At 45.2% G+C, this 71,637-nt stretch overlaps 2 protein-coding genes and 1 pseudogene across 2 annotated transcripts; 2 read left to right on the top strand and 1 right to left on the bottom strand.

The window, feature by feature from the left end:
- The first annotated feature begins 4,901 nt into the window (after positions 1-4,901).
- On the top strand, positions 4,902-7,183 carry LOC143680308 (transmembrane emp24 domain-containing protein 5 pseudogene; annotated as a pseudogene).
- A 9,002-nt stretch (positions 7,184-16,185) lies between these two features.
- Positions 16,186-22,292, top strand: HLX (H2.0 like homeobox). Its single transcript, XM_077155795.1, has 4 exons — positions 16,186-17,283; positions 18,087-18,266; positions 19,116-19,300; positions 21,170-22,292. Exons 1-4 carry the CDS (start codon positions 16,695-16,697, stop codon positions 21,683-21,685), a joined length of 1,470 nt encoding a protein of 489 aa, XP_077011910.1. The 5' UTR covers positions 16,186-16,694; the 3' UTR covers positions 21,686-22,292.
- A 25,935-nt stretch (positions 22,293-48,227) lies between these two features.
- LOC143679089 (double-strand-break repair protein rad21 homolog) lies at positions 48,228-50,379 on the bottom strand. Its single transcript, XM_077155796.1, is given in 2 exon segments — positions 48,228-50,094; positions 50,165-50,379. Coding segments are annotated over 2 exon segments (1,854 nt in total). The 5' UTR covers positions 50,315-50,379; the 3' UTR covers positions 48,228-48,390.
- Positions 50,380-71,637: the final 21,258 nt, after the last annotated feature.

The raw sequence follows: 71,637 nt of genomic DNA on the forward strand, positions 1-71,637 counted from the left end.
TTTGCATGCAATATTTTCTCCATCCTTTCACTTTCAACCTGTTTGTGTCTTCGAATCTAAGATGAACATGTTTATAATAGCTGACCTAAAATCTTTGTCTAGCAAGTCCAACATCTGGCCTTCCTCTGAGCAGTTTCTATGACTACATCTTTTTGCTTGAATATGAGATATACTTTGCTGTTTCTTTGCATGTCTTGTCATTGCTTTTTTTTAACAGGACATTTAAAATCATATAATGTGGTGGCTCTGGATATCAGATTCCACCCTCACCTGGGCTTGTTATCTTTGCTGCTTGTTATTGTCATTACTATTTGTTTAGTGGCTTTCCTTAATTAATTCTGTAGAGAATCTGTTTTTTATCATTTGTAGCCACAAAGGCTGCTCAATGAGCTTAACGGTCAACTAATGTTTGGGCAGAGATTTCCTTATATGCCTTGCATCTTAAGTCTCCCAGCTTTTGCCAAAGAACTCTGTATGTGTTGAAGCACATCTTTAATGCTTACTTACAATTGTACCAAAGCCTTCACTTCCTGCATTTGTAGAGCCTCAAATTTAGCCAGGGATGAGAGATTAGGGTCTCCACAGGTTTTCCTGGAGATGTGCAGAGCCCTGCATATGCATGTGGCCTTCTAGACTCATTAAATATGTGTTGAATGAAATAAATGAAATAGTCTGTCAACTTAGAAAAACTTTTAGAGAAAAGAAATGCTATTAGTTTGACATGACTTTTTCTTAAGAGCCACTGGAGACCGAGAAGTGCAGAGACAAACAGCTGGAAAAGTTTCTTGAACAGGGTGCTACTCAAAGGCAGTGTGTCTGAGAGAGAAAATTCTGGCCTATTATGTATGGGGGCGGAGGGAAGCAAAGAGAGGCTAGAGGAGAGATGGGCAAGGAACCTAGTGAGCAGGAAAGCAGGTGCACAGTCTGTGCCCATCATTTATAGATGATGGCTGTAAGCAAGTGACTTGGTTATTTGAAGCCTCTGTCTCTCCAAGTAACATGGAAATATTAACAACAACTACTTCCAAGGCCATGTTTTTAGGGTCAAATGAGATGATGTTTGTAGTGTTTAGCAGAGTGCTTCAGCCTAGTACTGACTGTTTGCATCCGTCTAAGCATGAAGCAATGAGATTCTCAATTACGGAGAGAAGCAATAAGTTTGAAAAATCCTAAGAAAAATATCAGGAAATTCTACACGCACTCCATGACTACCTGTATGTGTATGGGGGAAGGAAAAGAAGAGCAAAGGAAGTGAGAAGTGTCTGAGTGTGTGAGACCCTCTAGCAAAACCTAGCAGATTGACATCACAGGCCCAGTCATGTTGCATCGAGGCCCTTTGCTATCACGGATCTTTGCTTCTGAGTGCACAGAAACCTCTTAAAAGCCACTCACCAGCATCCTGGGCTCCTGTCCCCTGGACATCTCACATCCCGTCTCTCGGGTGGAATTCTCCATTGCACACGGCTGCTGCGGGAACAAGGGTGTGGAGAGGAGAGGTGAATACTAGAGAGATGCGACAAAATGTTTGAGGCTGAGAGACGTTCTCAGAGTCAGAAGTTCATGGAATGCAAAAAGGGCTTTACGGGCATCCGGGATAGACTCCACCCTCAAGTGGCAATGAGAAAAAGTTTAACCTGGTTGTTATGACTGAGGGCAGGGTGGAAGGTGCGGCAGTTTGGATAAATGCCTTCCTGGGCCTGTTTTTCAAACTGTGTCTAGTTGGTATGATAGCGTTTTAAAAATCCAGGATGATTCATTCTAGTATTACAAAGACAACTGAATATAAACGGAGGGGATTTCTCTTCATTTGCAGATGAGAATTGGACACAGTACAATGATGCCACTCATTGAATTCTGACTATGGGCAGCCTGATAGCAAAGATGTGAGGCAGGGATATGTGCATGCTTTACCCTGTAGAGAGAGAGACGTGTTAGGCTGCTGTGGAGGGAAAGGGGAGCGTCAGGGTCTTTTTGACCAGGTGGTGTTGCAAGCAAGGGGCACTTGAAGAGTTTTGTGTTTTTACCAGTGAGAATAGCAAAAGTTAAAGATCACAAAAATCTGCTACATGAGAAAGTAGGAGAATTGGGCACTCTGACCAGCAGTCGGGAAAATGCAAAATAAAGTACTAATGAGATAATTATATCCACCAGACTGGCAAAAGTATAATTACCAGTAACATCTACTCCTGGCAGGGATATGGTGGAAAATAGTGATGTCGTAATTGCCAGTGAAAAATGTGATTTGTTACAGCCTTTTTGGAAAGTAATCTGGCAATGTCTATTTAATAAACACATACGCTCTTTAACTCAGAAACCCTACTTTGGGAAAAATGTGTCATAGACATAGGGTCACCAATTTATAAAGACTTACATACAAGAGGGTTTATTATAGAATTGATCATAGCGGATAAAACCTAGAAACCTAGTAAATGCCCATCGGTAGGGAAATGGTTGATTGCATTTTCAGATATCCACATTATGGAGTGTTATGCAAATAAAGAGAAATAAGCAATGAAGGAAAGAGCAACTTAAAGGTTAACATTTTCAACAGAAGCAATGAAGTCCTGGGAATAAATAATAAAACAGAGAAGCTTGCAAAAGGAGGCTGTGAGCCTCAGCAGCACAGGGACACATCACAGATGGACATGGAGAGAGACAATAGCCAGGGATAACTTGGCCCAGGCATTCAAATATTGACATCAGGACTCCCTCTCTCTTTCTCAATTCTACTTAACTTTCTCTTCTTTGTGGCTAGGTGGGTGAGCAAGCACGCTTACATTTCCCTAAGAGCTGGTTATTCCAGGGAGAGAGCTCGTCTCTCTCTCAGCTTTAACATCAATGCCAGAAAAGGAGTCTGGCTGGTCCATTTCAGTCACATGCCAAACCCTGAACCAGTCCCTGTGTTAGCAGCTTTAGGAATTTGTACTGGCCAGCCTGTTTCATGCCTGTGGCATGCTTGTCCTTTGCAGAGTCACATAAAACTTACTAGCATCAGCTTTGGGGATGAGGATATAAAAACCCCAAAAGGAAAAGAAACTAAGCAGACTGAAGAGGTAATGGATACCTGCTACAATTCTATCCAACATTTTCCCTATGCATATGTATGTATAACTACAGTTCAGGTTATTTTGTTAATAAAACTATTTTAACATTTAAAGCATTTTCCTATATTATTAGAAATTCTTCATAACTTTCGTTTCTTTAATGGTACTGATTTCAAAGAAGGAAAGGGACTTTTATCTTTTGTCTCCTATTTATCTGCTTTATATTGACACTGTAACTCGAAGCCAGATGTTTTGGACAAGGGGAAGGCCTGTGGGTGAGATAGCATGCGCTCCCACTACCAAAAAAAGAAAAAAAAGAAAAAGGAAATAGTACCATTCAGTGGTCAGAAGAGTATTAAGTTCAAGTAGAAGGAGTGGAGAAAACCTTGCTCTCTCCCTCTCTGTCTCTGTACTTCTCTGTCGATTGTTCTAGTTCCTTCTCATGGCAAGGGAAGATAAACAAGAGAATATGTGGGTGTTGTTTCAGTTTCATCATTGCTAAAGCAAATACCGTGCAATGGGCTGGCTTAAACAATGGCAATGTATTGGCTTATGGCTTTAAGGCTAGGAGAATTCTGAATCAAGGCATCATAAATGCAATACTTTCTTCCCAAAGGCTCATGTTCTCGGGCTGGCTGCCATGTGATCTTGTTGTGGACTCCTCTGTCAGAGACCAGTGCGTGTGTTGGCTTCTCCTTGCCTCTCTTTTCTCTTCCATAGTCTGTTGACTTTCAGTTTCTGGCTGCTCCATCAGTGGCTTTCTCTCTCTGTGACCTTTCTTATAAAGCCTTCAGTAATAAGATTAAGACCCATCATAAGCCATACCTTATTTGAAGAATCATCAAAATGTCCTATTTCCAAGGGTTCACACTCCCAGGAATGGATTAAATTTAAAGTCTTTTTTTTTTTTTTCTACATGGGCAGGCACCAGGAATTGAACCCAGGTCTCCGGCATGGCAGAACTCTGCCTGCTGAGCCACCGTGGCCCGCCCAGATTAAATTTAAGAGTATGGTTTTCTGGGGTACATAAGTTATTTAAACTGAATAACCTAGATATGTAAACAATGAGCAAACTGTTATTGCAGCTAACATTTAGTCCACAAATGTTTCTTGAGCACCTAATATGTACCAGGCACTTGGCTAGATTCAGGGATATAGATAGCAGGAAATGGGCCATCATTTCCATACACAGCTCCGGTCCTCATAGAGTTTAGGATTTGTTGAAGCTAGAAGACAGTAACAAGTGATAGCAAATGTGATCAAAAAGTGTTTAGTACTGCAGGAGAAAACAAAGAAGAAGAGGAACCTTGCTTAACTGGAGAATCAAAGGTGGCTTACCCTGACAATTGAAAGAGAAATGGGAGTTGGGCAGGCAAAGGGGGACAGGAAGGAAGGCTCTTCTAGGGTCAGGAAACAGTACCTGCAGAGGTCCTAGAGCAGATGTGTTCATGGATTCTAGATAAGGCCAACTCAGCTCTAGAATAGAGTGTGGGAGATTGGAGAATGGTATTTTAGGGGTTTTGTAGGATCGTTCCTGACTATGTGCACAAATATTCTAAATGGTATACAGCAAAGATGGATTCACCACATCTAAAGGAGGCAAACTCAGCCTTAGTGTTGAGAGTATAAACCAAATAGTCTGGGCAGGTGCACAGGAGTCTAACCTTGCAAGACATTGTAGAAGGACTGGGGAATTTATACCAAGGGCACTGGGAAGTCACTGTGCAATTTCAGACAGAGAAGTGACAATGAGTTTTAAAAGATCACTTGGGTTGTAGAGTGCAGGGATTGGAGGAGGCAAGAGTGGATGCAGAGCTGATGGTTTTGAGGCTGCTGTAACAGCTCATGGGAGACACGATGGCACCTTGGAGTGAGCTGGTGGCAGTGAGGACAGAGAGAAGCAACAGGATTTTTCAGGGAATTGGGAGTTGGAAGACTGATCTGATGTGGGAAATGAGAAAACAGTGTCTAAGGTGACTATCAGTGTGGCTGAAAAAACTGTGAGGCTTTCCTTTTCGTAGAACCCCAGAGGAGAAAAGGTTGGGGAGGTAAATAATGAATTCAGTCTGAGACATTCTGAGTTTGAGGTACAAATGAGACAAACAAGTTGAAATTCTGAGTAGGTGGCTAGAGATGCATGGAGAAGTCAGGCACAGTCATTCCCATGAATCCATAATGCCAGCCCAACCTTTTTCTGAGCGTTTAAACCCAAATACGTGAGTCATTGTCAATCACCCACCCTAGTCCATGGTGAAGAGTCACCTGTGTATGACAGCCTAAGTTTTGAGATGAGTGTCTCCTGTTCACAGGATCTCCCAACAAAGATGAGAAATCATCAGCTATTGAGCTCTCATTTGAAGTGCTAGTATTTTCGCAACAAAATCTCTTTCCTTTGTGGAAACAATCAAATGAGGCCCGTCAAAAGATCGAAGCAGAAGGGAGTGTTTGCCTCCATTACCTGACGCTCCTTCAGGCTCCAGGTTTCTCAGAAAACAACCTAGAGGAGTCCAGGGAGAAACGGCAGAGCCCAGGCAGCAGAGGCCCACTCCTCCCAGGCCTCTAGCAGCCCCAGGTCGCCCCGGGGACCTCCTGGACATTGTATCTTCAGCACGGCTACCCGGCCACTTCAGTGCGACTTCGCGGTCCCCCTTCCAGCTGGCCACGACTGTTTTCTCCAGCTCATGCCCCTGAAGGCACCACTGACGTTAAGAGTCCCAAGTTTTAGATAGAGGAGGGTTAGATATCAATTTCTATCTTGCCTCTTCCAAAAGGCAAAACCTTAGTCTTTGAGCAAAAAAATCAGGTGGCGTTCACATAACAGAGACTGAAGTTGGTGTCTCCATGCTCTGCTTTGAGCACATTCACCACCATTTCTGAGAAGGCAATTCTCTCTCTTTTTTCTTCTTTTTAAACTTTGTTTTAGTTGTATAGTGTAACATATATACAAAGCAAAGAAATAAAAAGGCAATCATTTTCAAAGCACTCTTTAACAAGTGATTACAGGACAGATCCCAGAGTTTGTCATGGGCTACCATATGATCCTCTCATATTTTTACTTCTAGCTGCTCCAGAATATATGTGGCTAGAGGACTTAAAGACGTTTTTATCATCACAACTGACTTTTTTTGTTATTTTTTTGTGAACAATAACATATATATATATACAAAAAAGCTATAAATTTCCAAGCAGAGCACCACAATTAGTTGTAGAAGATATTTCAGACTTTGACATGGGTTACAATTTCACAATTTTAGGTTTTTACTTCTAGCTGCTCTGAAATACTGGAGATGAAAAGAGATATAAATTTAATGCGTCAGCATTCATATTCATTTGTTAAGTCCTATCTTCTATGTATAATTCCACCATCACCTTTGATCTTTCCATATCTCTCACTGCGGGTTGTTTGGGCTATGGCAATTCTAAATTTTTGATATTGGAAGGATCTGTCGGTAATATGGGGTAGGGAGATAGAACTATCAGATGTTCTGGAGAGCCTGGGTTAGGTTTCAGGACTTATCTGGACCAGGGACCCATCTGGAGGTTGTAGGTTTCTGGAAAGTTACTCTAGTGCCTGGAACCTTTGTAGAATCTTCTGTGTTGCCCTAGGTGTTCTTTAGGACTGGCTGGAATGGTCCTGGTTGGGGGCTGGCAGGTTATGATAGGCAGCAAGGTCTACCTTAAGCTTGCAAAAGAGCAACCTCCAGAGTAGCCTCTCCACTCTATTTGAACTCTCTCTACCACTGGTACTTGATTGATTATTTCTTTTCCCCCATTTGGTCAGAATGTAATTGTTGATCCCACGGAGGCAATTCTCTTTTAATAATCCTAGATAATACAGGAGGGCAGGAACAGGAAGGAGACAATTGGAGAAAAATACATCCCAGGCACAGAAAGGTAGGATATGACACTAGAAGACATCCTGGAATCCACCAACAGCATCAAGTCCAGACTAAGCAAAATGATCGTATCCAAACTCTGCTTAGAGCATTTGAAGGTTGTGATCAAATATATAAGAAAGCAACTTTGATAGAGTCAACTTCTGGTCTACGGTTTATTTAGCGGTCATGGCAATGGTGTTGGCCACTCATGTTTATACGCTGAAGAGCCTGCTTGGAGAGAAGAGGACAAGTAGAACATAAAACTCCAAAGTAGAATGCTTAATATTGAAAAAATAGGTGCAAAATTACAATAAACTATTACAGTCAAGGCTGTTGATTGTTTTTTTTCCAATATATTTTCAAGCATGATCAGGTGAAACAAGTATAATCTTAATGTGAAAGTCTTCATGTTCATGTGTGTAGTAATCTTATTGATCCAGTTCTTAAATGCACAACAGAGATATTTTATTTAAGAGTACAGGTATAATTGAGTGAAGAAGTCATTCATTTTACTAACTGCATTTTCCCATGTCTCAAAAAATTTTACAGATGCTGAAAGTGTTATAAATAAGTGAACGTTGGGCATAAGAAAAGAAAAGAAAAGAAAAGCAGGAACAGATGTCCTAAGATGGAATTCCATTTGGTTTTCTTCTCTATCAAGAGGTCTCACACACTCAGAGAAATATGACATCTCATCTTCCTGGTAAAGTGCTGTTAAAGCTAAGTGAAAAATGTTAAAATAAATTAAGTAGATTGAAATACTAGTGAACAATGAAAGGGGGTGGTAAGAAATATAGAAAAAAATAGAAGGAACAAAAGTTAAAAATCTAGTGAGTAGATGGAAATACTAGTGGTCAATGGGAGAGAGGGGTAAGGGGTATGGTATGTGTGGGTTTTTTCTTCTTATTTCTATTTCTGGAGTGATATTCTAAAAAATGATCATGGTGATGGATATACTACTATGTGATGATATTGTGAGCCATTGATTATACACCACACGTGGAATGTTTGTATGTTAAGAATATTCATATTTGTATGCTGTTTTGGTTTGATAATACAAAATAAATTAAAAATAAAAAATATATAGGAGATATTCCAACAAGTTTTAAGTTATAACAAAATATAGTTTGCCTCCCCAAAGTAATTTTTAGGATTTGTTTCTCATAATATTCATAACTTACATTCTTTGAAAATGATAAATTCTTTCTCAAAGCATTCTGGCTATAATTCTGTCCTCTAGACACTTAGTTCAATACAAGCCTTCCCGTTTAATTTTTAAAGGAACTAGGGCGTTCTCTTTCCTACAATTAAATTTGAATTTGATACTACAATTTCTATGAAACTTGTAACTTATAGGATTAAAATCGCTGCAAATCACAAAGCAGCACAAAATTAATAGAGAAGCGTTTTTGGAGACTATAACTAGTCTAGGAGACTAGACTATTAGTCAAGAGGCATATAAATTCTATTCTTTTATTTGAACATTAAGCAACGTGAATTAGCCCAGCTTTACTCATGAATAATATGACTCTAAGAGCTCATTTTAATTTTATAACATTATTAACCATTTTTAATTTAAAATACCATTGCATTTGTTGAGTTTAAAAAATAGAAAAGAGAATCTGACTTCTCCATAAGGCAATTGGAATATAGATACATTTTGAATGGTGGAAAAATCAGAAACGAGAACAGCCTCTTTATTCCATTCACTGACTAGCTTTAATCTGAAATTCTGTTTAGTTTCTGTGTGTAGTAAATATCAGAAAATAGTTAGGGAGAAATTACTCATTCTTTTTTTTTTTTACATGGGCAGGCACTAGGAATCAAACCTGGGTCCTCTGGCATGGCAGGCAAGCATTCTTGCCTGCTGAGCCACTGTGGCCCGCCCTTACTCATTCTTTAAAATATTATTTTCAATTTTTTTCATGGTTCAAATGTAGAAAATTCAAACTAGAACTATTTTTTTTCAGTATCATTAATTGCAACATTTTGTGTCCATCCTGTGACTAAAAGTTTTTGAGTCCCAAAACAGCAATGGATGAAAAATATGTATTTTCATGAACATAGAGTTTGTTATTTTAAACAGAAACTCATAAATAAGATATTTGTTTAAAGATGGGTAGGTCATACCATCATCTGCAAGGTTATGGTTCTGAATATAAATGTAATGTCTTACATACAAAAATAGCTATTTCATGAAGAGTTGTACTTTGGTGGAAAATATGATTTGGAAGTTGAAAGTCTTTCAAAAATCATTTACAGCTATGGAAGATACTTAAAATTTTCTTTAATAGTCATATAAATTCAATACCATTTAGCATAAATGCAATGCAAAATTTCCATGTATTATATGTTATATGTATTATATGTTATAATTTCCATGTATTATATGTTATAAATTATTGGCTTATCATACTCCGGTCATTAATAACCTTAATGTTTTTTGTCATTAAAGTAAAACAAGCTCAAATAAAAGCTAGTAAGAAAGTGAAGAAAATGAGACCCTTAAAGATTAAATATATCCTTATTGTCTTTTATTTCCTACTAATCAAGAGTATTGTAGTATCATGTTCCCAACATTGCTAAAATATGCCATCAGACCAATGACCACCCCAAATCACCAAATTGTGCTTTTGCAAATACTTCTGATTTAAACCTGATGGGTCAAACCCAACTGGCCACTCTGAAGAATCGTTCACATTTTGTTAGCATCCTTCAGTGAAGTATGCAGCCATACGAGAAGAAAAGCAAACCATAAACTGGTGGTGCTCCACAGTTTGCTGATTGAATATTTTATATCTATGTTCTAATATCATCTGGTCTTCATCAGGGACTAACTTGTTTAAAGGTGAAATTGCTGAATACCTTGTAAAGTCTCATTCCTAAGCCCCTCAAATTCCTTCCTTCATCTCCTTCTCCCTTTTGGTTTAGTCCATTCCCATCTCTCTCTTGGGAATAAAGTTGCTGGAACCAGGCTGAGCTGCTAGGAAGGCCCAGTCCCACTAAAGCTTTTGGACCCTGGGTATACCTTTCCACTTATTTTTGACTTTGATTCTCTTTTGAGACCCTTGAAAATGAGAATTCTGGGCATATTTGGTAACTAAGATTCAGAAAAAATAGTCATCAGCCATAAATACCTGGTATATAACTGTAAGCTTCAAAAGAGAAAGACTGTTCCTATTGAGTCAATAAGACTCTGAAAACTTTTCCACTAAGATTCTGAAATCCTACTGGGGGAAAATGGATGGCAGAGTTCCAGGGTCTGGAGAACCATCGATTGGTAAAGATACGAGTATAAGGACATAAATCAACAACACTGACACCACCTTTGTTTCTTAGAAGTTGCACCCGCATGTTTTATCACTGGGAAATCTTGGGAGTGTTGCTGGGTGTAGAACAGCTTTGCTTCATACCATTTAGAAAACTTGTGGACACAGATAGGAAAGATCCAACCAAACCCCTAAAACCCATCCTCCAGTCTCCCTCTTTAGTTCCCCACAAGGAGCGCATGCTCCAGGATTCCCACACTACGTCCTGAGTGCCCCACAAAGGCCCATCTCCTGAGTTGTACTGCAGGCTCAGAACCTTCTTCTCCTTTCTGCCTGTCAAAACAGCTCCTTGCTCTTAGATGTTTGCACAATGGCTAGGGTCAGCACTCTAATTCATCTCCAAAGAAGGACTCCTCCAAGGAGTAGAATTTCAGATAGCCTGAGAAGAAGGGACGAGAGACCTGACTCTTCCCAGGCCCCCAATCTGTTTAACATGTGACAATTTCTTGGTTAGACACAGCTCTCTTCTCTGGCCACTTATCTGAAGTCAGTGCCCATTCTGATTGAGAGCAGAGAGTTTTTCTTCTAAAGAACTCGTATGAAGAAATTGACCAAGTGGTATAGCAATGGTTGATAGGAAATCTAGCCTCTGTTCCATACCACTAATTATATAACAAAGGGCTAGTACTTAACCTTTCTGAGGATCAATTTCCTAAACTTAAATCAGGATAATAACACCTCCCCTGCATCCTTACAATTGATTATTCTAAAGAACATGTGAGATAAGTATGTACTAGCCTTGAGAGCTGCAAAATGTAAGGTATTGTCACTGAAGGATGGCCTCTCCTCTCTCCCTTTCTGGCGATTTAAAACACATAATGCAATATCTTTCCATGTTGTTATTAGAGGAAACAGCTGCTGGTCAAAGCCAATTTTGGAAACCCACATTTTCCCAAAAAAAAGCGTCAACTTTCATCATATCAACGCTGCTGGCCCAGGATGGGTGCCGCCAGAAAACAATGTAGAAATGCTCCAGCAGGTGTCACTAGAGAACCAATTTTCTGAAGGAGGTGGTCTGATCAAGGGACAGAAGGGGTGGGGGTGGTGGGCTGGGACCAGGCTGGAGGGCTTCTCCATTAAACCCAGAGCTGTAGGGTGCAGGCAGGCAGGCCAGGACTACCAAGATAGAGACAACCCTCCAACTTTTAAAAGTCCCTCTTGTTGGCTCTGGGCCGCTCTTCCTTCAGAGGTTGCCGCTCTATCCATTCCAGTCTCTTAATCTGCTTTAACTTTAGGAAACGTGTCTCCAAGGAAGGAAGATTTCTTTCTTTCTTTCTATTTTGTAGAATAAATTTCACTTTGAAAGTGACCTTCCTCTCACCCATTAGAGGCAAAAAGTCAGTCATTTGGATAAGGCAATTCACACAACACATCCAGCTCATACAAGGTAAATAAACACTAATATATTGGGAACGGAAGTGCTGTTTATAGCTTCCAAATGGAAGCCTGTTGAACAAAGTATTTAATCTCCTAAATGCTGCAGATGGCCTCTCACATTTTACACTTGAGGGGGCATATATTCTAAGAATATATGAATCTATGTTTTTATGTGTTATGTTGAAATGGATTCTACTAAAGGTTTTATGAAATCAGAGGTCTTTCATGGCTGGGTGTGTAGAAGATGATTTGGAGAGACAGAGAAACAGCCCTTTGCAACAGATGCAAACCCTTAATTGCTTGCCCTGCTCTAGTCCAGGTCTCTAAGATTGCCAGTGTGTATATGTGGCGTGTGTTTGTGTGTGTGTCTGTAAGTGCATGTGCATGCTTATGTTTGTGGGGCTTCCTGGAGTCCCAAATGCAAGTATCTAGCACTCCCAGGGAACCGAATAAATCCTGCACCCACCACTAAATGTGAGCACTGGACCCAGTGATACATTAATCTCATCTGGCAGCATGACAGGTAGAGAACATGCAGATTCCTACATTGCCACAAATCCCTCAAATCCTTAGATAGCTAAAGAAGCTGTGTTTCCTTCTCTTTCTACCGAAAATTTAATTATTTCAGTCTCTTTCTCTGAAAATAGTAGGTGCCATGTTCAAAATATATATATAAATAACGGGGCAGGGTGTTCCAAGTCCACAGAGCAGCTGCTTTGCACATTATTTTGCCCTGACTTTACAAGAAAAAACAAAAGCAGATTACAACAGATCTGACCACTTTTAAGCCCTTGCAAAGTTATGTTCCTATGATAAGCAAAGGCCAGCGTTCACTTTCATTCAGCTTTTGTACATTGTGTCTGGGCTCCAGCATGTAGGATAAGCTTTTGTATTGGTAATTTAATTGTGGAGACTCTGAAGACAGCAAGAGCCTCTTGCCTTGGTCACTGCATAAACCCTGATTCAGGCGCCTTCTTTCAACCCTAAATTCCCATAAACTATATTGTGAAATTATAAATGGACCTTCTCTGGCATTCTTCTTTCCCAGCATGGTGAGATATGCTTTGGTTGTGCCTACCCAGCAAAAACAAAGAGGAGAGTTAAAAACATTAAAGAGGGTGGGCCATGGTGGCTCAGCAGGCAAGAATGCTTCCCTGCCATGCCAGAGGACCCGGGTTTGATTCTCGGTGCCTGCCCATGTAAAAGGAAAAAAAAAATATTAAAGAGAGCCATCAGAATTGGTCAGAAACCTTTGCCAACGTGCCGTATTTCAAATAACTACCTCCATTGTCATTGTGATTTCGGTGAAATAACCTTTTCTATTGGGTTTCCTCATTGGACTGCACAGCTACACTTAGGGTCACGCCTGTGTAGACTAGACTCAAGTTATTTCGGTTTAGTCAGGTCCTTTTCTCTCCTGCTCGAGCCTCGAGGCTACAAAGGACCCGGAGCTGTCCCTGACGCCCAGGGCCTTTGTGCCAGTCTCAATAGCTCTCAGCCAGTTCATTTCTCCACAGCCCAGAGTCGCTCGGAAAACAAAGATTAAAGGGGAAAGTCGCAGCTGTATATTTATATTTTCATTGCTAGAGGGGAATTGATTTCCGTGCATTTATTTTGGTAGTTGTAATACACAGGGGCGGATTTGCGTCACCCGAGCAACTTGTCGGTGGAGATAAAGTTGCACAAATATTGAAAGGGGAAGTGCTAGGAGTCATTATAGAGTTTTTCTCCGGAAGAAATAAGGATTTCTGCAGTATCCTAAAATACTGAGGCCGCTTCTATTTTGAGACCAATCTCGCAGGCACATCCGCTCATTTAGTCGGAGTTTGAGCCCATCAAAAAACAGGAGATGACCTGAACTCCGGCAAGCCCGGGGTTTCCTGCTGCTTTCTTGGTTCTGAGAGGTGGGGGTTAAAAAGGATGGAAGCATGCGGGCTCTGAAGAGGGCTCGGGGCAAGCAGAGACGGGGCCTGTGCCTGGGAAGCGGTGAGGTGGGAGGAGGTCGCTGCCAAGTTGCCTTTTTCGCGTATCCGTCAGGGAGCTCAAAGCAGGCGGTGAGAACGAAGCCGGGGGCTGGGAGAGCAGAGGTGCGCGCCGGGCCAGGCACTGGAGGGCGAAGGAAGTTGCGATTTGCAGCGTAGCTGCCGGCCTTGCAGAGACCGAGGCGCGCGGCGAGGCCACCAGCCGGCAGGAACACCCTCGCTCTGCGGCCTCCACATTCGCCCGATCTACCCCTTCTCCTAGGTGCCCTCCACCTCCAGCCTGGCCTTTGCGCGTCATATGCGGGTAGTAGGCAGCCGCGGGGCGCCTACAGGACCCGCGTTCTCCAGACTCTGCACCCTGCGCTCACCTCACCCCCCACCCCAGGGCCCCAAACCTTGGAAACGGGGTGAGAGGAGGTGGACTAATCTACTTCTTCCAGGGGGAAGGTGGGTGGGGTCACCACCTGGGGTGAGCCATAGATGAGCCTCTTTCAGATCCCTGGTCCCGCTTAGGCCTTGAAGTCTGAATGTTTGTAGTCAGATCGCAACTGCAACTTGAATGGAAAGTGACACTAGGAAAGAGAGATGTAGAAGCTTCACAGCGGCCCTTACACTCGAGCTAGTGACTTTCCGTGGGAGCTGTGAAGTTACGGAGAGGCTCCTCTTCTTTGCTCCTACCACCCGAGCCTCTCCAGAATCCAAATTCTTTGAGTGTGCCTTCTCCAGTCGAGCCCTTCAAGAAGGCAGGTCCAGGTAGATGGTTTCCAAAGCTGAGAAGTGTGGCCCTCTGCTTGGCGTTCCTTTGCCTCCTGCTACATAAGTAGAGCTGGTCCTTCTGCCTTTGTCACCCCAGATGCGGCCACTCTCAGGCGACCAGACTCCTCCAACTCGGTGGAAATAGCACCTCTGGCCCACCGTGGGGAGAAAGGGAGAGAGCGGAAGGCAGAGGGAGAGGGAAAGGGGAGAGAAAGGAAGGGAGAGAGTGCTCTGACAGTTGGCTGATGGGAAGTGATAGGTTAGTGATTGATTATTTCCAGGAGAAAGTCAACAGCCTAAAATGACAGCATCTGCTACGAGGGGCCAGACACCACTCGAAATTAATTTATTTAGCCCAAATCCTGAACTCGAGATAAACATGACAAGTTCAGTTGCCTTCCTGGATTTATTTTGGTAAGACTGTTTTAGTGTCGAAGTGGGTGGGGGGGTGAGGAGGATGGGATGCCACAGAAACTCTGGGAGGAGATGCTTATTAAGAGAACCGAGAACAACAACAACAAAAGATCATGGTTTCATTATTGTCATTATTTTATTTCTGAAAACGTGCAAGAACAGCTCTCCTCTGGGTGGCCCGTGGTTTGTTCGGGAGTGGGTTTGGAAAGCCATTCTATCATTTAAAAGAGAACGAATTCTTAAAACAGAGACGTCGATGTTGCAGGCCCTCCCCCCCCCCACACACACACCAGCCCATTACACCCACCCTTCGCCCTAAAGACCTAAAGGGAGAATGGAATACACTGGACAGCACTGCAGTCACTGCAGCCACTCCTGCCACCAGGCCCGAGGGGTTCTGGGGCAACTGTCAATGAAGTGGAAGTAATACTTTACCAAGGATATCTGCCCTTGTGGGTACTTTCAAAACAACGGACCCCACGAAATCGGGGATGCGGTGAGGAGGGGGAGTGACATTTCCTGCCACGGGCAGCGGAGGAGGGGACACGCGAGCTGCCCGCCTTGGTTTCGGACCGTGGTGGCCTCTTCTGCTGTCTCCGAGGCTCAAGGGAAAGGCTCGTCCGCGTCTAAGGGAGACACTCGGAGCCATCCATCTTACTGTGTTTGAAAAGTCACTCGTTCAAGTTGTCACCGTGTGACAGCTCGGAATAAAGCTAATTTGCAGCCGCCCCTCCTCCTCGCTTCTCCGATGATCTCCCGGGAGTGCGAGTTGGGCGGGACCGTAGGGACGCTAGCGCCGGAGCCGGAAAGCTCAGGGCCGGGCAGCGGGGGGTGGGGAGGGGGAGGGCCACGAGAAAGATGAGGCGTTGGAAGAAAACACTGATTCTTCGGGTTAAAAGCAGGGTGAAGGGGGGGGGTAAGGCAGGAGTGAAGTGGAAAGCAGGACACCTGGGGAGCGGGTAAGGCAGGAGTGAAGTGGAAAGCAGGACACCTGGGGAGCGGGTAAGGCAGGAGTGAAGTGGAAAGCAGGACACCTGGGAGCGCGCTCGGCTCTCCACGGGGAGGCGGGCTTTGCAGCGGCAGGTAGAGCGCTGGAGCCCCGACTCCCGGAGCGAGCGCCCCAGGAGCGGCCCTGCGAGCTCCTCAGCAGGTCCCAGCCCGGGGCTGCAGAGGCGGATGCACAGTCCCATCTCCGCGGGCCTTCCCTCGGCCCGGGTGCCTACGCCGCAGAGAAAGACTCGCCAGACCCGATGCAGCACACGCGGCCCCAGCTAACGCCATGGCGTGGCCGGGGCGTGGCCGGGGCGTGTCAGGGGCGGGGCAGACCACCGATCACGCCCTCCATTTCCCAATTCCCCTCTACTCCGAGCTCCCATTGGTCACGAGAACGGCCAATGAGTGCTCGGATCGAGGTCCTACCCCGGGTCTGACTCGAAAGCTCCTGCCAAAACTTTGGGAGTTTTTAGAGAGGAGTTTTTTTTGTGTTTTTTTTTTTGTTTGTTTTTTTTGTCTTATTACCTTTTTTTTTTAAACTAACGGACTATTATGTTGTTGTTTTAAATTTAGCTCTTAGGGCTTAGTTGTTTGGGATTTTCTTTAGGTGCCCGGACTCTGGTCTGCCCGGCTTCCCTCGCGTATGCTGAGCCGCGGCCCCCGGCCGCCTGCCCCAGTCTTCACTTCGCGGCCCCGGGACCCCGTCACTCACCTCCAGCCCGCGGGGAGCTCGGGCGCCGCGCCGCCCTTAAAGTGAAGCCAGGGGGATCTGGCCCTCGCCTCCTCCCCTGGTGGCACCAGGGCTTGCGGGCCTCCCTTGAGTCCGGACGGAGAAGCGAAAGCGGCTCGTCGTCGCCTGGGCCTCCGCCTCCCCTCCGGCTCAGCGCGCCCCTCCCGGCGCACCCACCCGGCACCGCCAGGATGTTCGCCGCCGGGCTGGCTCCTTTCTATGCCTCCAACTTCAGCCTGTGGTCGGCCGCTTACTGCTCCTCGGCGGGCCCCGGCGGCTGTGCCTTCCCCCTAGACCCCGCCGCGGTCAAGAAACCTTCCTTCTGCATCGCAGACATCCTGCACGCCGGCGTGGGGGAACCCGGAGGGGCCCCGGAGGGCCTGGCGGGGGCCTCGGCCGCCGCGCTCACCGCACACCTGGGCTCAGTTCACCCTCACGCCCCTTTCCAAGCTGCCGCCAGATCCCCGCTTCGGCCCACTCCGGTGGTGGCGCCCTCCGAAGTTCCGACCGGCTTCCCACAGCGGCTGTCTCCACTCTCAGCAGCCTACCACCCCCATCACCCGCCGCAGCCGCAGCCGCAGCAGCAGCCGCCGCCGCAGCCTCCGCCTCCAGCCCGGGCCAGCGCCCTGCAGCCCCCGGCCTCCGGGGCGCGGGTGGTCCCGAACCCTCACCAAAGCGGCTCGGCGCAGGCCCCGTCCAGCAAGGACCTCAAATTTGGAATTGACCGCATTTTGTCTGCAGAATTTGACCCCAAAGTCAAGGAAGGCAATACTCTGAGAGGTAGGTCTTGGGCGGCAGAGTGCAGGCCTCTCTGACCACCGCCCCGACAGCGGGCCAGTTTGGGTGCCTTTGAGTGTTTTTATAATCGAAAACAAAATGGTGAAATGGAGGAGATGAAAACGGATTATAAGAAAACTGCGAGACAGTGGGTGTGAAACTCCTCTGCTCTACGTTAAATAATAATAATAATAATAATAATAATAATAATAATAACAACTCTCCAGGGATGTTTTCAAAGCGCACATCATAAGTTCAATATTCATAAAATGGTTAACATAGGGAGTCTTGCTGTGGTTAACAAGCATATATATAATCGCTTATGTACGTAGAGAACTATGTTTTCTGAGCGAGAGAGCCCTTTTGGGGAACATTTTCTCTTTCGTGTATCTGATATCTAATAAAATTCCACTCAAAGGATGTAGATAAAGCCCGTCAGCTACACTCCCACGAGAAGAGAGCAGAGTGGGTGTCCTTGGGCAAAGGGGCGAGGTCTGTGGAACTCTTCGGAGCCACCTGAAAGTGACGTCGTTATGGCCATGTTATGTAAAGCCCCTCCTTGCTATATGTGTAGGTGCAGACGTGACACACACACACACACACACACACACACACACACACACACACACACACACACACACACAGGAACATTTTGTGCATCGCCCTTTGGCGACTCTGGGGAGAGGAGATACAGAGTGGAGAAAGAGGTCTCCGGAAAAGCGGAACCCAGGGCGAGGGCTAGGGCAATCAGCCGAGAGTTGTGCGTTCGCCCAGGTGTAACCAACTCTCCTTTTCTTGGTCCCCAGATCTGACCTCCCTCCTGACCGGCGGACGGCCCGCGGGCGTGCACCTCCCCAGCCTGCAGCCCTCGGCCGGCCAGTTCTTCGCGTCTCTAGATCCCATTAATGAGGCTTCCGCCATCCTGAGTCCCTTAAGCTCCAACCCGAGAACTTCCGTTCAGCACCAGTTTCAAGACACATTCCCAGGTACAGAAACCCTCCCGAGTGACAGCCCAAGGGGGCAGGTCACTGGCAGGAAGAAATCTCAGGACTGCTGTCTCACCGGGCGCCCGCGGTGTCGCAATCCCGGAGTTGGGCCGGGAGGCACCGGGTCAGGCTAGGGAAAGCGAAAGATTTCTCAGCGTACTAGCACACGCACACAATTCGGACGACTCCCCGGGGGCGTGAGGGGGGTGGGGAGGGAAAGGATGGGGAGGGACGTCGGGGGAGCAGAGAAAGTGCGTGCGTGGGTGGGTGCGGTGCGGTGCAGGAACTTTCCCTGGTCTTTTCGCCGGAGAAATGGACCTAGCCGCGAGAGTTTGGAGACGCCACCGTAGTAGGTGCTACATGTGAATGTGCACACATTGTGTGTGTGTGTGTGTGTGTGTGTGTGTGACCTCAAACACTTGCCCGGCGAGCTTCCGCCTGCGTGCAAGGAGTACACACATACAGTGGAAACTCGAGGCTGTCAGCTCTACGGCTTTCAGGCCCGAGGCGCGTTGTCGCCTATTCTCCAAAGGCCGGATGACCGCTCAGTAGCTTTAAGTTTTGGCCTTGGAATCCAGGGGCGAGCTGTCGAGCCTCCCTGCGCTGTCGCCTTAAGCTTCTCTACCTTAAAAGCGTGGTTAAAATTCCAGCGGAGGGAAACCGTCAGGGGTCAGCTTGCGGGGCTTCTGGGTGGGTGGGTGGCTGGAACCGCCAACTGGCCTAAAAAACAAAAACAAAAACAAACATGCTTTAAGCAGCCCGTTCAGCCCCGGGCCTGGAGGCCGGGGGATTGGGCACTAAAGCGGCCTGGGTGTCTGTCTTCCCTCCGGGTCGTCCGCCGGTCGGCAGGACCTTACGCGGTGCTCACCAAGGACACCATGCCGCAGACCTACAAGAGGAAGCGCTCCTGGTCGCGCGCCGTCTTCTCCAACCTGCAGAGGAAAGGCCTGGAGAAGAGATTTGAGATTCAGAAGTACGTGACCAAGCCGGACCGAAAGCAGCTGGCGGCGATGCTGGGCCTGACGGACGCACAGGTAAGCCGGCTCTGGGGCTCCAGTGCACAGGGCCCTCGGGCCTAGCCCGACGGGGGGCCCCCTCCAGCCTGGTAGGCTCTCCTCCGGCGGCCGCAGCACAGGCATTTGCATTTCACGAGGCTCTGCGGACTTCGTAACTTGGGGGCAGAAGGAGAAAGGAGGGTAGAGGGACCAGGCCGGAAAGAATAGACCCGTCCCCGAAGATGTATGTCAACAAGCGCTGCCTTGTTTACTTTGGCCAATGGGTGAGAAGAACCGCCGAGAAAGTCAATAGGCGGCAGGAGATAATGATGTACTGGAGTGCAGTGCAATTCGCGGTAGGAGGCAGTTTATTTCAGGAGATAAAAACCCAAAGTCAAAGAGATTGTTGTTGTTGCTCCTGCCCTCCCTCCTCCTTCTGCCGCTGCCGGATTGTGAAATCCCTACTTGTGAGGAAGTGAGAACATTTAGCTCCAGCAGGGTGAGGAGTCCGCTTTGGGGCGGCGGCGGTGCGATTTTCTAACGGTATAGGCTCTGAAGAAAGACTCAGGTTGAGGGGCTTGAGGGATAGGGAGAGGGAGAAAGAAAAAACAATTTTTTTTTCTTAGCTGGCCCAAGAGCATTTCAGTAGGTTCCTCCTTGTTTTTAGTTTTCAGGACAACAAGAAGTCCGCTTACTGTGCCTGATCTCCATTTTTTTCCCCCAAAGTCAAGAAATGGGCTTTTTTTTTTTTTTCTCCCCTAGCTTTGAAATAGAAGAGTCATCATTTCCCACACCACACTCCCTGGGAGCGCAGTGCAGGAGCACAAAACCCACTGCATTTTCTTAGCTTGCTGGTCCCCTGGCTTCTGTCTCTGTGTCTTTCTGGCCTCCATTACACAACACCCTTCCCCTCTGCACACGCACGTTGGACCTGGAAGAGCCCGGCCGTTTTCCACCAGCTGTGAATGTTATTTTTAAAAGGGAAGCTGGAACTTGTGTGAACACATTGAGTCCCCCAGGGGATCATATATATTTTTATAGATTCTCCGCCCCTTCCCAGCCTCTTTCCTCTACTTTGCACACGTTTTACTCCAGTGTTTTCTGAGCCCCCAACAGAAGTAGTTTTCCCTGGCAGGGGTGAGGTCCTTTTAGCCCTTAAAAACAAACATGCCAAGGAAATATTCTTCTGATAAAGGTCTAGTGGTACCCACTACTACACTGGTATTAACACTTTGAACCTCTTTTTAGAAAGGGGAAACCTTTTCTGCTTTCCAAGTGTCTTCCTGAAAAAGGATTGCTGTTACAGGGACTTGCTTTTGGTAGTGCAGTAAAGGAGGGGGACAGCTCAGAGCAGGGACTCTTAAATATTGGCTCACCAAACCACGGTGGCCTGGTAGAACCTAACTGAACTAAGGCAGAATTCTACTTGATCCGAAATCATATTTTGAAATTGTGTGTAAAATCTTGGGTAAATGCACATTTTTTTCTGAGGCTGGGGTCACAGCTTGAATCAAATCTCCTTCAATCAATTTCCTGACTCAAGTGGGGTTAAGAAGCGTCGATGTACAGTAAAGGTCTTGGTACTTGGGGGGTGGGGGGCAGGAATTTGCCTTCCCAACGAGAGGCTGGCCGTTTCAGGAGCTATTTCAGTGGACATATTTTGAGAAATGGCCTGGCGCAGTGGGTTCCCCAGATAGGATCCTTGGCTGTCTGGGTGTGCCCCTGGACCACCTCTAGGCCCCTATGACCAGGCCGGTGCCAGGCCCTGGGTGGAGCAGCTGGGGGTGCTTACGGCTGTTTGGGGGCGTTAGGGCGGCGGCTCCGGCTCCTGCGCGGTTCCGAGCAGAGCGAGCCTGCGACTCATCTCCACGTCCCTTCTTGTCCCCCGCCCCGGTGGCGCCCCCTCAGGTAAAGGTGTGGTTCCAGAACCGGCGGATGAAGTGGCGGCATTCCAAAGAGGCCCAGGCCCAAAAGGACAAGGACAAGGAGGCTGGCGAGAAGCCGTCGGGGGGAGTCCCCGCTGCCGACGGCGAGCAGGACGAGCGGAGCCTCCCCAGCCGCTCCGAGGGCGAAGCCGAGAGCGACAGCAGCGACTCCGAGTCTCTGGACCTGGCCCCCAGTGATACGGAGCGGACTGAGGGGGCTGAGAGAGCTCTGCACCAAACCACCGTCATCAAGACCTCGGCCACGGGCGCGCTGCTCACCGCCGGCAGCGGTGGGAACGCTGGGACCGCCGGCGGCGGCGGCAGTTTTAGTGGCAGCGGCGCCAGCAGCCTTGGTGGCGGCAGCAGCACCGGCGCGGGTACCTCCAGCAGCCTCGGCAGCACCGGCGGCCCCTCGCAGCCGTTCGCCGAGCCTCAGCCCAGCCTCGGCAGTGCTCCCCAAAGCCCCGAGTGCACCCAAGCTCCCCTCAGCAGCCTATAGACTGGGAGTGGGTGGGAAGTCCGGGCCTAAGACTGTCTGTGCAGCCGCGCAGCCGCTGGCTCGATTTTGGAGGCGAGGCCAGGGCTGGGGACTCCGCAGCAGAGCCTCCTCCTGCACGTTCACACCTGGTGCCTCCACAGCCGCAGCCCCATCATGTGTAGAAAGGAGGGGAGTCTCAGCTCCCACCCCCGCCCCCAGTTCCAAAGTCCCCCAGCACCGGTGGAACCACTTCTCCCCAGAAACAAGCAGCTGGCACTGTGAAGTGTTTGCCCGAACTGTTTCTCTCCCCGCCAGGGGTCGCGGCGCAAAGACGTATTGCACTGAGGACGCCTCACACTTGTAAATAAAATGTTTACTACGGTTTGTAAAGGCCGCTTGGCTTGTTAGAGGTGATGCAATCGGTAAGGCCCAGGGATCACTGAGAGGAGATAGCGGCTGAGGAGGTGGGGGAGGGGGCTGAACTGTGGAGGGGGGCAAAGTGGCACAACTTAAGGGCCCCGTTGCTGTAGAGATGGGCGGTATGGTTTAAATGATTGGCTAGTCCAGAGGCCGCTACCCTGCACCAAAGGCCACCGAAATGCAAGCTTCATGGCCTGGAAGCCTAGCTAGCGGTAGAACCCTGTTAGGCCCATTGGTCAGTTCCCGCCACTGGCCTCCCCACCCAAAGCGTGGACGCAATGAATGAGTGCGCACCCTTAAGTACGCTGAGTTGGAATGGAGAAGGTGATGGTATTCGGCAGGGCCAGTCAAGAATGCCTAACTGGTGCCTACTCCATGTCCAGCCAAGAGAACTGGGGCTCTCCCAGCACAAGCCGCCCCTTGCTGGGGGTTGGAGTAAGGGGGTCTGAGCAGGTCTGGAATGTCACAGGGGGAGAAACTGGCACAGTACAGAGGTCAGAGCTGGAAGCCTGGGTCTTAGAACACCAGGGCTTTGGTTGTAGAGATGCCAGAGCAAATGCAGAGAAGGTAGGTGACTTGCTCAAGGTCAAGCCATATCAGAGCTCAAACTAGAACCCCGATTCCTGGCCCATACTTGCCCATTGATAGATCTACAAAAGGCACCTCTCCCCAATGCTTTTTCACAATTAGGCCCTTGGGAACCCTGAAACCCTGGGGAGTTGAAAGGCAGTTTCCTCATCCCACAGCAGCTGGGAAAAAGTAAACTTATTTTGTCTCCATCATGCTACTAGGATGGGTTATTCAAAATTTTTGAAAAAGCTGCAGAGTCAAACCTCTGTGGGACCCTCCTTCCCTTCAAACTACAAATGAAATGTCCTAAGTTGGTAGAAGATCTTTTTTTTTTTGGAGATTTTTAAACAAATCAACATCTTTAGAAACCCTGGCCACCTTGATCTGTTGACACTGAGCTCCAGAAGTGTGTAAGGCCTGTCACAGCCTCATCCATGCCCAGGAGCCTATTCTCTGGAAGACAGCCCTGCAGCAAGTCGAGCTGCTCCAGAGATGCTGAAGACAGACCAGCATGCACCGCAGTTCCCTGGCTGGAGTGAGTGAGAAGTCTCCTCAGGGCTCCCTGGTTTCACTTTGTTTCTCCATTTTGACCCAATCCCTTGAGCACATTCTGGGAGCCTTCTTTCTAGATTTCCCCTGCTGGGGTGGAGGACCCAGATTTAGCCTTCTCAGGCGGGTTGCAACCAGATATCTGGCAGCTCCGGGATTCAAGCTCCCACTATCCATCCTAAACGTCCCAAACTCTCAAATCTAATTAACCCCTTAAAAGAATGCATATAGCGGGAGGGGGAGGGGAGCCACCAGGGTGGTCCAGGGTAGAGAAGAGAAAATAAAGGTAAAAAGCCCAAGGAAAACCCTAAGCTCAGTGGAAATGTGAACCATTAAGCCCTAGAAAGACCAGGAGAGCTGCTATCTTTAATTTAGCCACAAAAGCTTAGAGGTAATGGCAGCCTTCCCACCTGTCATGGGTTTCGGGCTGGGGCTGGCTTCCTTCCTTCACATATATCATAGACTCAGCTATCTGCCTGTGGGATTCGTTCTGTTCTCCAATCTTGCCTTCCTTACTGAGAGTCCTTTTCTCCTACTACTCGGCTATTGAAATTCAGACATCAGAATTTTCCAAGAACATCGAGTTTTGAGGCAAGTAAATTCAGCGCTAGCTGAAAGGAAAATAATACGGTAGTGTTTTACTTGGTTGAGCAGTGCCGGGTGTCGGGGACGTGGCTGGGGGAGAGGTGGGCACTTTAAGCAAATCGCAGTTATCTGGGCACCTCACCGGGCCGGCGAGGTGTTCTCGGTTCCCAGCCGGTTGCCGCGTAAATCCGCCCGGGTCCCAGCTCCCCGGACTGGAAAAATATGATTTCGGATCAAGTAGAATTCTGCCTTAGTTCAGTTAGGTTTTACCAGGCCACCGAGGCGCGGGCGGAACCGAGGGTGGGGAAGGAAGCCATGGATCCGCGGACACTGGGGATGGGAGTCAGGATGCCTGATGCCCTTAGAGGGCTCCTGGGGCGGGGGGGAGAAGGGGGCTCCCCTTCCTCCGCCACTAGCCCGCCCCTGTTCCTGAACATTTCCCCATGAAACTCTACCGGGGCTTCACCCTGGGCATTGGAGTACTTCCACAATTTCATCAGAAACGGAATATCACAAGCCTGGAGAGTTTTAAAGTTCGTTGGGTTCATTCAGGCTCTTCTCGGGGCGGGGCGGGGAATCCCGAAAGGAAAAGCCACATTTCGGGCCCTTTTACTGCGACCTGCTCTCTCGGCGTCGGGTCGGGGGATCTTCGCTGGCAGAGTTCGACGCTAGCAAGCTCAGCAGAGGAAAATGAGAAATCATCTAACTAACAAACCGAGATTTCTGGGACGCGAAGAGAATTGCGAGAGCGAAGGGTCCGCGGCCTCCAGGCCAGCCGCGGGCGCAGGGCCGGGGCTTCCAGGAAGCCGGGGCGCACCCGCCACCCAGCAGCGTAGACCCGCGGCGCCCGCCTCCCGAGAAGCGCGCTTTCCGAAGAGGAATAATCATCCTGCCCCGAGCTGGGCTTTGCCTCGCCCACTCCAGCAGTGGAGCCCTCCGCACAAGGTTAACAGGGCGCACGGAGTGAGGCACGTAGAGGGATGGAGAAATGCGCGCTTCTAGCTGGGGAAGAAAAACCAATAATCTGCTGGGGTATGAGACTGCGCGCGCGCGCGCACACACACACACACACACACACAGGCTCACGGTCACGCAGACACGGAGAAGACAGAGGCAGTCTGCTAGCCATGCCACCATTTTGTGCACAGAGCCATGCAAATAAAGAGCTGTGTGCTCCTAAGGACTGCAAAGTAAAGTGAGGAGACCCACGACCTTTTTCTGTGTGTGTGTGTGTGCGTGCGTGCGTGCGTGGATAGGATGCGAATCTTAGCAGTAAGCTTTCCTGGCGCCACGTTTCTCGGACCAAACCACTGGAAAAAACAAACAGATCGCCATTTGTTTCAGCCAAGAGTGGGCTCATGCCGGAAGCTACAGGGAAGGCGTCACCATCACCATCACCATCACCCCGTCCCCACCGAAGCCAAAGCTGACTGGCCTGACTGCCCATCAAGACACAATTTTGTCTCCAAGAGATGCTAGCTAGGAGGCCCTGGCCGCATACCAGTAAAAGGAATCATCCCACTGCGCACCGCCCTCCTCCCTATCCAGGATTCGTAGTAAGGATTCAACCTCAATGGTTGTCACAAATCCTGGAAGCTGGCCTCTCCTGGAATTTTTGTGTGGCCGCCCCCTCTACCCAGGGTCTGGATTGCGGGTGGGCTAGGTGTATTGCTGGCAGGGAGCTGGTGAGGAACAAGGGGGGCCCACTAATCATAAGTCAGTGCCCCCAGAGCTTGGCCCCGGGTTCCCTTGCCTGGATTCGCAACTTCCTTAGCTCGGAGCTTTGTGGGGTCCGGAGAGGGCCGAGGTATGAAGGTGGGAAGCAGGAGGGCGCAGGAAGTACGGCCTGCAGTAGGGGATTATTTTCTGGATGCGTTTTCGATTTGAGCTAAATTTAAGCAGTCTGAACTTAACCTGTTCAAGCTTTAGCCTATTCCAGTACCCTATTCCACCGTCTCCGGCCCCAAAGCCAAGGCCGACCTTATATAGAATCCTAGTCCACGGGATGGGCCCGGGGCAGCTCTGGAGCCAAAAAAAGAGAAGCCAGAAGTTGGATACCAGGCGCTCTTTCTTTGCGCGCTCCCTTCGCCGCTTCTCCTCTCTCCCCCCATCGCCCTGCGGGTCTCAGGAGCTTCCTTTTCCTTGAAGAAGAAACAGCCCGCAGTGGGACTGCGAGGTTGGACCTCTCCGTGAGAAGCAGTGGTGCTGCTTTGAAGATGGCCCAGGAGACCCTAAACCCACGAGGGTGTCGCATTCCCATCTACTTAGCCTCTGAAGGGGTGATGGTGGTGAGGCTGATGGTGCTTGCATATCCCATGACCTTTGTGAAGATGCAAGTATTTGGGCTTTAAGGGGACTTTACCTGCAGATATTTGGGCTGGACGCGGGGTGGGGGTAGAGGGGGAGATAAACCCCGATTTAGCTGTGTTCAACTCACACGTGTTGCTCACTGCCTCCTGAGGTTGTGCTGGAATTAGCCGGCGCCCCAAGCTCTCTCACACACGTGAGTATTAAATCTCACGGCGCTCACTCCCCCCGCACCTCACCCCCCCCAACGACCCCTGCTGCCACTACTACTGCAAGAGTCCCTGTTGCTTACACTGGGGGGAGGGGACAGGGGCACTATCTAAGATATCCCCCACCCGGAGTCCAACGCAGCACAGGAAGCCCCTGCTACCTTTCCATGCCTCGGGGAGCTTGAAGAATTACTGGGCCTCAGGTCACTTTGGGGCTTCTGCCCTCTGTCACTTTAGAAACCATGGAGAGATATTCCCCCAGAGGCGATTTCTTGCAACTCCCTCAGTTTAGGGATGAGGCAGAAGGAGGTGAGGATAGATGCCCAAGGTCACCTGGAGGGTTAGGGCCTGGGAAGAGCGAGCGGAGGGGTCAGGCCTCTTGAGGGTGCACAGGAGAGAAAGGGAGACCTTCCCAAAACACCTGACCATGTGGATTCCTATCCAGATATCAGCGCTCAGTGGATTTGAAAAGAGCCTAGGAGGCTCAAAGGCAGCCGAGAGCTGTGGCTCCAGTGGGCTGACCTTCTCCTCCCCTCGCGGTCCCCTAGGGCTGTCACTCCCCTAGGGAGGTCCCCCGGCCTCCCTGGAGCTGACTCCCCTCCCTCCGGTCGGTGACACCTCCATGGCAGGTTTAGCTTTCTTAAGAGCGTCTAGAGCTCGGACCACACAACTACTAGCAGGACGCTGCGTCACCGTCAGCGGTTTTCCGCGTTTGCGCGTCGTGGCTGACACTTGACCTTCTGGGCAGGACGCGGGACACGAGGCCGGGTCCCTGCCGCCCAGCAGCCGCTGCGCTGTCTGCCTCTCATGCCCTCCCCCGCACAGTTCACCGCGCTCCACCAAGGAACGCGAGTCCGCGCAAGCGGCAGGTTCGCTCCTCCAGACCCAAGCGCAGGGCTCGCGGCGACTCTCTCGGGGGGCTTGGGGTGGAAAGAGGTGGGCAGGTGGCCGGGGAAAAAACCTAGTGCGTGGGAGGGAGCAGACCTGACCCCAGCCGGGCATAGGAGAACCCAAGTGAGCAGTTGGGTTTATTCATTTATCAGTTACTAACTCGTTAAATTTATTTAACCGCTTGTCTTCAATTTCCTCATCTGTGTAATGGAATATAATTAAAGACACCTACTTCCTATGTCGCTGAGGATTAATTGGGTTAATCGACGTGAAATTAAGAATAGAGGAAGGCACGCAATCAGAGCTATAGGCGTAGATGTCAGGTCCCTTCATCCAATCCTTTAGTCATTGTAGTATATACTCAACTTCTTGTGAACGATCTCATAGTAGGGGGTGGGGGAAAGGATGCAAGACAATCCTCAGTCTCCAAGAAATCAAGTCCTTAAATGGAGGCTCGTGAATGAGGTGCAGTTTCCCCCAAGAAATCCTTTGATGGAAGCCGAAGCAGTTGGCTGCGCTAACCAGGCAGCGCCAGGGGTTGCCGCGTGTCCCCGCTGACTACTTGAGGCGCCCATTGGCACTTTTCCCTCTTGATGCTCCTGGCACTGAGTTCAGCGCCCAGTGAACAAGCAGGCGCCCACTATGTGCTTATAGAAGGGATTGGTAGTCACCCTTGAGGGATGAAAGGGGAAGAAACTAGAGTTTTCTAGCACTTAGGTTTGAGGGAAGCTTAAGCAAGCATCTGGGGCCTGAGGAGGGAAAATAATGTGCCCACTTATGATATTCTATCAGTACAAATGGCGCTTAGGGAGTTTTAGTAAACTCTGAACTTAATCATGAAGGAGGGTCTTCAAAACAAAAACAGGACCTTAAAGTTCCTTATTAAAGGCAGAATTCACTTTCAGCAGCCTCGAGCTCTAATGCCTCGATGGAGAAATTCTAGCACCTAGCACCACGCTTGGTGCAGGACAGGCGCCCTCAACTGTTTATTGAGTAAACGAATAACAATTATTGTAGCCCTTGTGGTTACTTGTAGTGCCAATGAATCCTCAGAAACAACGTGATCTCACAGTAAGCATTGCAAACACAGGAGGAAGTTGAGTATCGAGTCACCGAGCTACCGTCCAAGTGAGGACCCCGGACGTGTACTTGGAAATCCCCGATCATCTCCAGCTGAGGATACACGCGGGCCCCCCGACACCAAGCTCAGTATTGAGAACGAGTAACACTAAACTCGGCAAGAGAACGAGTTCACAGCAGCTCTCGAGGCCCCTGAAACGCTCGTTCTGGCACGTTGTTCTGTAGAGTAGGGCGTGCCTATGGACGCCGTCGGCCTCATTTTGTACGCGGAAACATCGAGGAGATGTTAAAGGACTCGCCCACCACCAGCTCACCATAACAAGGTGGGAAACTTTCTGTGCTTCCTCCGGCCCTTATCCCCCTTCCAGGCCCCGCCGCGCAGGACGCTGGAATCTGCTCGAACCTTCCACTGCGGGACAGATTCGGCCGAGTTGCTCAGCCGTCTCAGACTGCGGCGCGAAAGTGTGGTTGGCTTTGCAGAGCTCCGGAGCCATCCCTGCACCCAGTCACCTCAGGCAAAGAATATCGGGTCTGCAAACTTCAACGTCGCTTTGACACGTCAGGGCTGTTTCATTTTGCTTCTAGGAATCGCGGGGTGAAGGAGTGCACCCGACACAGTTCCCAGCCCTCGGTGGAAACTCGAGAAAACAGTGAGAGAAGGAATGAATGAATGTATGAACGAATGCACTAAGAGAGTAAGAATGCATATCTCCTTAACTACCACGTGCCGAAGTCCGCACATCTGGGCTTTCTCTTGATCCCTCTGTGCAGAGGCCGGTGAAGGGCGCTGGATTTCCGTGGTCTTTGATTCCCAACCCGCGGCCAGAGCAGCCCGTCCACGGTGAGTGCCGGCCGTCGGGCCTCGCCCTGCCCAGAGCCGACGCGGTAGCAGCCCAGGGCCCGCCGTCCACTTCTCGGGTCGCCCGCAGCGATCTCAGCCAGGTTCCTTTGTCCCCGCCTCCCCGACGCCAGGTGCCGAGAGCGCAGTTTAGTGGCTGAACAAACGGATGCAAATCTAGAAAGGAAAGGAGGAGAATTAAAGATTGGCCCTGGGACACGCGAATTCAAAAGTAAATGTTCACCGTGATTCAGCCTTGTCCCATTTTTCCCATCAAGCCACCAAGGGGCACTCTCCCAGGTACCCCTCCTGGCTCAGCGCAGTTCTTACATCTTTTCTTCCCGGTTTTAATTTTTTTTTCCTTTTCACTCCCTGAACTCGGGCCTTCCTTTCCTCCTGAGGTTGCTCACGGTTCCACTTAGAATTTTAGATGAAGTTGAGCTCGGCTAGCTGGGTTCCAGAGCGCCCAGGGCTGGCAGACCACGTGGGGAGCGGGTGTGACCCAGAGGTGGGGATGCCAGCTTTGCCTATGAACCAAAATGTAACAAAAGGCAGCGATTTGTTTTTGTTAAGAAAAACTTAATGGATCTACTTTCTTTTTTAAAGGACCCTCAAACATGCAATCTTCTCCAAAAGCATTTTTTTCTGGAGCGGAGGGCTGTGGGCTGGCTACACATGGGCCGCTCAGTGTCTACACACACACACACACACACACACACACACACACACACACACACCATCTGAAGTCATACCAAGTGCTGGGCTCTTTCTGCCTTAAGGACCCTCAACGTTTCTGCCTGGGGCGATGGAAAGGCTCCCTAAGGCTCCTCCTCTGAACCAAAAGTTTTAGCGATGGGAACATTTCTTCACCCCCCCCCCTTCCTTCTCTCTTGCTTTTCCCATCGCAGGAGGAATGGTCTAAGGAGCTTCCTCCCCGGTGCTCTCCAGCTCTCTGGTTAGTTATGCCTTCCGCTTCGGTCTTTCCATCAGTTTGCCGGCAACCTGAAGGCAGTTTAGTGTTCTTTCCACAGAAGTTAGGGGCGCGTAGCTAATACAGAGCAAAGTCACAGACAGGGTCACAGTTATCCTGGTAAACAGAAGGTGCTTAATAAGTGGGGATTGTTATTACACCATTATCACTACTACCACCATTACACTCCTAGTTCCTCTGGTTGGGGACACACCCACACTTGCATCTTGCAATCACCCACTGTGAGTGTACACAAGTGAGGAATAAATGAGACAAAATTCTTTTCCACTGTAAACAAGAACTGCATCTCAACGGCCTTCACAGCAACCGTGGGGGAAGATTTTCTTTCTCCCTTACAGGTAGCCGGTTTGAGAAGCAGAGGGGTTGGGTAGTCCATCAAGGTGCAAGACTGGCAAGGGGCTTGGCCGAACCTCTGACTCAGAAACCCACAGGTTTTTTTCTTCAACTCCCGAACTCTCTTCATTGCGATAGTACAAAGAAAAGTTTTGTTCTCCTTTTTTTTTGATGAGTTTTTCGAATCACTACTTCAAACATCCGACTTAACGTGAGCGTAGACGCAACCACTGAGAAAGCTAAGAATCGACCCGCGGCTCCCCCAGGGGAAAGGAAAGCCTCTTGTGGTGTGCGTTGTCGTAGGGCTTGCAAGATGGAAAATCGCCCGAGAGGAGGGTTCACCACCCTGCGTGAAATTGATCTTAAGAGAATGATCGCCACCTGCGTTTTCTGCGCTCCCTATACCTCGAGGCAGAGAGATTCGACCGAGTCTAGAAGCCCCAGAAATCCTCCACCGACCGGAATCAAAAAGGAGACCCCCAAGGGCCAAGGGCGCAGAGGCGGCTGCATCGTGCCCCCCAAGGGAGGAAGTGGCGCGGCGGGGACACCCTGGGCCGCGGGACCCGTGCGTGCTTCGGGCCACGCGGCCCCTTGCTGGACTTCGAATCCCACCCGGGCCCCCACCGCCGGCGGTTTCAAACCGCCGATGTAGACACGCCCCCCACCCCCGGGAGGGCGGCGGGCAGATGCTCCCTATGGTGGGTTTCAAAGGCTTGTTTGGGAGGGCGGGGTGGGGGGGGCGGGCCGCAGCCGGCGACCACCCCTCGTCCGGGCTTTCGTTGCCAGCCGCGCCTTGGAGGGGATGTGTTAGGATCTTAGCGAGCAGAGAGACCCGCGGACACCATACGCGGCCTCGGCTCGTGCGGCCTCGGGCTCGCGGGGTCCCATCCATTCGGTACTCCGGGCCCCGCAGCCAGAAAATGTGCACAGATGATAAATTTCTACCCGGCTCGGCGCATCGCTGGGAGACGCGGGGAGCGCCCGCCTCCTGCCGCCTCCCCCCGCTGACCCCCACCCGGGCCTGGGTAACCGCGGCAGGTAGCAAAGCGCTCCCCCAGGCCCGGAGACCTCGCGGTTCCGGGTCTGTATCGGACAAAAGGGACATTAAAAAAAAAAAAAAGTCCGGAGCCGGGGGCTTGGCTTCCACAGGACAAGCCAGCACCGTCTGGTCGTACCGCCCGCCCCGGGTAGGCGGCGCGTTGGCGGGCGGGTCTTAACGCCCCACGGTGTGCGCCCCCCAGGTTGCACCCGGTGCCCGCACTGTTTGCCCGCCTCCAGGCCGCACAAGCGCCCGGGAGCTGTTAGCTAAGTCAGGCAGTCTGCGAAACCCTGATCCCTTTACTCATGCCATCCGCAGAACTGGTGTCACCGAAGGGACCCGCGTAACGGACGGGGCAAGGACGGTTTAGCCAAACGCGTTTTCACTTCTAATCCCCGACACTAGGAGTCAATTTCCACGTGGTCGAATTGTCGAGGGCTTCGTGCCAGGCACAGTTCTCATACCTTCCTAGGTGTCGACTCGCCTATGTATTAACTCATAAACTTTTACAGGCAAGAAAATTGTGGCCAAGAAAGGCAACTTGCCTAAGGACACGATGCGTTTAGCAAGTGGAAGAAAGAGGAGCAGACTTCCCCCTCTCCCCACTGCCCGCGTTACCTATTTCGTACCGACCAAACAAATTCCTCTCTAGGCTGTTAAGAGTCACCGCGCACTCGGTTCCCACAGAAAGCCCGGCTGGGTTTCCAGGCTCTGGGTCCTTCTCCCGAAGGGGTTGGGAGGGGCGCGGGTCCCCGGCGGGAAGCTAGGAGCGGCGGACCAGTTGCTCAACACCCCCAGGGAACGGCAACTGGGCTTGGCAGTAGAAAACCCTGAGATTTTTGGACAACAGCTTCTCACCTTCCACTTTCTTTTGATTTCCAGCTCTCGGGCGGGGTTCTCTAACCCAGGTTAGAACGCGCTGCTCAGGGAAGCCCCACGCCGCTCCGTCAGGCGGGGTGATGTCTGAACTGCCCAGTTTCTTTAAGATCATCTAATATTTTCTTATTGGGTTAAAAATTTTTTTTTATTTAATTTGCACGGGGTGAGAGCGCAGCTCTGCGCCTTTAGCACCTTTGGTTGGGTGTGTGCGGATATTTTGCCTGGGAGTAGGGATGTGTTACTGCCCGAGGTGGCAATTTATTTGAACGTTGAAATGGGATAGGAGTAAAAGGGGCAGAACGGGGTGGAAAAGGAAGATGAAGAAAGAGGAGAGGAAAGAGGGAAATTACAAAAAGGAGGAATTTTGAAGCCTGCCTCACTTTTTTTTTTAGGGAATGGGCAGGGTTGGCAAAACTGGTTTGTGGCTGGGCTATAAATTAACAGAAGATTTATTCCTTAATCAGGGAGAAAGCCATTAAGATATTCTTGGCTTCGTCTGTGGGAAAACAATTCCCTGGATTGAGTTGCCAGAGAAGACCCTCCGAAGCCCTCCTCTCTCGGCCTGGACCGGCCTCCCCTTTCCTGCCTGCCGGAAGGAGGGGAGAAGCCGGACCCCAGGGAGAAGAGGACTTTACATTCTTTTCCAGCATCTTGAATTTCACTTTGTGCATTTCTTTCTACTTCTTGATTTGATCTCCGTTGCCTTGGGGACATGGAACCTCAGAGGGAAAACCATCGCGCAGCCACCCGGCCACCGTTCTCAGTCTCCATCCTCTAGGTCTGCTGCGCGGACCATAGGGGAACCTTTCGCCTCCCTCCCGCCCTAGCACACCACAGGCTTTGGGTCTGTGAGCTGGGACGAAAAACCAAGCTGCGGGGGTGGGAACGGGGCAACCCCCTTCCACGCCCCCACCCCCCCCCAAAAAAAAACGGGGAGAAAGGTGTCCTAAAGCAGGGTGGATGAAGAATTGTTGGTCCTGAGCATGGGGTAACTGATCTCCTCTTAGTCCGGTAGGACTCCAAGTGGACCCTAGGGGCGCTTTCAGGGGTTCTCTGAGCTCAAAACTATTGCCAACAAAACAATCACACTTGAGTGACAGATTACAACTTCTCCCACAGGTGCAAAATAGAGTTTCCTAGAGGCCCTATGAGGCGTGGTGACCTCATGGCTCTGATGGATGATGGCACCATGTTCTTGTGTTTTAAAAATGCCTCAGCTTTCTATCTGTACCTGTTGGGTAGCTACTTACATTTAAATTAATCTGAGTTAAATTAAATGAACAATTTATTTTTTCAGCCCATGTGCTATGGGCTGTCATCTTGGATGTCATCCAATATACCTTTCCATCATCACAGAAAATTCTGTTGGACAGCCTAAAGCTATGTGGTAAATATGGTAATCATGCGAAAACAGGACTTTTAGCATCCTTGACAATTTTTAAGACTCTGAAGGGGTTCTGAGGCCAAAATATTTGACATTCTTAACTGAGCGCATCCTCTGGATTTCAGTGCTGACCCAGGCATTGGACCGAGAGAGGCTAAATTTATATCTGGACTCTGCACTTGCTATCTTGGTGATCTTGGATCATTTTCTTAACTCTGAGCTTCAGTTCCTGTTTCTGTAAAATGGGGATGATATCTCCTGATAAAGAATGATGGTGAGGCAACATAGCTGGTGATTAAGAATATTAACTCTGGAGCCAGACTGAAGGGGCTCATATCTCAACTCAGCCCTGGTGACTTAGCTAGTTTCAAAACCTCCCCACAGCTCAGTTTCCTTATCAACTGGGTAAGGATATTATTCCAAATTGGAGCAATAATAATTGTAATAAAAATGTCTTCCTTATAGGGTGGTTGTGAGGATTAAATTACTTAATGTGCAAAATGCACTTAAGAAACGGTAGCTGGTACTGTGAACCTGCTATATGTGTGCTAGATATTATCCTTAAATGTATAAAGTGCAGACATTACTGGTGGCACTAAAATTTAATTTTCCTTCCCTTTCAGTAATATTTTTATGTTGATATATATCAGACTTGGGGATTTATATCAGAAATTCATTCAACTAGCTATTTCAAATAGCTGAACTGGTTTGGAAAGGACAGCCACAGAGTGTCCAAAATGGAGTCAGGTCCCATTGAATGTGCCATTTTCATTTACTTCTCCTCCTTTACCCCCTTGAATCCTAGCAGCCTGCTCCTGTGTAAGCATCACGGACACAGCCCAGTGGTGAAATGATGTGTCGTCCTCCAAATAATTCTGGTTTTGGGAGATAATGCTGGCTGTTGGGTTTCGTCACAGCTTTTGAAATGATATTTTCTGGAAACTGCCTGAGAGATTGTTGGTACAATAGTGGATAAAGAAAAATAAACTTAAGATCAATCTCCGGTTACATCTAAGGCTCTGATGTTATTCAGTGATCAGAAGGAGGAAAAAAAAATTAATGTGACTCACCCAGGTTTCTTATTTAACAAATCTTTTGGTACAGTGAGCAGAAGAGTTAAAAAAAAAGCATTTCCTAAAATAACAGTAGTTACTCAAGATAATCAAATACTTCCTTTTCATAGAGCTTGCCTCTTTCCAGGGATTTAGTTTTGTGTAACTTCTCCTGCAGGTGAATTTTCAATTAACAATATTAGATAAATACATATACTGTGTATGATGCTTTCAGGTGCAAGTAATAGAAAACCCAACCTAAGATGTCTTGTCCAATAGAGGAAATTTATTGCTTCACGTCACTGAACAAATGTGGTGGTGGAGTGATTTTGATTCATGACTCAATCAGGTCTACCGTTTTGTTTTCTGTGTTGATCTGAGCTCACCTTTGTGCTTCTCTCTGTATCCACAGTATCTGCAGCCTGATCTACCCTCCCCGACCCCAGAATTCCCAGAAAAAGATCTGGCTGAATTTTTTTAGTTCACTTGCTCCTCCTTGATCCAGTCATTATTGTCAGGTAAATGGAATACCCTGATTGTGTTAGTCTAGATTGCTACTTCACTCCTGACCGTAGACGGTCCTGAAAAGACAGCAGGGGACTATTTGGAGAGAAGTGTGGGGAATGGAAGAGGCAATAAAAGAATCCACTATTGTGTATATCTTCATTTACGTCACAGTTAAGATGTGGTTTTATTTTTTGTGATTAAGATCGCTTCTGTCATCACCTCCTCATAAGGCTGTGTGCTGGGCGTGACAGAAGACGGTGCCTGGCCACGGCTGGGGGTGAATACATGGGAGCCTTTCCCCCTAGTCTTAAGATGATGACTCTTCCACACACAAAAAGATGGCTCCTTTTTTTTTTTTGAATCCAGAAAAATAAGTTTTTAATGAAAAATAAAAACTGCAAAACAGCAATAAAAGTTTTATACACAGGCAAAAATAATACAGACACTCAATATATTTAACAAGATTCATGATATAATTATTTTGGGAAAATTAGGACCCTACAGGAGTTGGGCAGATACAGTGTGTAAACGAAAGTACTCATCTTTTGAAACACAAAGGTATCTATAGATTCCAGTATACATTGCAAAGATAAAATGAAAAATAAAAATATTACTAACAAACTGAGATATATAAAAAAGCCTTAAAATAATTGGAAATACAAACTTCTCAGGAACGGGGTTGAGGAGGTGAAGAATTGAAGCATGGTGGACATTCCTGCTGGTTACACTAACGGTGGCAGTATATATATTCAGTATCTTCACCTAAGACTATTTCATTTTGATCCAACATCCCAAATGAGGGAACCAGTTTGGGACAGCAAAAGTTCACTACCAAGTTCCACATTTTTTTTTTTTTTGCATGGGCAAGCCCTGGGAATCGAACCCAGATCGCCAGCATGGCAGGCGAGAACTCTGCCTGCTGAGCCACCGTGGCCCGCCCTACGTGCCACATCTTTAACATTATCTGTTCTTGTGAACAACAGTCTTTACCCATCATGAGTTGGCTGATTGGAAGGTACAAGGGTGAGAATTGAGACCATGTGGGACCTGAACATCTGATGGGTTCCAGTGCCCTCTCCGTGTCCAGGGACCTGCCAATCAGGAAATCTGTTGCTTGGTTGTTCTCGGTCAGCCCCACTCCTGCCTTCCCTCCAGGGCCTTTTATTTCATTCTGAGAAGGGCCTTCCCACAGGTGAAACAATGCGGTTGGAACATGAGAACAGCCCTAAGACTTCCTCCCAGGAATGTGATATAAGGATGTTGTAGATGGTTTTTGTTCACTACTTTATACAGTGGCTTCTTCTAAGGAACCAGGGGAAAAATCCTTTTTAGGATTCACTGATACGAATGGCTGTATGTCCCCTGAGAAGCTGACATCTTCTCTCCCTCAGATGCCGTGACTTGTCTCATTCATCTGGGCTACTTGTTTAAGCTGGATCCCTACTGCCTCTCTAGAAGATCTTGATTTGGTACATCTTGAATGGGGTGATATTCCGGATATCTGGATTTTTAACAAGGTCTCCGGATGATTCCTAGGCTAGTTTAGGACATAGTAAACTAAAATTGGTTGTGCTTTTCTCTTTATGTTGGCTGTGGGGAGTTCCAAGTTATATCTGTAGGTTAATTCCTAAAGTGTTCGGGTTGTGTGGTGTGAGCTTTGTATACTGATCTTAATCCTGGTTTCATATTTTTCTTACCCTAATTTCTTGCCAATATTTTCATTAAACAAAATCTCGTTGTACCATGCATTTTTTCAATAGGCTACCTAAATTACTTTTGGAATGAAGCAGAATGTATCAGTCTCTGGTAGGAAACAGAAGACGCATCTGGCATCTTTGTAAAGACGTTTGTCTTCAGTGACTATTTATGGAGATGTGGGTAAGGTTGAAACCAACGAAGGATGTGGAGGGACTAGCAACAGTGGGAAGCCATTGCCATCACTGGTCTACCTGGAAGGGGAGGGCTATTAGTTTCCTATTGCTGTTGTAAAAACTGACCACATATCTAGCAGCTTAAAAGAGCAGAAATTTATTCTCTTAGAGTTCCAGAGACCAGAAGTCTGCAGTGAGTCTCACTGGACTAAAATCAAGGTGTTGACAGAGCTCTGGGGAAGAATCTATTCCTTACTTCTTCAGCTTGGTGGGTGCCAGCATTCCTTGGCTGCAGACACATCACTCCAATCTCTGCTTCTCTGGTCACACTGTCTTCTCCTCTTCTACATCAAATCTCCTTCTGCCTCCCTCTTAAAGGATAGGTGTGATGACATTTAGAGCCCACCTGGGGTGGAAAATCCAGGAAAATCTCCCATCTCAAGGTCCTTAATGTAATTACACAGGCAAATTCCCTTTCGCTACTAAGGTATGTTCACAAGTTCCAGGGATTAAGAATTGGATGTCTTTGGGGGCAGTGATTGGGTCTGCTGCATGAGAAATGATGCTACTAGAGGGGGTACCCAGCTAGGGCCATGGTAGTTGGGCACAGCCTCTGCCGCGATGGTGCCCAGTAGGGAGGGAGCTGGAGGAAGAAATACCCTGGCCTCTCTCCTCCCCCACTCTGATCTCCTGCCATCAGCTGAGGCAGAAGATGCAATCGGTGGATGTCAGCTTCCTGGGGACAGAGCAGGGCAGAGAAGAGCAGAGGATGGATCAGGAGGCCTGAGAAGAATCACCAGTGTGCAGGTGCACATAACACAGCAGACCACCGCTGAGCTGGAGGAATGATCGCTGCTGGTGTCTGAACTGTTTCTGAGTGAAAGATCTTCTGCCAGAGCTGGCTGCTCAGCACACAGACACATGCTCTGGAATTTTCATGGGGTTTGAGGTCTAATCCCTTCCAGATATGGGGAGACAGTCTGAGAGATTTGAGGCTGTGTTTCAGTCCGGGTTTTGGATTTCTCTGTGTTATGCCCAATGCCTGAGACCAGGGTGGAAAAAGGCCTGTTCGGTTGACATTAAAGGGGCTGAGAAGTAACAGGATCCTGGGCATTCAGGAGCCCACACTCTGAAATCAGCACCAGCTCTCCTCTCCCTGTCAGAAGTTTCCAATCTCAGAAAATTATGCCGCATATCTTGTCTTTAGGAACCCCATGCTGTTCTGCAGTGAAATGGTGATATCTTGCATACCTTAGCTGCCATCTCCGTATAGAAATTTAAAACTGAGCTTGGATCAGCAAGAGACTGGAGCCTGGCCTCTGTGAGGGGGAGCTGAGCCCAAAGGGCTGCTGCAGCAGGGCAACTGTACACATTCCCCATCTCCTTCCCCTTTGCCACGTCCTAACAAGCACCCTTTCCCTTTCTCTGCCCACGTATCAGCCCTACCCACAGCCATCAGTTGTGACCTTCACCTCCTCCGTCCACCATGTCCTTCCCAGCTGAGACTGGAGAGACCCTTCTTGGCAAAACGGCTGGGATTGACATCAGGTGTTTTGGGAAGCTCCCATGTCCAAATTCCTGCCTTCTAATGATTGCCCTGATTTTTTTTTTTTATTGACATTTGAAACTAAAGACAAAACCAGCTGCTTCTGGAGGGGAAAAAAGCCAAACATGAAAAGAATCTCCCATATAACCCACTGCCCCCCAACGCCCAAACCAATAAAATGAGCACAGCCAATAATTCAATCTCTCTGCCTCGTTCACTGTGACTAAAGCCAGCAGAAGCTGCACAGCAGGGAGCCCTCATTGACGAGGAATTCATCATAAGTAATTTTATTAGCTTTAATGTAGCCAACAGGGGCTACTGATAGTTTCAGTATTCTTTTCCCTGTGGGATTTCTTTTTCCCTAAAAGGACAAATGTTCTGCTGTACTGACATTGAATTGGCTTTATAATTTAGCATGGCTTGGTTGAATGATAAACCTTTCCAAATGCCATCACAGAGAATGGATTCCACAGGCTGCCATCTACAGATATTTTGCCCCTTGTACCTTTATTTTAAAAATTTCTCAGGGCTTAGAAGCATATCTAACCATAATTATCATAATAACCCTATAAAGGGAGTCACTCATCAGTCTTGGTTTAAAGAAATTTTTTTTTCTGTGAGTATGCTTGAAAATGTCTTGTTTGGACAGAAATGGCTATCCATTAATTGGTCATTTAAGCAAGTTACTTTAAGTCAGGCAATTAAGTTAATGAGACAGTTGGCCTTTTAAATGGAATGGCACCAAGGATGAGCTCACCACTTCACAAAAAGACATTAAATCAATTTGGTGTAAAAGGCATGGGGACACAGTCCCCTCCTACAGTTTCAAGAAAAGATCACGCATGCACAGATTTACCTCCAAGCACGCGTATTGGATGGTGGGCCCTTCAGGCTTTTTGGCAATCACCCTACGATTGAGGAAGAAGCAACAGCTGCTCCAGCTATCACTGGGAAAGATGACAGGTCTGGATTAGGCCATGCTTGGAGGCCAGAAACTCTTGAGAGAGTAGCCCTGGGCTCTGACATGATAGGACCCTCTGACACATGGAATGTCCCAAGCTGAAGCAGATGGAATTGCTGATAAATGAGTTGAAATGGTAGAGGACCCTACACTGGCAGCCGGCTGTGTTTGCTGAGAGCTGCTCCATGGAGGGGCGATTTCAGGGCGGCCAGGCTGCCTTTAGATGTTAATCAGAGGCATTCATATGTTCTGTCCTTCACCCTTCAAAGGAAGGTGTCAAATGTCTTGATGGAATACCTCCTTGCTTACACAGACATGGGGAAATCAGCCACCCTGGTGACAAATGACATAGGGCGAATCGATAGAGTGAAGGTCAGGCTTGGCTAGACCCATAGTCGCAGGGCATGAGAAATCATGTCACCATTGGTCTGCAGGGCAGAGCCAAACCAAGGCCATGGTCCACACTGGAAGGAAACATCTGGAATTGGCAGGCTGGAGGATGATAAGGAATGGAGGTCTGGGGGTGAGGAACTCCAGAGGACCAAACTCCGTTGTGGCAACCAGCCATTGCCAAATCTATTTCTTGCAATAGTTCAGCCACCACATATGGATGTTTGGACGTAGAAAGCAACAGAATTACATGATAATATCACTGGCACCCACAAAGGATAAGTGATCTAACAGTTTGAGAGGTATTCTGGTAGAAATGGGCCTCTTAAGTCACGCTTAGCTGAAGGGCAGTGTGTATTCCATGGAAGAGGGGCATGATGAGTGAGTTCACTTTATTAAATAACTGGGCTGAATTTAAGCAGTAGAGTGAAATATTGCTGCCATCATGTGAACGTGGGCAATTTAAAAATCTGCTGCTGGGAAGGTGCCACTATTCCAAGACTGACTTTCCCTTTGTGCCCCGCCCCCCACCCCCCCCGGCCCTGCCCCCTTGGCCATGCTGCTTGCCCGTGACTTACACCTTTCCTGCAGAATAGACTCCTTCTCTGGGAGGCACACTCATGCACCCTCTAGATTTGGGGGGATATAATTATTTTCTTCAAGGTGCCAAAAGGAGGGAGAAACGGTTGGGGATAGAAGGAGGAGTCAGAAGGAAAACCTCATGTTTGGTGATATTTCTAGGATACTGCCAAGGGAGGGCCATGCTGGGCTTTATGCCTATGCTGCTGGCACTGGGCAGTGGTGCTGAAGGCAGCTGCTGTGAGGTAGGGGAAGGTTAGTTCTGCAAGTGGTGCTAAGAATGCTCGGGGCTCCGTACAAGTCCTTGGCTGATGCTGCCTGTCCCTCCACGGTTGGATGCTCAACTTTCCCTGCTTTAAAACATGCTGTCCTCCAAAAGCTGCCAGCGTTTGCTTTCTTCCCATTCTGGGACTATCCTGGAAGCTCCTTTTAACCTGATGTTACTTGGAAACTTGTAAGTGCCCATTGGGATTGCCCAGGACTTGCTTGAATAGATGGAAGGGCCCTCAGTCTTTACTTCCTAAGCTCCTTATGGTTTTACTCTTTCTGCTGTAGTTAGAGAATCTGAGTGAACTCTCGCTTCACTTAAAAAAACCTGGGTCTCTGAGACAACTGCGCACGGAGTTTTGTCTGTCTTGGCCACCCTTGTGATTGACGTACCATACCCAGCTCAGTCGCCAAGCTCCTTCAACACAGGGCAGCATGCTCAGAGTGAGGGATGAGCAGGTAACCTGATCCCCTGAAAGCCTTAGCTGAGATGCACTCACCGGGCAAGTGGGGATAAACTGGCCACAGTCAGCCTGTGAAGGTAGTGCTAAACTCATTGGCAGCACTGGTCACGAACCAAGGAGTATCAGAGGTAAGAAAGCAACACTCAGCAAGAAAGCAACACTTGGCATGCTTCAGGGCTGCCGTCGGGCACCTCTAGGATGGTCTCTTCTTTCCTGGGTTCTTTCAATTCTAGGCTACTGGGAACCAATTGGTCCAGAGGTTTGTGGACATTCTGTTAACTTCAAATTAACAACTAATGATTATGGATCTTGTATGTGGCAGACACTATACTAGGTCCTGGAGAAAGAGCCAGGGACAAGAGAAGCATTGTTTCTGCTTCCACGGCACTCAGAGTGAACACAGACAAGAGGATAAGAAATAATGATACGCTGTAATACATGCTAAGATAAGGCAATTGTTGGCTGTAGTGGGAGTGGGCACCTAACTTGGGAGGGTCAGAGAGATCTTTCTGGACGAAGCAGTGTCTCAGCTGGGACTCTTGAAGTATGTTTCTTTAGAAGGAACAGAACCGTCAAAAATCTGGAAGAAAGAGAGAGCATAGCACGAATTAGAATGTGCATGGCCAGAATGCAGACTAGGGGGTGTAGGGTGGAAGTCTGGGTTAGGAAACCTGGCTGCATAATGCAACCCCTGACCCCGCTCAGGTGGGGCAGTCAATTTAACAGCAGCGTCTGGAGCTTCTTCCAGGCACAGGGCCCCGAGTTTGGTATTGTGGGGGACATCCCCCACCGTGGGCAGACGGACAGACAGAATCACTTTTCCCATGGCCCAGATATCTAAGGAGACACCTGCGCATCCTTTTGCCTATCAGCAGGGAGGGACTACTCTTTAGCAGACTCTCCAAAGGTCCCCTCTGTCCGTTAAAGCTAGTCCTGAACGAAGGGATTTTGATATTCACAAGTTAGAGATGCTGTGCTTTGTATGCTAAGGTATCAGCTGGTGGTCAGAGGATATGTGCGTGTTAGTGGGGGTGACTTACAGCAAGTCATGTTGTTCTCTCTTGTTTTCCTGTGCTCAAAGGACCTCTGGATAAGGCTAGATGGGCTGGGCTGGATTAAAGGCTCCAGTTTACAGGATTCGCTGCTTGGAGGCCTCCGAGACTTTCTTTTTTGCTTCCAAGATTTCCCCCCAAATTTGCACAGAAAATTGTTCTTCCTTCTTCTCAATCAGCCCACACATTTTTTTTTTTCTTTTTTCCTTACATTTCTAAGGAAGGTATTCCTCTTCCGGGAAGTTTGCCCTGATTAATTCCATCTATGGTCCCTAAATCTCCAGTGACCTCTATGCCACATATAATTGTTTTCTTTTGTGTTTGAGTCTTTCAGTCACTTTTGAAATTTCACTCTGCAGTTTCCAAGCTTAAGGGTGTATTTTCACCTTTGCTGCTGCATATGCAGTTTTGAGCCGCACACACCAGGTGGTGGTAGTTTCCTCATCCTTTGATTATACATTCTGAATAATTTGTAGGTGAGGAAAGTGGAGGAAGAGAATTAATTTTTTTCTGGTACCTACTATGTGCCAAGCTTGCGTGCCATTGCTGATTTAATCAGCATGGTAGATATTATTTTCCCTTTCCAGTCAAGCACACTGAATTTTGGGAGAGGTAAAGTAACTTCCTCAAAATCACACCACATCCTTCATGATGAAACTGGAATTGATACCTGGGGCATGTTCTCTAGCTTTGTCTTTAAGATGAAGCCATGCGTATCTTCTCTGTATGAAACAATCATGAAGTTAGCCACTATTTCAGAGCAACTGTTCTAATAAAATAAATACCTCCGGTATAATTTGGTTTCTTCTTCACTAATTCTTACATGGTAATTATGTAGAATATTTGCAGGTGGACCAAAACCCTGCGTTTGTTCATTTGACAACTTTACTCAGCTGCCAGCCACTTTTCCTTTTTGCTCTCCCATTGGCAACTTAGGTGTTTAAATGATTTGATAACATCTCTGAAACTGCCTTTATGTGCTACTGAGCCTTAGAGAGTGTTGGAAGAAGATTCATGCTGTAAGTCAGGAGTTAAGGCTCTCGCAATTCAAGGAGTCAAAGACAGTGAAAGGGTTGGGACCTAGGAAAGAAAGTAGGAATTCCAAGACTTGGGTGCAAACCACGAGTCTCAGGACTCTTCCAGCTGAGGAAAGAAGAAAGGGACTTAGTCTCCGAGGTCAGAGATGGAGATTTCTAGGAGGGCGGTAGAGCAAATGGAACACAAGACGGGTGTTTGGCCTCCTTGGGTTCAGGCCTGTTCCAGCTGCAGCTGTGCTCCGTTTCCATGTGGGGCAGCATAGGAGAGTTTGGCACCCACCTTGGCAGCATCAGGACAACTGATGGGAGGCTGTAGGCTATTTTCCTTCTTAAATTGGCTGCCCCTTTGTCCTCCACTATACACGCCAGACCAAAAACAACAGAAGAAAAATAGCTTTTTAGGTATCTTATATCCCAAAGTGTATGTTCCCCACAATCAAATTCTCAGCAATTTGGAAGTTTCTTTGCTAATATGCCATATTGCTTTTACTTTTACTTGGGGGTGGGGGGAATTCCCTCTTCTAATATCTTGAGATCTAGACCCCACCCAGCTCTCTGGGCCATTGGGATATATTTCTTACAGCCTGTCCCTTCTCTACTCTGGACAATTTCCCTATGTGTGAAATAGGGGGGTAGAATAAAGAATGTTTCATCTCTCTTCTATAATTTCTGGCTGGTTATTTTGTTGTTTTATGGCCGCTGGGGGCTTGTTCAACTCATTTAATAAATATAAAGAGTTGGCACTGCCAGGCTGCCTAGTCTGGGGTTGATTCGGTGCTTCAGTAATTAAAATAATCAAGCTTCTTTCAGTGGAACTTGTTTCACAGTTAAAGATAATTTTCTGGATATCTTGCCTCTTACACCTTCCTTCCATGAAGATGCCATGTCACTTCTCTCGTGAACACTTTCCTTACCTCAGGTCTTTGATCCTTTCAAGACTAGGAAGAGATGTAAATTTTTAATTTGTTTTGTTTTGTTTTTTAAGAGGAACTGGTTCTTTATTTCAAAAAGAAATTTATTCAATTTTCAGTATCAAAACAGTTGCATTATTGGTTTCTCTTTCTCCCAATCTGCCCCCCCAAAGAGACCACACCAAAGGAGGGTACATTTTAAGCCAATAAGCTGCAGGATGCACACATAAGAGACCTCACAGGAACCTCACCAAAAAGGGGAAAGAATTGTAAAAGATCAGCATACTGCCAGACCAGACGATAGAGATGGGGTAGACAGGGTCTTTTTCGCCAAACTGTTTCTTCCTCGCCCAGAGATTGCAGCTGGGCTAAGAGCTGGGCACCTTTTATTTGTTTTTGCTTGTGTATTATATATTTTTGTGCAAATAAGAACTCTGTATTAGGCAAGGTTCTCTAAAGAAACAGAACCAACAGGAGATATCTGTAAATATGAGATTCATAAAGGTGTCTCATGCATATGGAATGTTTGTATGTTAAGAATGCTTGTATGTGAAGATTTATCAATACAAATATATTTTTTAAAAAAGGTGTCTCATGCAGTTGTGGGAATGGAAGAGTCCAAAATCCATAGGCCAGGCTGTGAAGCTGTCAGCTCCAATGAAGGCTCTGAACGAACTCCACAGGAGAACCTCGCTGGCTGAAGAAGCAGTGAAAGAATCTTTCTTCTCCCTTAAAAAAAACCCACCACTGATTGGATTATCTCCTAGTGAGAGACATGCCTTAGTTGATTGCAGATGTAATCAGCCACAGATGCAATCAACTGACCGATGTTTAATCAACTAGCCTCCTGGTTTATCAACCACCCACAGAATATCCTTGCAGTAATGGTCAGGTCAGTGTTTGCTTCGTTGTGTTTTCAGGTACCCTCTCGAGTTCTTGGTATAATGTTAAGGAGAAGAGCTTTCAGGTAATGAAACACTGGAGACCAACTTGACAGTACTGGCTGAGCTAAGACCTCTTACTTGACTAACCTTTAATTTATCTAACATACTCCACCCCCACCCATTCGGAACTCTTTCCTCCTGTGAGATGGGAAGGGGGCAGGTGGGATTTCCACTGTTGGTAGTTAAAGAGCAGAGATACTATTTGGAGTTGAAGAATGTGCAGGGACTGGGGGCTGGGCACTGACTGGCCAGGTTGTCGGGGTTGCAGGGCTTGGGGGCCATGTGGTCAATGGGACAGGCTCAGCTGTGCATGCTTCATACATGTACTTCCAGTGAAGTCAGAGGCCCTCAGTCCTGTAGTTATTATTTCACGCCTTGGAGCAGTTTCTTAGGTGCTCTGAGCCTCACGTTGCTCGCCCTTCCCTTCCAGAGTTCTTGCAGGGTTATACAAAACAATGTCCGTGTAGGGTGTTGTGCATACAGAAATGGGAAGCTTTCCGATTTTTATTAACAGAATTTGTTCAAAAATGCTTATTATTTGTACATCAAGTAAATGTTTTTTTTTTTTTTTTTTTTTGTTGTTGTTAGCTTTATATCTGTGTTAGGTGTTGTGGTAGTCAGGTTCAGGCGTCAACTTGGCCAGATGACGGTGCCTAGTTCTGTTGCTGTGGATATGAATCATTAGCCTGTCTAACCGATGGCTGATCACATCTGCCATCTCTAAGGCGTGCCTTCCGCAATGAATGATTTTTCTTTTTTTTTGCATGGGCAGGCACCGGGAATGTGATGTTTAATTTAATTCTTGGGAAGCTTAAAAGAGAGAGCTCAATGCAGTACAGCCCAAGCAGCTCAACCTACCTCATCTCAGCACTTTGCTGCACTTTTCGTCTCAGCCTCTGACCTTTGGAGGTGCAGAAAGGAATCACCCTGGGGAAAGCCGTTGGAACCCAGAAGCCTGGAGAGAAGGCCAGTGGTGATCACCCTTTCATCTGAGGTTCTCCCATATAAGAGAGAACCTTAGATGAAAGCTAGCTATCTTTCCTCTGAAGAACTATACATTTTTAACGAAATAAACCCCCTTTTATGAAAGCCAATCCATCTCTGCTGTGTCGCGTTCTGGCAGCTTTGGCAGACTAAAACAGGTGTATATGCCGGTATTGTAAAGTGACTAGGAAGTAATTTGTTACAACTTGAAATACTTTTGGGAACAAATGCTTCTAGGCTTGTGATATTCACGTAAGAGTGCCTGTGATTATTTTTTCATGTAAAAATAACTATTTTTGAGAACAAAAACAATACCTGTGACAGAAAAATTCAGAAACTTCAGAATAGGCAAAAGATAATTTCCTGATGCCATTTCCTCACTACCAACTTCCATTTTATGTTAAGGTGTTTGTACTGTTTGGTTTCACTTCATATTATGTGAGGAGCATTTCCCTGTAACAATATTTGCTCTGTAACAATACTGAACAGATGCACTATCTTTTTTTTTTTTTTACAGCTTATAACACAACTTTTATTAGAAAAGTTATACATAACATAGCATCAACTATTTTCAAGAACAATATTAAACCCGATAGGCAACAAAAACAAGACTAAAAAAATGTGTAACAAGAAACTAATGACCTTTCTATAATCAAACATTCAATTATCTACAATGTCTTTTTACAAGGGGGAAAAACCCATGGTTTACAGGCACATAATATTGAAAATAAAGCTGCAATAGCAAATTATACAATTACCATTCTCAAGAAACTGAATCATTAAAACAGTAATTACGAGCTCACAAATTTAAAACATTTCACATAATTTAAAAATTATTGGGTATACACTGAAGTCTGAGTTTCAAAAGTGATTTTCTTCCCCACAAAGTGCCAACACTTAAGCTAGGACTTTCAGTGTGAGTAATTTTGCCCTAAAAAGTTAAGACAAGTCTTGATAATCATAATAGTCACATAATTTCTGTGCTATCTGGTCTGTTAATTATAAAGCCTTTATTTGGGTGTGTGTGTGTTTCTTCACTTAAATTACAGGAAACCGGAGAGGATTTCTGTCGCGAAGCTATTAAAATAAAGTTCCAAACACAGGAGAGTGTGCAACACTGGAAAAAGAGACCAGTACTAAAACTTGTAATAAATATCAGGGAAGCCATTAATTTCTACAGCGTTGTCTGCTTAAGGATTAAGTCAATGAGGTGTATGATTTTTCATCAGTCTGCCCTTATGATACGCGTGGTAATTCCTATTTCCATGATCTGAATATTCATACAAATTTATCCTAACATCTTTTCAAAACTTTGATTTACAGCTTCTGGAAAGTTATAAACTCTTCATAGTCATTCTACTCTTAAAAAAAAGTCTATTTCTACTCATTTTGAAGCCTCATTGTAATAAGAGATTTCAGGATAGCAAGGTTCATCATGAGGGCTCAATTGGAATGATTAGCAAAATAGAACACTTTAAATCAGTAAGTCCTATCTTTTTGTAGCTGAAAGGAATCAGTTACAGCACAATTTCATATATACCCTTGTTTATTATGGAATTATAGTTTAAAACATACCTCAAGAGGATGAATGAATTTTGTTGTTTCAGGTACCACCCTAAGCACAATGATTAACAATGAAGATTGCCTGTGTTACTGACATAAAAGGAGAATTTCTTTCTGTCAAAAGATTCACGCTATAGTTTTTAATGAAACTGTCAGGTATTTTCCCAGACAGGTTTACCTTTTCAGAGCAGTAATGGAGAATTAAGATAAAAATCATGACTTTAACTGCCATTCCACATTATTTCATGCACCATTATTGCACACATCTGTTCTGTTAAAATAATCTCCCGGGTCCTTTGATGCTTGTTTTCTCCATCAGAATACAAACACAATCCATATATAAGCAGTTTCCTTAAAAATGAAATCGATAAATTTAAAATACTGGAAAAAAAGATGAAAGAAAAAGGCAGAGACTTTGTACAGACAAAAATCTAAACCTTCTCGGGGGTATTGTGTGCCCTGCACATGGGGGCAATTTGTACAAACTAGTGAAATTAACACTAGCTATAATGCTTGTAGCTGCTCAAATAATACGGAATCTTGGTCCAGGTGTTGCAATGATGTCGCTATATGGTTCTTCCTGCGTCAGCTCAATAGCTTGCTGCTTTTTTAGAACCAAGAAGCTGTAGAACTTTGCTGCAGCCTGTTTTCTGTTTGTGTTTCTACATAATTCAAGCAAACTGATAGATTCAGCTCCGGTTTTAGCAAGAGCTCGCTGAAGACCGTGAAGCATCTGCTGAGTTCTTTTGTTCCATCTTCTTTCTTCTTGATCCTGATCACCCCCTGAAGCATCTTCATCCTCTTCCTCTTCTTCATCTTCTTTCTCTTTCTCTTTTTCCTTCTCCTTTTCTGGCAGAAGTTCTAGCTCTGGTATTAGCTGACAGATATTTGGAGGCTCTTCTGGAGGGAGTTCGACAGGGGGTATTTCCATCTGCTCAACCTGCTGAGGAGGCATCACAGGCTCTGGGTCAACTTGTCCAGACTTCCGCTTAACTTCCTGAGGTGGTGGTGGGGGCATGGTTGACTCATCTAAGTTTGTTCTGCTAGTTTCCATCACAGATTCCTGGAGGCGGCTTGGCTCTTCCAAAATGGGCTCATCAATAACATCACGTTGCTGATGTTGCTGTTGCTGATCATCTCTGGGAACCTCTGGATTTTCAAATTCTTTAAGGAACTCATCCAAATTATCAGCCTCTCCTCCTTTCCTCCTTTTTCTGAGGTCTTCTGGTACAAGTGGTGTAAGACAGCATGTAAAGAGCTTCAGTAGTCTATTGTTCCACAAAGGCTGAGCAGGTAAAGAGAAAAGTTTTTCCACTCCTCCTGTCTCTTTCCACATCATCAATTTCTTGGTGGGTGGTGCCAGATCCAAAGTAGTAACAATATCAGAATAATCACTAAGTTGGGCTCTTATTGTCTTGCTATCCAACTCCTTGACACTGTCAACAATTAGCTTTCTCTTCCTCTTGGCTTCTGTTTCTTTGACAGTAATATTGATAGGTTCCAAAGCAAATGCTTCTTCCTCATTGGGAACAAGTGTTGTTTGATCAGTCATAGTTGGCATTGGTTCAACAGGATCCACTGAATCAGGACTATCAGGTCAACCCATTGATACGTTATCATCCTCATCCATATCATCATGTGCAGGCTGCTCTGGCAACATCACCCCTGCCTCAGAGAGGGCAGGAGGATCATCTAATATACCATCATTTCCTTCTCCAAAATTGTCATCCTTATATTGGTCTTCATATTCTAAATGATTAATTTTCTCATGCAGATTGCTGGTGCTCTGCTCAGGTTCAAGTAAGAGGTTGGAAACACTAGTGCTGACTAACATGTCATCATCTTCAAAAGCACTGCCTTCTCTCATTATCTCACGATCATCCATTCCAAAGTCGCCAAAATCATTTTCCTGTAGGATACTGATGTTTCCAACTTCTTCTCTCATGGTTATCTCTTCCACTCTACTCTGGTTTAGGCTGAACTGGTGGGCCACATCAATGTCATCCAAATCAGGAAGTGGTTGATCAAAGTCATGAAATTCTTCAGGTAAGGTGATGGCATTATAAGCAGCTTCCCGATTTTCCTCAGGCAGGTCAACAACACCTGGCCGAAAAGCCATCTTTATCTTAATGAATGCCTCATTACAGTCTGCAAGGAGATACTTGGCTTTCCTGTGATAGATTCGTACTATTCCCAGTAAAAGGTGTCCTGATGTTCGAAGTGCCATCTTCACGTTAAGAGTGTAGCATGATGAAGAGCACAGGCTACATATTCAGGGAAATCTCAGCAAAGGATGCCACTGGCTTGGGTGAGTTGATACTCTCCACACTGCTCTCTAAATTACATTCAAATACATGGGCTTTGGTTAGCTTCTTATCCCAATGGGCCGCTAGCCAAATTTTGGCCAGAGGCCCTCTTTTACTGAGGACAAAATGTGCGTAGAACATTGTTCTGGTTGACTATGAAACAGGAGGAAACCTTGCTCTCCGTAGGTAGCAGGGCCGGGCTGGGTGGCCCGGGGAGAGGAAAAGGGTCGGGGGAGGGGGCGGGGAAAGGGGGGAGCCCTTGTGCGGTGTAGTTTCGGAGCAGCTCCCGCTGCCGCCTCCTTTCTGATTCACTCCCAGATGCACTATCTTTTAATGAATATTTAAGTTGATTTCATTTAAACATTCTTATGCATATTACTCGCATAAGCATGGGTATAGATAAATGTTTGCATTTGTCTTAAATTCTTTCCTTAGAATAAATTTTGTAAAATAATATTACTGGTTCAGAGTTTTTATTTTCTTTTCTATTTTCTTTGTTTTTTAGCTGCAAACAGAAGTTTATGAGAAGCACATTTTTCTAAGCTCTTCCAAACACTTGAGATGATAATGAAAGAAAAATCTTTGCTAATATGATAGGCTAAATGATAAAGGGGACCTCATTTTAATTGAAATGTCTTTTGTTACCAATGAAGTTTAGTATTTTAATATGTTTATTGATTATTGGTATTTTTCTTTATTCAATTTTGAGTTAATGTCCTCAGCATATTTTTTATTGGGATTTTTTTTCCTTTGCATTATTATTTGTGAGAATCTTATTCAGATTACAAGATTAACTCTTTATCTACTTTACATATGGCAAATATATTTTCTAGTATCATTTCTCTTTTAATTTTATTTATGGTGTTTTTTTTTAATATTCAGAAACAGTAAATTTGTATGTAGTCAAGTATTTCAATTTTTTCCCTTTATGGTTTCTGCCTTGCAAAGCTCCTCCAAAACTAATACTATATAATATCCATCCATATGTTCCTTAGACTATTTTATGGATTCAATAATTATTTACCTTACAATATACTGGTCTATTGTTCATCTGGAATTTCTTTTGGTGAGTTGTGCCATACTCTCATTTATTTATTTTTCAAATAATTATTAGATTGTATCATCAGTTATTGAATAATTGTCTTTCCTTCCCTGACTTGAAATACCACTTTTCGGTGATTCTATATATATATTTTTTGTATGCTATATGCCCGGGGTCACATTTCATTTTTTTCCATGTAAGTATCCCATTACCACAGCACCGTTTGTTGAATTTTTTTGTTTGTTTGTTTTTTCTATCTTTGTTTTTGGAAAGTGCCTGGCTGGGAATCGAATCCGGATTCGATGGCAGTTGAGAATCCTACCACTGAACTACCCTTGCACCCCAAGTGATTCTATTTTTAAATTGGGAAAATAGCATCATGTAGAAATGCATTACTAATTTTGTTCAGTTTTGTGTTAAACATATTTCTAGATATCAAGGTGTATGGAACTAGTAAGAACAGTCGTGGGATTGAAGGCATTAATAGTGCATTAATAATGTAGAACCAAGTGAAATGTCAGCATGTACAAACTGAAGCCCTAGAGTTTTACTCCCCTGGTTTTGATAAGCTCATCTCGCCAATATGTATCTCTGAGGGGTACACTCTTTTCTTCCTTCACTTCATCCTAGCAAATATTTATTAAGTAACTACTTCTGGACTATATTCCCAGGGGACTCAAGCAAAAATAAAATAAAATTATCTTTGTCGCTGAGGATATCATAATTTGGTGGGAGAGCATATTAGCTGGGAATGCTGTTAGTGTCAGTAAGCAAAATGCTCAAATAAAATTGCTTAAACCAGATGTGGTGGTTTGCAGTTACTGACGTTAGTTTAGCAGCTTAGAGATGTCAAGGCAGTGAGTAAACTTCCTTGTGGTTTTCTTCCTCTTTCCATCACTGTTGTAATAAAGCTGCAGCTGCTCCAGGCATTGAGCCCTCATACATCCATGTCCAAAGGAAGGGGACAGTGGGCAGTGTGGGGCAGGAGGATTTCTTCTCATGGTGTCTACCTTTTTTTATGGAGGAAAGTCTTCCTTAGAACCCTCTAGCAGACTTCCTTTCATCTCATGGGTTAGAAATGGGTCACATGCCCATCCTTAGAACAGATGCTCTGTCTACTTCCGGAGACCAATGCATTTCAGACCAACAGGAAACAAAATGCTGCTTCTGTGAGCAAGGAAGAAGGGGACAACTACTTTTGAGGAGGAACGCAATCATTTTTGCCAGAGAGCTATTCATTTATACAAATATAAACTTCAGGGAAACAAGTGCTGGTAGAGGTATTCTGATTTCTGTCCTGTTTTCTAACCCAAAGTGGTAAATCTAACCTCTCTGAGTCCCAATTTTTAATCTGTAAAATGGAGAAATTAATACTTGCTCTGCCCACATACAGGACTAAATAAGGATCACATTAGTTGACTGCTTTGCAAACTATAAGCCATTAAGTACCTATACTTTTCAGCTTCTTAAAGCAAATATTCACCTTGTTTGGAACACCCTGTGGTAGTTAGATTCAGTTGTCAACTTGGCCAGGTGAAGGCACCTACTTCTATTGCTGTGGACATGAGCCAATGGTATGTGAACATCTGTTGCTGATTATATCTGCAGTTGGCTAGGAGGTGTGCCTGCTGCAGTGAATGACGTTTGACTTAATTGGCTGGTGCTTAAATGAGAGAGCGAAACGTCGTAGCACAGCCCAAGCAGCTCAGCATACCTCATCTCAGCACTTGCAGCTCAGCCCAGGCCTTTGGAGGTGCAGAAAGAAATCACCCCAGGGAAAGTGGTTGGAACCCAGAGACCTGGAGAGAAGGCCAGCAGAGATCACCCTGTGCCTTCCCATGTAAGAAAGAACCTCAGGTGAAAGTTAGCTGCCTTTCCTCTGAAGAACTAACAAAATAAATCCCCCCTTTTATTAAAAGCCAATCCGTCTCTGGTGTGTTGCATTCCAGCAGCTAGCAGACTAGAACACACGCTCTCTAATTTTGCTGATCTGTAGTCTGGTACCACCAACTTGGGCATGGAAGTGGGGTGAAGGGTGTGGCCTCAGTGGGGCTGAGATCAGGGTTCCTTGAGGCAGAAAGCTGGGATGTTGAAAGCACAGAATCTCTTCATTACATTTCTGCACACGTGTCTTGAGCCAGGACAGGAGTTGAGAAAGCGGAAGCTTTTGCTCTCATTGTGCTCTGTGTTTGAGAACAGTGCTTTTCAATGCTGGGATAGTTCAGGCTCAGACGTGGGACGTTGGACACCCAGGTACAGTGGTATAGAAAGAATTGGGAAATCTTTATGGATGATGACAAGAAGAAAGAGTGAATCCCCATCCCCTTGCTTGATGCTTTCTCTCCTGGAGTGGGACTCTTGAATAGACAGGTCCCCAGCGGTAGCCTGAGGCAGGTGCTTAACAAAGGCTGGTGAGGAGGCTGGCAGGAGATTTGCTTCCCACCATGCAAAGAGCTGTAGCTCAGCCTTTGAAAACAACTTGGAGAGGAAGGAAAATGGCCTTAGCTGGAATGGGAGGATGCAAGAGGGGAGGGTTCAGAGGAGGACCTTGGTGGTAAAGTTCAACCGTTTCCTTCTTGTGGGTCTGGGAGAGAAATAGTTCTGAATCTGCCCTGACCTTTTAAACTTTAGCCTGTTTCCTAAGCTGACTGAAGCCCAAGTTCCTCTTCTAACCACAAAAGTCCTTTGCTTTCGCCCTGGAAATGTGGAGTCTTGCCATTACCCACATCTGCCAGACCCCTCTGTAAACCTTGCTTGAGCCTTGGTCCGTGTTTAACCAGCTCACTTCATTTACTGAGGCAGCTTGGCACACAGGTGGCTAAGGGTGCACTTAATAATCTTGTCATTTTTACCTCATGGCATTTTATATCTACCTCACCCATCCAGTTAAATTAAATTAACGTCTGTCTCTTCCCTGCCTACCGTGAAAATGAATGGGTCTTCTACTGTCCCCTTAGAACCCATGTAATCATCACGTCCTGAAAAGAAATTCAGTGGCTAACAAATTACAGGCTGTCATCACAGAAGCCAGTGGGCAACTCCAGAGTCCTTCTCAATTCACAGGGGCTTGAGCTGGGTATGTTCAAGGTCAAGGATTGGCGTCTTGTTGCATTATCTATCTATTCTGATGCTTCTGAGAGGTACAGGGAGGATGGGATATTGGGACCATGGAAAGTGAATAGCAAGTGAGCAGTTTCTGTGGGCAAAGTTCTGAGAGTGCTGGATGCAGGTGAATTTATCCTGAGAATGGAAGGTCACTCTGTTTCTAGTGGGCAGCTGCTCATTGTGACACCACCCATGGTGCCTGGGAAGGCCAGTTTCAGCTGTCCCAACATCTTGTCTTCTGATGCCTCAGAGGGCTTGTCCCCCTCTGCCCACTCAACATGGTTTTCTAGGTCATATCAATTGGTTCTAGACTGTCAAAATGTGTGGGGATTCCCTAAATGCCCAAGTATCCTAACCTTCACCTTGTTGGCCAGTTGCTGGGAAAACTTGCAAAGTCAAAAGCTTGCTGGGAAGTCTACCTAATTCTCTCTCTCTCTCTCTCTCTCTATATATATATTTTTTGCATGGGCAGGCACTGGGAATTGAACCTGGGTCTCTGGCATGCCAGGCGAGAACTCTGCCTGCTGAGCCACCGTTGCAGCACCCTTCAATTCTGTTTTAACAGAATGGATTCACTTTACAGTTGCTCATTCTTTTATTGATGGCTTGAGTTCTCAAAAGACATGAAGTGTTTTAAATAGAAATCCTACTGACACTAAATCATTTCTGATGTTCCTAAGAAGAAAACCAAGAATACAGGTGGTAAAACAATTCTCTTGGTCCCCTCTGTGCCGTGGTTGTATAATCGTCCTCATTTTCTCATTTCCTCCCCTGATTGTTAAATCTCAGAGAATTGCTGACCTTGCTAATGACACTTTCTCTGTTCTGGGAGCCATTTCCTCTGCCGATTGGGTCCTTCTGAAGGGGAAATTAGTTACTGCAGGGGAGTGAGCCTCACAAACCCTGAGCACCAATAGCTTACTTCTTACTTACAGTTTTAGTTTCCAGCTGCTAAAACAAATACCAGACAATGGGTTATCTTAAACAATGGGAATTTCTTTTAACTTTTTTTTTCGTGTATAATATAACACATACACAAAGCAAAGAAAGGAAAAAGGAATAGTTTTCAAAGCACTCTTCAACAAGTAGTTACAGGACAGATCCCAGAGTTTGTCATGGGCTACCATACAATTCTCTCAGATTTTTCCTTCTAGCTGCTCCAGAGCATTGGAAGCTAGAAGGAATAAATATTTTTTTATCATTACAATAGATTTTTTTGTGTGTGTGTGTGAAAAACAACATATATATATATATATAAAGCAATAAATTTCAAAGCACAGCACCACAAGCAGTAGTAGAACAGATTTCAGAGTTTGGCATGGAGTACGATTCCTCAATTTTATGTTTTACGTCTAGCTCCTTTAAGATACTAGAGACTAAATGAGATATCAATAATGATTCGAGATCGTATTCATTAAATAATGGGAATTTATGAGTTCATGGTTTTGAGGCTGATTAGGATAAGCCTGAAACTGGACATCAGCACGGTGATGCTTTCTGCCCAAAGGCTGTGGTTTTCCATGACTGGCTGCCAGCAAGCCTTGCACCTTGGCTTTTGTGTCACCTGGAGTGCACATGGTGGCGTCATCGCCTTTCTCTTCTGGACGCTGTTGACTTCCCGCTATTGGCTGCTCCCTGTGGTTTCTCTTCTTGTGTCAAGTTTAATTTGCTTATGCGGACTTCAACCGTATTGGATGAAGGCTGACCCTCATTCATTTTGGGCAAGCCTAAACTAACACCATCTTCAAAATGTCCTGTTTATAAATGAATATGCTTTTTGGAGGGGACATGATTCAATCCCTAACATCAACAAATAAATAGCACTTTAATACTAAAGGCTTTTAATTGGGATGCATAGAAGACTATGTTCTGAGGTGCTGTGTGATCTCAAGTCATTTAATTTTTTTTGAACACATAGCATCATCATATGTAAAATGAAGATACAAATGACATGCCAGATTGCTTCATCATTTGATTAAAAAATGTCATGAAAACCTACTCTGTATTTACAGTGTCCAGTAGTGGTGATGCAAATGAAGACTTTGAGGAATGTCTGCAGTACGGAAGGTAAGCATCTTTGTTACACTGTTCAAGGTTCTTCATATGTGCATTGTCTAATATTATTTCCTACATTATTTATTTGTTGTAGGTATCATTATTTCACCCCCTTTACAGGGGACAGTAATACTAACTAGCATTTTTGAATTGTTCTCTGTATGTCAAGCATTCAGCTAAGCAATTTAATTAATTGCTTCACATCAGCATGATGATCTGTAGGCACTAATATTCAATTTCACAGATAAAAACATCACAGCACAGAGAAGTTAGTTATCTTGCCCAAGAGGACATAGCAAGTAAGTAGCAGAGCTGGGATTTCAAGGCAGGTGGTTTGGCTCCAGAGTCCTTACTTGTAAGATGCTAAATTATATAATTAGGATAACCCAGCCTTGTAAGTGAGGGACTCAGATCCTATCTCAAACCTCATGTTTTTTTCTGTGCCCAGGCTACCTCTGTTTATTCGAGATCCAGGGCATTTATAAATAGTTTTAAAAATCGTTATGGAAACTATATGTGCATACGGTACATAAACACACACTTATCTCCATCTATTTAGACAATGTCCCTCAAATATGTTTGTACTAAGGGTCCAGCAGGCGCTCCGCATTCAGATTAGAACAGGGGGAAAATGATAAAGGACCTCAAACCGGCGACTTCACCCTCTTGACTGCCACCATTTATGCTGAAATGTGCACTGTTTTCAGCAAGAAGTATGATCCCAGTTTTTAAAGGTCAAATAAATCACCTTTAAAGTCGTGAAAAGGTAAACAGACTGATGCCTGGGCAGCTTTCCTGAGTTTATGAGGTCTTCTGGCAACAGGGATATACGAAAGCCCCATCAATCATGCCGTCCCCAACACACAAAGCATTTATTTCCAGGGGAGACTGCTCTATCATTCAGGGTAATTTCCCCTGAAACTAGTATTGGGAAATAGTAAATGAAAATAGAAACCCCAGAGTAAATATGCCTTTAAAGAAAAGCATTTTCCCTCTAGCCAAAATTAAAAAAAAAATGTAGCTGTGATTCACAGGAGGCTGCAGGGATGGCAGGAGTATGGGGTGGGGGTAGGTGGCAGGGAGGTGACAGGAGACAGCAAGGGGAGAAGAGTACGCCAAAGTCTGGGGCAGGCCAGCATGACGTGATGGAACAAAACAGTTGTCACCGGTGAAAAATAAGTCCACGGCGCTCCAGTGCATACTTCACTGCCAATCATTTCCCACTTTGCTGGTGTCATCTTTTAAGGGCTCTAAAAGGTCCATACAAACCTTCTTTCAGCACATTCTTAAGTTTTATATTTATATGTATATGTATATATATATATCTCACTGTAAATCTATAAGTCATCCTGTAAATGACTATTCCATGCGAGAAAATAAATGTCTTTTAAAGACCTTTTCATCAGAGCACTTAAATTATGTGTTATTATTTCTCAGTCCTGTAATGAAGATGGGCTTGGTGTAAACAGAAACCCTTTAAAAAAGTGATTACCGTCATGACTCGAGAGCTGCCGAGGGGACCCCTGACTGTCCAGCCGTGTTGGAGTCCATGTCCAGACCCCTTGGAGGTTGGGTCTCTTCTTCAGTTGTCTTCTCAACGTGCACTAACAGCCCAAGGACAGACCCTTCCTTCCAGAGAGGCATCCCCAAGCCGAAAAGTCCCAGGGTGTTTTCCACCATTCTTGATTACATGGGGGATATTTGGGGAGTGTGCCGACTGCAGGATGAAAATTTTGGAAGAATCTGATTTCAGAATTTTATTTCTTTATTATTCACTTTGTTTGCTTATTTATTTATGAACTGGGCAGGAGAGGTAGGGAAGGAGGGTCAGGAGGAAAGGTGAAAACTCAGTTTCTTTGATCTCTTGCTCCTTTTGAAATCAAATCGTGTTGTATTAAGTCAGTCTCAATTAAAGTTCATTTTTGATTCTTTTTTTTTTTTTTTCAAGTGTACTTAGCCTGGGATTTGTCCAAGTCAGGCTGGAGAGACCACCAAGTGTTCTCATCAACCAGAGACCTAATTGTGGTCATTTATTATAGTCACTTATCAGATAGTGGCTTCATTATCTGTGATAGTTTTACAGGGACAAAACCCACCAGGCATCCAATGGAGTATATAAACATGTTACCTTGTGACAGGGTGTCTGTTAGTTACTGTCAACACTAACTGGCCCTAACCACATATCTGTAGCTTATATGAAGTAACGATGAGTTTAATAAGCTCCAGTGAAAGCTGCAATGTAAACATCGCATCAGGAGTGTTTGCCTTGTCAGGCCTCTTAAACAAATAAAGGTGATGGAGAAGTACAAACAAAACTGGACTGGGGCCTAATGAGATGGCCATCAGGCAGCTGAGGTAAATTCCACGGCTGCTTTGCTGCAGAGTAGATTATTATTATAGACAATGCCTTTTTATTTACAATGCATTAGGAGCGTTGCTGCCCAGAAAATCTCTTTAGCTGAGGCTCACTTCAAAATGTGCTTTTGGTTTCTTGGGGGATTAACCATCCATTTGGGAGCAACTATGTGCTACAAAAGGGGTACTGATTTCTCTGGAAGATTATCTTCAGGAAATATCTAGTAAGCCACCCAGTTGTAAAAGACACAAGGTTGGGTATTATATAGCCAGCATGGCATGGTTGTATCCCATGGGTCAGGAAATCTTCAGGTTTGGTGGGCAGTAGGTTTCAACCCAAAGCCCCATTGGGATAAAATCATAAACCAAGCTGTTAACAGATGGGAAAGCATGTGGGCTGTACTAACCAGAATGCCTAGAGCTATTGTCACATAGCCCCACTCCATAGTTGTGCCTACCTATAGGTGCGTGACTTTTTGCGTACTCTTCCAACTTCAGCTTGGAGAGGGAAGGAAACTCTGTGGCCTGAGCAGTCAGAACTTTCCTTGCACCCATCAGGAGAGGGACTGTGACCTGAAGGACATAAAGGAAGCAACCTCTTCCCAATTTTCTCTTCCGAGCTTCCTGCCAGTCTGTCATGCTTCCTGCAAGCAGGGATTCATTTCATTCTCTTTGGGTTAAAGTAACTTTTGATTCTTTGACTTTAAAATGTAAACAGCTCTTGGAAGGGAACATATTAACCCCTTATTGACAAAGTAGTTAGCATAACTGAAGTTCTTAGACTTGGGATCAAATCCCAACGCTGGTTGGATGAGACTTGAGAAAGTTCCTTAACTTTTGTTTTATTGTAGAGTATAACATATATACAAAGCAAAGAAAGAAAAAAGCAATAGTTTTCAAGGCACTCTTCAACAAGTAGTTATAAGACAGATCCCAGAGTTTGTCATGGGCTATCATGCCATCCTCTCAGATTTTTCCTTCTAGCTGATACAGAACATTGGAGAATAGAAGGAGTGTATATATTTTTTATTATCACTTTTTTTCTTTTTTTGTGAGAAATAATGTATGTACAAAAAAGTAATAAATTTTAAAGCACAGCACAACAATTAGTTGTAAAACAGATTGCAGAGTCTGGTATGGGTTATAATTACACAATTTTAGGTTTTTACTTCTAGCTGCTCTAAGATACTGGAGACTAAAAGAAGTATCAATATAATGATTCAACAGTCATACTCATTTGTTAAATCCTACCTTCTCTGTAATAACTCACCATTCACCTTTGACCTTTCTCCCACTCTTTAGTGGTATTTGGGCTATGCCCATTTAAAAAGATTTTATAACTTTTTTATATCTCAGTTTTTTCATCTGTGAGATGAGGTGGATGTTACCTTTTTCACAGCATTTTTGGGAGTCGGAGCCAAACAGACAATCAATGTGTTGTTATGATGAGCTCAACATGTCATTATTAGTTCAGTTAGCCTACTTTATCCTAATAGAAAGAAAGACCAAATTAGGGAGCTTTGAAGAGAGAGGAGGAGCTCAGAAGAGGAAATTTGCCTGCAGCACAGTTTCTTGAAGTGTAATCTGGAGAATAGTAGTTCCTTCTGCCTTGTTAAGTGTTATTAAAAAAGGGGGATGTGGTCAAATGAATTCGAATTAACAATAAGTTTCTCTAATACAGGACTTCTCAGAGCCTTTAATAAAGTAATGTGCCTTGTAAATATCTTAGAAGGGGATTCAATGTGTAAGTTTATTTATATATGAGCTCTCTAACAGTTTCTTGAGGCTTAGTATTCCTTGCAGTCCACAATTGGAAATTCTGGCCTAGAGCATCACGTTTTGTTTGAACAGTGCAGACCTGTTGGTTCTCTGTACCCAGGGGTCGTGAAGGAGATCCAAAACCTAAGGTGAAGTGGGGCAGAGTTGATGCTGGTGGGCTCCTATCTCACCTAAGGAGGTCAGATAAGAGGAACTGAAGGCAAACACTATCTTCTTTAGAGATATAATTAGGGCAGCTTAATGACTTGGCTTGAATCCTCTGAAACTGGTCAGCAACCTCCACAAACCACCCACAGGCCTAAGCACTCCCCCAGGAGAGAGACACATTTGGGAAATATTGGGCTAGAGAAGTCTCTTTACTGCAGGACTCCTCTCTGATGTTTACCGTGAATCTCCAAGAGGGACATCCAAACTATCTATGGCATAGTCAAATGGGACGCAGAAGACAACAGAAGGAAGGAATCAGGGAGAGAAAGAGAAGGAAGATGAGGTGGATGAGCTGGGACTGGTGGGGAACCCTGTGGGCTCTTCAGAGACTTCACCACCATTTTCCCTCTGGTGTATTTCTTTACTGGATTGTGGGCTTTGCACTATTCCCACTCAGAAGAACTGACTTGCCAGGGTGGTTCTGTGGTCAACAGCAGGGGAGAGCAGGGTTGATTCAATGCAAAATTATCACAGCTAATGAAGGAAACCCACAATATTCTCCACTGCATTGAAGGGGTTAGGAGTGGAAAGTGCCATGGTGCAGGACGCACAGTCATTTCTGGGGAGGAGAGACTGAGGGGTAAGGAGCAGGGAGTCATTTGGATATGCTAGTCCAGTCTGTACCAGGCAAAACATCAGGACCCACAGTGGAAAGAGGGAAAGACCTGTTAGAGGGTCAAATGGTCTACTTTCCTAAACCTTGATTTTATCAGCACCTGGAATAATCTCTGGCCTGTAGTAGCTGCTTAATAAATGTTGGCTAGATAGAGTAGAATATATGTGGGCCCTGAGCCAGAGATGAATTTTAGCCTTTTCCTCTCTGTAGCCTTGGAGCACTGTTTTTCTTTAAATAAGACAACACTAAGAATAGTATAAATGATGAAGTAGGTAAAAGTTGGCCTTATTGTAGAAACAGAGGCATTCCAGAAAAGTTGATCTTCCATTGTCCGATGTTATGATTTTAACTCGTTCTTATCTTCATCTCTAATAACTTCTTACTGGGCAGGAACCCATTATATTCCTCTTTGACCCCATCCCTTCCCTCCCAACCATACCTACATCTCTTAACAATTCATAAAACATATGTTAATAGGGAATCCTTTGATAAAATGATGATTCCTCTCAAATAATGAATTTGAATATTGATAAAGATCTTTTGTTATTGTGGTTATATATATATATAAAACAAAATTTGCTATTGCCACCATTTTTAAGTGTACTATTCAGTGGCATTAATTACATTTACAGTGTGTTACTGCCACCAATACCATCTATTACCAAAACTTTTTCATCACCCAACTTTTTCATCAAACCCTGTACCCATTAAGCAATAACTTCCTCTTTTCACAGCTGCTGATAACCTCTAATGTACTTTCTGTCATATAAGTGAGTTCATACAATATTTGTCCTTTGTGTCTGACTTATTTCACTTAGCATAATGTCTTCAAGTTTCATCGATGTTGTAGCATGTATCAGAATTCATTCCCTTTTAATAACTGAGTAAGACCCCATCATTTGCACATTCCATATTTTGTTTATCCGTCCATCTGTTGACAGGCACTAAGGTTGCTTCTGCCTTTTGGCTATTGTGAATCATTGGTATACAAATGAACACTGGTGTACAGATATCTGTTTGTGTCCCTGTGTTCAGGTCCTTTCAGGTCTAGGAATGGAATTGCTGGGTAATATGGTAATTCTATTTTGTGGTAACTTTTAGAGGGCCCACCAAACTGTTTTCCTCAGTGGTGCTACCATTCTGCATTCCCACCAACAATGCATAAGAGTTCCAGTATCGCCACGTCCTCACCAACGCTTGCTGGTTTCTGTTTTTTTTCCCCAGTAATAGCTCTCCTAGGTGGTATGAATAGGTATCTCGTGGTGATAAATGACTTTTTAGAAGAAGAGCATGCTTGTGACCCAGGGGAGGGTACTCACTAAGTTGAGGACTTCTAGTGAGCCAGAGGAGCACACAATTTCCCCTAAGGGTGGCCACGGTGAGGGTATGATAAGGGATTTTCAGATGGAGCAGCTCCTTTTTGCAATCGCAGCTTGCTTCTGAAGTCTGCCATGAAATGATCAATTAACAATAACTTTCTTTATATCCACACAGGTCTTATATGACAACGGGCAGAATGACTTTCCCCCAAATTCTATGTATGAGCTTTTTCATCTAAGGAGATACAGCTCTGTAGACATATGTTCTTTGGGACTGTATATAGGAGACATTTTCTCTCCATCAACTTCCCCTCATTTTCCACCCTGTTTTCCTACTGCTTTCAATTATATTCAACTAAAATTTATCAAGCACCTAAGAGGGGATGTGCCAGGGACACACTGATGCTTTGATGGATGGGTAACATGCCATGTTGTTCGAACAGCAATGAAGAAATATGTGCTGAGGCTGTTTTCCAACAATGGCATGCTACCCATACTTCCTAGCAGGAAGCTCAGACTGATGTCGTGGTTTAAAACTCAGGAAGAACATCTGTGATGACAGAGCTCAAACAAGCAGATGGTTGCTTGAATTGCTGGGGGACTGAGTTGGTTATTTATTTGAAAAAAATGTATATATTAATATCTGTACAAATGCTTAGTTATTTTAAGAAACTCCATTCAGAGCAGCAAGTAGACTAGTACTCTCTGCTGGTTGAATAAACAACTGAGTGTGGCATTTTCTCGAAGTTCTTCGTCTCTTTTCATGCTCTCTGTTCATCTCCTGCTAGGTGAACTGTCTTGGTGATGACTGAAGGCCTGAATCATGAGAAAAATGTAAAAATCTTCATGAGTTTTTTTTTTTTTACTTTTATTATAATGATGGACATTAAGAAATCAAAGGTGGGGCAGGCCGCCATGGTGGCTCAGCAGGCAGAGTTCTCGCCTGCCCTGCCAGAGACCTGGGTTTGATTCCCAGTGCCTGCCCATGCAAAAAAAAAAAAAAGAAATCAAAGGTGGCACCAGATGTCTTCTGTTTCCACATAAATGCCAGGTCAGGGTCCAAGTGACTTATTTTTAACAGCATAAACTGCTGACCTCTCCAGAGAATCAGAGTTTTCATTGGAATTCTCAAGAGCAGGGCTTGTAGGCAGGGGAGGGAGAGAGAAATACTCTATGTCCTTGGCAGCTGAGCTACCATACCAATTTAGATTTGGAAGCCTTGGAGCAATTAGCAGATCACCATGCCATCTGCAGATATTAATTAATCGCTCTCACCACCTGCTGCTGAGGCTTTGCTTTATTTGACAAACGGCAAATGAGAATGAAAGGTCAAATAGCAATGAATAGTATTACTAGCTTCCCATTTATTGTCTGACTTCAATATACCAGCCATTGTGTACTTGTTTCCTCTAAGCTTTATAACAATATATCAAAATATGCTATAACCATCATGCCCATTTTTAGATGAGAAAAACTGAGGCTCAGTAAGTGACTTGTCCAAGGCTATATGGCAAAAAAGTAGCAGCTGGGACGAGTGCACTAGTACACACGTTTTATACTCTGCCAAACTGCTGCTGTAAACAGACAGGAGCCCAGGATCAATGACTCTGCACTTGAAGGGGGTATGGAATTAATGGAATCCAGTTATTTCTTAATTTTCCCTTTGCAGACCAGATGGAGGTAATACACATTTTTATAGGCATAAGAACATTTACAAACAATAGACACAATTGCCAAGCTCTAGAGTTTAAGGACAAAGCTACTGGCAGAAGGGACACAGAGTATAGAATAAATAAAATCTCTTGTAACCTAGGAAAATCGACTTGTTGGGTCTTGGGAAATAAAGGCCATGTTGTCATACCCACTTGAGTCACACTCCATGAGGACAGAGAAGTTTTCTTGTTCTTTTACTGTAAAATGGTGCCTGATATATAACAGATGTGAAAAAAAATGAATTTTTTGTATTTTTTTTGAATATTTCTATGGCTCTCCAGGCTGATTCTCCAGTCCCCGCCACAGCCCTTCACTTGCATAAGCAACAGTCAGTGCACCGTATTTAGCCAGCGTTTGATCTTTCCATGTTTGAAATGCTAGAATATTTGGCTGCATAAATATTTAAAACCATACTCAACAAGCTAATAATAATTAATACACAATTACTACCACAACACAACAAAAACTCACAAGTGTTTCAACAAGCATCCACAGTATCTCGACACTTCACTCAGTCACAGTGCAGACACTTTTGGCTACATGATTTTCTGGCATAACTGGCTTCTAATCACAGAGGTTGCAAACGACAGCTTCTTGCCTCCGTATATTCATTGCACCTGGGGCTTGGCCATGTGGTCTGATATTGGCAAATAGGATTTGAGAAAACTGTGATTCTAAAAACAGACCCCTTGGGAATGTCCTTCCTGGACATTATCATGTCTACCTAGAATGACGAGAACCATGTAGCCGTTTTGCATCCATGAAGATGGATGCTTAAAGACAAAGTCAGTCGTCTTACGTTTGAAATATGAAAAGCTGGAATGAGCCTGGGACTATAATGATGTAATTGAGCTGCTGAACCGACCTTGGAACTACCTTCCTTCAGACTTTTTTTTATGAAGATAATGAATATTCTTAAATGTTTATCCATTTTAGTATAGTATATAAAAGCATCCTTGAGGGCTCTTGCTGTTTCACTAGAACTACTCATGACCCAGCAGCATTTTCTTACACACCTAGGAAACAAATTTCTTGTGTTTTCCAATAATATGTGATGTTTCTTTGGTGCAAGTTTGGCATTGTTCCTTGTTCCAGACAATATTGTCTCTCCATTCAGCTCAATGACTTAGCTAACGAGCATAGCTTTTGGGGTGCTTACATGCAGTTGTAGCAAACACTGTTTTTATGTCTTGATAACAATTTGACAGCATATCTGTGAAGTTCCTGAGGTATACCAGTGTGTTATGGAAGACGAGGTGAGAAACATTGCTGTGTTAAAATGCTTTGTCTCAGCGTCCTTGCTTAGACTAGTACCTACTATGAAATAATAATAACTAACATGCATTGAGTGCTTGCTTTGTGTCAGGCACTGGTTTAATTATTTTAGATGTATTTACTCAATTAACTTTACAACACCTGAGGAGATAGAGGAACTCGATGTGAACCAGGCATTTTGGTTCTTGAGTCTATTGTCCTCCATCTCTCATGGTGATTTAAGCTTCTCAATAAATGCTTGCTGAACTGAACAGAACTGAAATGGCTTCTTGACATCATGCTCTCCGTGTAATAGGCACTCAGTAAATATTTGTTGAGTGAAGTCCAGCCTCTGCTCAGTCACTCAGGATTAACCAGGGAAGAGTCTCTGGAGAGGCTTCAAGCCGGCTTTGAAGGAGACAGCTGCTCATGAGTACTCTGGAGCTGCTTCCTTCAGGGTCACCTGCTCAGGTTCAGCCCAGCCCCTGGCACTCAGCAGACTCAGCAGGCAACGATACCTGCATGGCATGCCAAGAGAAATAATTGCCCAGAGCCCAAGGCAAAAGAACCTCTTTGGCAAAAATAAATGATTTGCTGGCGGCCTGAGCAGATGGCTGGGAGACTAGATGGTTCTCCTTGTTGTCCAGGGTTGGTATTTCCCTGAAGTCCACTGAAATCTGCTCTCACTTTTTGCTCCCAGGCCTGCAGCCTGTGGGGAGAGCCGATGGGGGGGCAGGACCAGGAGAGGCTGCCTCTTAGTAAACCCAATCATGGCACCGATGGGGAAGGCAGCATTCTGGGCACAGCAACACAAGGGTAGATTTGGGGATGGGGAAGCCTGAATGCTTCATTTATTTAGTTTATAGTGTTATATTTTATATGACATTGATAAAATGTTATATGTAGATGCTGACTTTTAAGAGTTTATACTACAAGTTAGACAATGATGCAAGGAGAATCTACATTTTAAAACACCAACAGGAAAGGATGTTATATATATCCTTTATAAATTTATATTTATATTTTATAAATAAAAAATATATATATTTATTTAATTAAGGGGGATTTGTTATAAGTGTGTTCTCCTGTAATTGTAGGTGGCTGACTGAGCTGGAAAAAACCTGTGGCTGCTGCAATTATGAGATTTGTTATCACCTCCTTTATCCCCCTAATGCAATGTCTGCCAAGTAGAAGTTGTCCTTTAAAATCTTATTTTTGTCCTTGGAGAGTGGGGGACATACCAGCTGTCATGGCTGGAGAGTCCAGGATGCCTTTTCCATGGTTTGAATGGGTCTAAGTAAGCCCTCAGGGTCCTTTCACCACCCACCCCCTCATTTATTATGACCTCTTCAGTCCCAAACAGCTGTGATAGGTTCCACATTTTATATATTGCTGGAGTGATTCAACACCTCTGAAAGATGTGTCAGTGGGTTTAGCCATGAGCGACAACCATCTGAGCTGGTAAGTGGTTATACTCAGCACTAGCGTGAATGGAAATGTTTTCCCCAGACCCCTGGGGCAGTTGTATTTCCAGCCTGCAGGCCTGTGTACCCACCAGCACTGAAAGGTCACAACTGATTCCAGGTGCTGACCAGCAGCGCCCACTGGTTGCCTTCCTTGCTGGGCTATCCCCTACCTGCCCTCAGTGCCCAGGCCGCTTGCTGTCTAGAGCGGATAACCAGACTATAAATCTTCATTTTGGTGGGAACTTGGCCCCTGGAACCTCAGCCCAGACTTGATGTGAGAAAGCAAGATAAGACAACATAATGGGTATTTTCAAGTTATCCAAGAAGGTACAAAGAAATCTTAGTGGGTTACAGGAGGAGATTGCGTTCCTCGAGGCTCTGTCTCCTCTGCCAAGAAAACCTCTGTGATTGAGATGAATGATATTACCTGTTGATAGGCTCTACCTGCTGCTTCTAAACTTGTCAGCAGGTCTGTGGATGCTGCTCCCTGAAATGATATAATGGGATCAGGCACAATCAGAGGGGAATGTACTTGAGACTGTGCTGGCCCTAAAGAGAGCTGGGAAACTGATGGGTTACCCCTACCTACAGAATGCAATCCAAATGCCTGATTTAGCTTTCAAGGCTCCCTACAGCCTGGCTCCTAACTACCCCACCCAGAGAAAGACTTTCTAGCGGTGAGAGCTGTCTTTAACTAGTGTTGGGCTGCTTCTGATGGCTGGGCTGTTCATTTTTTTGCATGGGCAGGCACCGGGAATTGAACCTGGGTCTCCCGCAGGGCAGGCAAGAACTCTGCTGCTGAGCCACTGTCGCACTGCCCTGCTTAGCTGCTTTTAAGGGTATCATTGGAAATTCATGCATAAGGAGGGGCTATTGAACTCTTGATGACGTGTAAGGATCTTTTCCATTGTGAGATTCTGTGGCTTAATTCTATAGCTATATGAATACTGAGGCCCTGATAAACTCTTCTCTCACTTTGGTTCAATGAGAGAATTAAGTCCTAATGTAGTATATGCAATGCTTTAGCTTCTTTTCTATGCATGTAGAATAGTACTGATTATGTACTATCCTTGGGAGAGAGAAAATAGTTGCTCAAACAATTTTCTGTCTTCTGTGGTTCTAATGAGGAACTTGGATTCAGTGACATGGTTTTAAAGGGAAAAAGCAAAGATTTATCTAAAAGAAGCGATTGTTACTAAGAATAGATCTGCTTGTAAGGGCCCAGGTGGATGAGTGGGTGGGAAGAGAGGGAGAGAGTAAACTTATCTTCAGGCTGGAAATTGTCTGAGGCTCTGAAACACAAACAAACATACATATAATTGTGTATCATGATGGAATTTGGTGACTGCATTCAAGGGTGGGGAGATGATCACCCCACGGGCTTGGTTACTGTTGAAGTCTGTCAGACGCATATGCGACGTGCAGAGGTTCGCTAGACTGCAGGTCAGGCCATTTCCTCATGTTGCTACTTACTCTTTATTTCTTCTTTCCCGTTGCTGGTCTAGCCTGTGATGACAACGGTGTGACGACCTTCAGAGAGGCAAGCCCCCGGAGCGCCTCCCAGCAGGGCTGCAGCTTGAAGCAATTTTGATATCTTCATCTCAATTAGGTTAAACCCACAAAAATGGTGTCCAAGGGGAGCACACCCAGAATGCTCTGGGAGATCATGATAAACACTCCTGATGTTTTGCAGCTGGGCCCATCATCTGTGCATTTCACAATAAAATTTTATGATGCGCCCAGAGAACCAGCTGCTTGTGTTCATAGGGACGGCATTTCCTCTGCTATCCCATTCAGGTCTGCCCCGTCTGGGGCTCGTTTCCCTTTTCCTCCAACCTCTTTCAAATGACAATGAAACTTCATAATCACACAACTCCTGGGACAGGTTTTGAGGAATGTCATATCCAGGCAAATGTTCTATAGAGACAATTTCATTTTATTGGTCATAGGGGGAATATCTCATGGTATCCAATAAACAGTAGGGCTAATTTTGATCTTAGAAAGGGATACCCATCCCCTTGTTAACTACAATTAACCCAACCTGTCTCTAGTGGCTAGAGTCCCTTGATTTCTCTTAATTCTACTATTTAATGTAGTATAGCATAGTGGTTTAGAACATGGTCTTGGAAATGAGACAGTCTTAAATTCATGCGTCAGACTAATACTTACTCTGGGCTGGTTTCCCTCACTCGTAGAATAAGCATAACTATGCAAACCTGCAGGATTATGATAACTGATAAGAGGTTGAATGTAAGGCAGTTAGCATAGTGCCTGGTACATGCTAATGGTTAGTCAATTGTGGCTCTTAATATGATGTATTTGATTATTATATTTTACACTAAGAATTGAACATTGAAGGTTATCTGGTCCAACTTTTTACCTAATACATGACATCTGTTCTGATTGATGAATTCTCAGCAGTAGAGGACTTATATTTTTGAGCTGGGAGCATGCAAAGAGGCTTTAATTAGGCTAGACCACATTGCCTGTATAAAGGGAAAATCCCATCTCAGATCAGGTCACTATTTCAAGAATTGCTGTTTCCTGGCAGTTCCATTTACTAGCCTCCCTTTCCCTGCAAAGGTGTAGAGAGGTAGAATTTTCCTTTTAAAATGTGATTTTTAATTACATATGGGATACATGATTATTTTACCCATGCATAAATTATTATATATAGGGCTACAATATACTTTGAACAATAATTCCAGTTCTTCTCCCCTCTTCCCTGTTGCCCTCTCCCCCCAAAGTGAACACTGTTAACAGATTGGTGTATATCTTTCCACACATTTTCTTATCGATATATGTACCTCTTTTGTGTTCTTATAGAAAATGTTTAGTGTGTGGGTGTGTGTTTGTTAAAATAAATGGGCTCCTATTGTCTGTGTTATTTGCACTTGCTTTTTTCTTTTTTCTTAAACTTAGTATGTCTTGGATATCTGGCCATGTTAGCACAAAAAAGTTTATTTCATTTCAGCTGCTGCACGCAGTTGAGCATTTCTTAGTATGCATACATTGATTTATTTTGTCATTCCCCTGATGATGGGCATTTGTTTGTTTCCAGTTTTTCAATATTGCAAATGACATTGCAACAAATGCCTTCCCATATGCTTTATTACTTTTACTATTATTTTCGTCACGTGTGCTTTTTCTTTTAACAGTTCTTATGCACATTTAATTAAGGAATTCATTTTCATGGTATGTTAGTCAAGGGCTCTCTTGAGAAGTAGAGCCAACAGGAGAGATCTGTAAATATGAGATTTAGAAAGGTGTCTCACTTAACCATGGAATGGAAGAGTCCCAAATCCACAGGGCAGGCTGTGAAGTTGGCGGCTCCATTGAAGAGTCTGGATGAATTCCACAGGAGAGGCTCACTGGCTAAAGAAGCCTCAGTTGACTGCAGATGTAATCAGCCACAGAGGTGATCAACTGATCGATGATTTAATATAACAGCCTTTGGTTTATAAGCCAGCCATGAAATATCCTTGCAGCAATAGTTAGGCTTGTGCTTGTCTGACCAGACAACTGAGCACAATAAAACTTGGTCAAGTTGACACCAAAACCTGACCATCACACATAGGTAATTTTGTATTATTATGGATTACATTCAATGTATCAGCTTCAATAAAAGTACTGCTATTTCTGATCTTGGAGGAGGAAAGAGTATTCTTCAGGCAGAGCAGGTGTGAATGAATAGGGCAGGTCCCTTTAGAAGCAGAGTTGTTTAGGAGAGACAGTAGCAGTCTACTTCCCCAAGATTGGAGTTCAGTTTTTTCTTAAAAAAAAAAAAAACTCAACAGTTTTATTGAGCTATATTTACATATCTTACAATCCATCCAAAGTGTACAAACAATGGTTTTTAGTATATTCTCAGAGTTGTGCATTCATCACCACAACAAATTTTAAACAGTTTCATTACTCCAAAAAGAAAAGCCCCACACCCCTTAGAGTCACCTTTCAATCCCTCTATCTTTCCCTAACCACTAATCTATTTGTCTCTATAGATTTATTTATATTTACATTTTATATAAATGGAGTCAAACAATATGAAGTACTTTGTGCTGGTTTCCTTCACTTAGTATAATGTTTAAAAATCATTATTATCTATCAATTAGAGAAGTTGTAGGCTTACAGAAAAGTCATGTAAAAAGACAGTGTTCCCATATACTCCCCTATTATTGACACTTGGCATTACTGTGGTACTTTTGATACAATCAGCGAAAGAATATTAAAATAGCCCATGGTTTACATTAGGTGTATTTTCCCCCATATACCCATGTTATTGTCAATATCTTGGATTAGTGTCATACATTTGTTATAATTTTTGAAAAACAGTTCTGATTCTTGTACTATTAACCCCAATCCATTGTTTTACTTCTTCCTTTCCAACTTGGATGGCTTTTATTTCTTTTTCTTGACTAATTGCTTTGGCTGAAACTTCCAGTTCAATGTTGAATAACAGGGGGCTTCCTTGCCTTATTACAGATCTTAAAGAGAAAGCTTACAGTATTTCACCATTGGTTATGATGTTAACTGTGGGTTTTTTCATGCATGTG

Source organism: Tamandua tetradactyla, chromosome 4 (assembly GCF_023851605.1).
Source record: "Tamandua tetradactyla isolate mTamTet1 chromosome 4, mTamTet1.pri, whole genome shotgun sequence".
Lineage (NCBI taxonomy): Eukaryota > Metazoa > Chordata > Mammalia > Pilosa > Myrmecophagidae > Tamandua > Tamandua tetradactyla.

Bases quoted from the DNA above. Each gene is read 5' to 3' on its own strand.
- HLX (XM_077155795.1), top strand. From the start codon at position 16,695: ATGTTCGCCGCCGGGCTGGCTCCTTTCTATGCCTCCAACTTCAGCCTG. The intron at 17,284-18,086 runs GTAGGTCTTGGG...CTTGGTCCCCAG, and splicing joins GGAAGGCAATACTCTGAGAG to ATCTGACCTCCCTCCTGACC. The intron at 19,301-21,169 runs GTAAGCCGGCTC...GCGCCCCCTCAG, and splicing joins TGGGCCTGACGGACGCACAG to GTAAAGGTGTGGTTCCAGAA.